The 72,089-nt window shown below is 36.2% G+C and overlaps 1 protein-coding gene across 1 annotated transcript; it reads left to right on the top strand.

Moving 5' to 3' along the window:
• The first annotated feature begins 18,794 nt into the window (after nt 1-18,794).
• Nucleotides 18,795-23,773, top strand: LOC129900909 (serine carboxypeptidase-like). The gene is made up of 8 exons (XM_055975991.1): nt 18,795-19,400; nt 20,108-20,276; nt 21,179-21,298; nt 22,087-22,230; nt 22,320-22,470; nt 22,570-22,658; nt 22,826-23,084; nt 23,247-23,773. Exons 1-8 carry the CDS (start codon nt 19,075-19,077, stop codon nt 23,492-23,494), a joined length of 1,506 nt encoding a protein of 501 aa, XP_055831966.1. The 5' UTR covers nt 18,795-19,074; the 3' UTR covers nt 23,495-23,773.
• Nucleotides 23,774-72,089: the final 48,316 nt, after the last annotated feature.

The raw sequence follows: 72,089 nt of genomic DNA, 5'->3' as shown, positions 1-72,089 counted from the left end.
CGTATACTGGAGCGCTTCAACATGAAGAATGCTAAGCTTGTTAATACACCTCTTACTGGTCATATAAAGTTGAGCAAGAAGATGTATCCCCCAACTAGGGAGGAAAAAGAAAGCATGGTCAAAGTTTCATACTCCTCTGTCGTCGAAAGTTTAATATATACAATGGTATACACTAGACCTGATATTGCTTACACATTTGGTGTTCTCAACAGGTTTCTCGATAATTCCAAAAGAAAGCATTGAGAAACTGTGAAGTGGATACTCAAGTATCTGAGAGGAAGCTGAATGCTTGTGTTTTGGAAGATCAAATTCAATCTTGAAGAGTTATACAAATGTAGATATAGCAGGTGACCTTGATAACAGAAAATTCACTAGTGTATATTTATTTACTTTTTCAGGGGGAGTTATATCATGTCAATCAAAACTACAGAAGTGTGTTGCATTGTCTATAATTGAAGCTGAGTATATTGTGGCTACTGAAGCTGATAAGAAGATGACATGGCTCAACCAATTTTTTCAAGAGCTTGGCTTTCATCAGAAGGAGTATGTCATTTATTGTGATAGTCAAAGTGCAATAAACTTATCAAGAACTCTAGGTACCATGCAACGATGAAACACATTGACGTGAGATATCATTGGCTTCGAGAAAAGATAGAAGACAAATCTATGCAAGTTGAAATGATTTCTACAAATGAGAATTCTGCAGATATGCTGACCAAAGTAGTAACAAAAGACAAGTTTGATCTATGTAGAGAACTTGTTGGCATGAACTCTCTCTGATAAGACGAAGAAACCTCCTGCAGGTGTATGGGACTGGAGGAGAAGATTTGTAAGGTCCAGTCCATCAGTTTATGGAAGATGTTTTATCTTTCTTTGGTAAAAATTATCAAGCCTTGGAGATATGGCCAACCATCCAAAAGATTTGTTCACACCTTCTTGAAATTGACAACCGTCCAAAAGATATCTTCACACATCGTTATTGAAATTAGAAACCGATCAAAAGATATGTCCGCACACCTTTGTTGAACTAGCCAAAAAGATCTATTCACATTAAAATATTCAAATTTCTATATTTGCATATCTCATCCAGTTATATAGACATGTTTTTTCTCTTTGTATAAATTAGGAGGTTTTGCTAATTTGTGAACACACAAAAATAGAGAGGAAAAAATATCAGAGAGCAAAGTGAGGTATACCATAGACTATACAAAAAAATAGTCTGTGAAAAAAATAGAGCGTGATTGATATTTTTATTAAAGTGAAAAATTAAAAGAGTGTTATTACTTTTGAGTGTGTAGTAATCACTTTAACTATTGTAGTCGTGATCACACAGTGTAAAATTAATTACTAAAGTGATATCAGTTGCTCTTCGTGGCTCATGAATTTTTCCTTATTTAAAAGGATTTCTACATAAAATTCTTTGTGTCATTGTTTTTCCATTTTATTTTCATTTTTATAATCATATATATTTTTGTGTTACTCCATATTTTTCCAACAATATGTGTGTATGATATCCTAAAAAAATATTTTACAAGATCAAAATGAATAAAATGATATCCTAAAATAGGGGAAATATGTTTGTGTCTGTTGTAAAATTACATTAAATATATTATTGTATGTTATTTGATTTTATTAAATTTTTAAGATATTTTATACTGTCTAATAATAACTTATTCGACACGAGATTTATTAAATGCCAATTACACAATTATAAAATTTTGGATCATGACATCTCTAATACAAAATGTTGACACCATTCAAGCAGGTTTTGATAATGACAAATGAGAATCAGGTTCACTTGCTGGATGGTGCAGGAGGCAGACATGGAAAAAATTGGACAAATTCTTGTATAAGTCAAAAACGCAAAAATAAGGAAAGACGACACAATTAAGACTCCTATAAGGAAAAATAATAAAAAGTTTTACTTTCCTTGTAGGACTCAACTAGGTCTTCAAAAACCAATGCTATAAAAGGAAAAGGTCGCACAAAGGATTTCTTGGCTTTGCAAATCTGAAATCGAATTTCTCAAGCAAAAGGCAAGGTAGAGTTTCAAGAGCAAAGTATCGAAGAAAGAAGAACTAGAGTTAGGTTTTCTTTCTGAAAGTTAATTCATGTGTTTGAACTCTACTTAGAAATATTATTGAGTTATAATTTTCTAAGGTAGAAAGTGAGGCTTCTAACAAGAAGTGCGTTTGGCTTCTTGGAGAGTTTGAGTTGCGATTATAATTAATCGTTCAAGTTTAGGTACTTGAGTTAGTTCCTTGATTATTGAGTTGTAATTTAAAACCGCTCTTTAAAAGTTAGTGAAGTTTGATGGAAATCCTACGAGGTGTAGGTTCTGGTTTTTCTTCCTTTGAGCATGGAAGTTTTCCACAATAAATTATGTGTCTTGTGTTTACTATTTACGTTTGTATTCATCATTCAAGAATTTGATTTTTGAAATCGTTAAGTTGTATAGGTTTCTACAATTGGTATTAGAGAATGTCTTTTCACTCAAAGATTCAAATCTTGAAAAGGATCAATGGTTATACCACCTACTGCACAAGAAAGACAATTACAGACAAGGCCTCCATTATTCAATGGAAAATACTACGCGTAGTGGAAAAACAGGATGATAGATCACCTGATAGGATATAGTATACATCTTTGGAATTTTATCATCGAATAACCCACTATTCCTATGAAGAGTGGAACAGATGGGACAACACAAGTACCAAAGGACAGAAAGGAGTGGAATGCGGAAGACAAACGGGTTATTCAAAATAACGCAAAGGCTAAGAAGATCTTAATTTGTGGAATTTATCCAGATGAGTACAACAGTCTCTGCATGTCAGGATGCAAAAGCAATATAGAACACCTTGCAAACTGCTCATGAGGGAACAAATAAATTCAAGAAATCCAAGATCGATAATTTGAATCGACAATATGAACTGTTCAGAATGATGAATGGAGAAATAATTCAAGATATCCACACCAGGTTCACTGCTATAATCAATGAAATCTACTCTCGAGGAGAAGTGATTCCAACTGGAAAAGCTATCAGGAAACTCTTGAGTATTCTTCCTAAATCATGGAAAAGCAAGGTAGAGGTGATTACTGAGGCACGTGATTTCAACACTATGATGATGAATGAACTCATTGGAAGTCTGCTGACCTATGATACAAAGAAGAACCAAGAGAAAGAAATAGGAGGCAAGATGAAAGAGAAGAACCTGGTTCTTAAAGCAACAGAGAAAGATGACTTCGAAGAGGAGAATATTGCACTGATGACGAAAAGGTTTCAAAGAATGCTGAGAAAAAGACAAACAAATCGAAGAATGACCAATCAAAAAGATGATCTGGCCGTGAGGAAAGCTTTTGCAGCAATGGAAAATTCTTCTGGAGAAGAGTCTGATGGGACTGAAACTCAAAATCAGTCATTACTGGCAATGGAAAGAGAAAGGGAGTACGACTTCTTAGAACTAGTGGCAATTGTAGAGTCAGATGATGAGAAGAACCAATATCTGTCAAAAGATACAATCCTGGCACTAATAGCTAGAACAGATTTAGAAGAAGATGAAGAGGACGACAAGTAGTCCAAGGTAAGCTTTCATCAAATCAAAGAAAATCTTCATCTCTATTCCAAAAGGAAACTATAATCTTTATCTGGTGTTCTCATAGGTGTATACCATGTAACATATGCTGCAAAAAAACAAATGTTGGATGACTATTCAGCTTTGAGAACAAAGAATGAGACTCTAGAAGGCTTAAACAAAAATTTTCTAGAAAAAAATTAACGGACTGAACTCTTCTATGAAAGGAAAAGATATACAAAACAATGTACACATTGCTCTAGATGAAACTATAAAGAGGTTAAACAATGAGTTACAGTCTTTAACTAAAAAGAATGAAGCTCTACTTGAGGAACTTGGAAAGACTAAAAAGGAATTGGAGATCAATATGAGATGGACAAAATCATCCATAATGTTCGATGATATCCAAAGAAGTCAATCCTCAACTAAACATGAAATAAGTTTCAAGCATAATTCTTTAAAATCTGGTGAAAATTATTATAATATGCTATGTACTCACTGTGGACAAAATAGTCATCAAACGCACATGTGTCAAAAGAGAAACATTGGTGATACCCAATTTTGACCCTCCACAACACAAATTAGCTATCGAGTTTCTTTGAATTTCAAACATTTTTGAAATAATTAGCTTTTATAAAAATAAAGATATTTTCATGTTATTCTTAACTATTTTTTTTTTTCAAATTTTAGTATAATATACATATTTCTATACACTATATCTTTGATTACTATTTATGTAGTTATTCGAAAATCATCTCAAAAATATTTCATTTTTAACTAAATACAATGTTAGTTAGGTTAGTTTAATTATAGTTTGCATTTTTGAAAATTTTAGTCTTTTCTTAAAAAAAATTAAAAAAATCCCCAATCTCCACATCAAAAATTGTATGAAAATTTGAAGTTTTTTGAGTCTATATAAAGGCTCATATTCTTATTAAGAAGTGGGAAGAAGTGGAAGGTTTTTTAGTCAACCCAAAGTTAGAAATTTTCTTAACTTGGCTAGGATTTTGGACTCTTGTCCCCAGCCTAAAAGTTGTGAAAATTTCTAGCTTTTAATCTATATTTTTATTCAAGAAAATAAAAGATTGAAGTCGAAATTTAGGTAAGAACAGTGTTCTTATAATGTTGAACCCACGAAGGTTCGAGTCTAAATTTTTAATCTTTTCTTTTTTTGTAGATTGGAGTTCCATCAAGCTCTTGGGTAGTGGTGAAGTTGTCTTCCGCTCATCGTCTTAAGTCTTGCTGCCCGAAAAGAGGTAAAATCTTCTCTCAGCTTTATTTTATTTAATTATTTCATGTTTTATATTTAGTTAATTCGTAATCTTGTTTTTTTAGTTAGCATGTATTAAGAATAATTAGATTAATGACAGAAATTTTTTATAGTTAGCATATGTTAGAATTAATTAGCTATCATGTGTTAGGATTATTTTAATGAAAGATCTTAGTTTTGTTCATTATTTTTACAAATAGTTTCATTTGACAATATAGATTTTCATGTTTTTAATTTCTTCTTTTAACATGATTTAGATAACAAAAATATGCTTAAAGTTATTATTCAATTAGAACTTTCATGACCTAATTGAATTAATTCTTTCTTTAAAATTTGAGCTAGTATAGCATATATATTAAATCCGTGTTCTTTAGTTACTTGAATATATTTCTTTTTTCCTTTCCTTTATCCACATATATACATGTTGTTAGTCACTTCTAGGATGCTCATCAATTTGATAACTTAAAATATCATGATATGTTCCTTGGTTTAGCTTAAAATAAGTAAATGTTTATGTAATTTTATTTTGATGCATGTGATATCAATTCGAGTCCATCTTTGGACCCCATCGTTGCATATCGTTGAGTTTTGATTCTCCCATCAATTTATTTGAATTGCTGAAAAGTTGATAAATGGAAAAGAAGATACAGGGGGAAAAAACAAATGGTATATTGTGTGTATACAGTTTGATATACAGAAATAAAGTTGTATACACTGTATACAATATATATATATTCTGATATACAGTGTATATACAACTGCGATATACAGTGGAATTGTGCTTAAGGCCCAAAATACAGATGCCCCAATAGCTTAGTCCAATCGTACAGAAACTAAGTATCGGGCAATATTTTCATGTGTTATTTATTGCTTATTTATATAAATTCGGATTGTAATAATTTATTTACTTATATTATTTATGCTTGCTTAGATATTAATTTTAATTTGTTTTAACTTAATTAGATTATCCTAAAGATAAACCAATTCATGTTAATTTACTTTTTAGACGATTCTCTACCTTTACTTAGGTATTTGGTAAACTTTACTTATTTTTATACATGTATATTATTTTTAATGTTTAAGTTTGATCATTTTTCCAAAAAAAAATAATTTTAAAATCTTCGTTTCCTTTTAAACTAATATTTTTAAAAGTTAGTCAAATAATTTTTAAATCGTCGGATAACCGCGCGTTAGCGGCCACTTTGAATGCTTAACACCTTCTCAAAGTGGAAATAAGAACCTCGTACATTTTTTCTGAATTTTTAAGACCTAAATCTGTTAAGGTCTTTTAAATTAAGTTTTCTTAATTTCTTCAAAAAATTAAGTGGCAACTCATTTTTTCTAAAATTGATTTTTTCTCTATAAAGTTAAAATTAATTTTAAATCGTCTTTTTCCGACATAACATAAATGACGACTCCGCTGGGGAATTAATTAGGTTCTAACCATTAGATTAGTTTAATTTATTTGACTAACTATTTAAGATTGTAATAATTAGTAATTTATTTTTCTTTATTTACATTTTATGTGTTTAAATTCCGAATATTAAATTGTCATTGCATGCATAATATGTTTTCCGCCACTTGGCATTTTATTTTCTTACTTAAATGACGGTTATGCAGGTCGCAGTCATTGAATCCAAAATGTTCCTAGGGGGTACCCTGGCTAAATGAGGTTGCCACTGGATGGTCAACGATCTCTAACCTCCCCCAGCCTGAGTTGTCCGCTTGGGTCACCGGTACACTTCAAAATATAGCCCACTCTTAGTTAACCTAGCGTAGAGCAAAGCCAAATCCCAGATTTAGCGCATTGGCCTAAGACGACTCAATACCCAAGGCATATTGAGCCCATTAGAAAGACCATCTTAAGTCCAAAGCGGCCCTTGGCCTAAATGGACGATCATAACTATATGTTTAAATTTGAAAGTTGTATGCGTCGTTTGACAAACTATTTTACCTCGGTGTTGGGGGTTTATTTTAGTAGCTTAGTCTACTCAAAAAAGGATCTTCACAAGCTGCTACTTCATCCTAAAGGCGTTGGCGTTCGGAGATGTCAAGAAGTCAAGAATGAAAGATTTTCCATGAAGCCTTCGTTTAGGATTGTACCCCTGCGTGGGACTGATTATTTGTACCACCATTTTCCTATTATGTATCCCCATTCAGTTTATTCATAAAACTTATATAAATATAGTTTTTGGGGCAATAGAATATTTCAAATGACGTTATACATCCTTTAAATCGTTAGGCCTATCCTTGGCGCAAGAAGGTCACATATCTGTTTAGGATACGCAATAACTGTTTATGTGTTATATGTTATAACTGTTTTTATGAATATGTTGCTTCATTTGGAGACATGCTAGTGCACTTTCTTAGAATTTTTTCTAGAGCCTCATAGGCATAAATATCGAGTTACTATCTACAGTGCGTCCATATACTCCATGAGTCTTTAGTTTTCCAACAAAATTCAAACTTTACTCTCAAATCATAAATCTTGCTCTCTTATCTCAAAAACAAAGGTTGATGTTTCATTAAAAAAAAATTCAAACTGGTCGAACTACGTAGGACCTGAATTCTCCTTTGTGAGATACGTAGGCAGCCTTTCAAGGCTCGGTCCGGTCTTTAAAGTTTTTAGTTTTTACTCATTCTTTCAAAGAAATTGAGAAATTCTTCTGAATTTAGGAAGAATGAGTGTACAAAAGTTGAAGCGCAAGAAATCTGTGAGTCAACACAAGTCAACCTTTCTCACACATCAATCGTAAAATTAAAATGGATCAATTTTTGTTCATTTAGTCTTTCTTCACACATGGATTAGTTTGTCTTAAAAAAGTAATATTTATATGTTTAGTTCTTTGTGTAATATTTGCATTAATTATTACAAACATAAACTAATGCTTTGACTTTTGAGTTATTATTCTTTTTCAGGAAAAGATTGATTTATGTCGGAAATCAAATTTGCTTACTTCTCAAAGATCGAGGGTTCAACAAAGTTGATTCTTTTTTCTTTTATAGAGGCTGTTATCAAAAATAATTATGTGATAAATGATTGGATCTCAATTTTGAGAGTTTAACACTCTCTTCCTAACTAAGAAGTTTTCTTTGTACACAGGAGAGATGACATTATTTCAAGAGAGGGAATCACGGCAATTCCAAATCTACTGCAATATTCAACCACAAACTTTAACCCTAATCTCTTTCAATTCTTTAATCTAAGAAAAATCATAACCCTTTCTCATATGGACCTTGCAGGGACAAAGAGTTCGTGAAAAATAACGATGACCTTAAATTTCACAAGACATCAATACACAGCCTGAAAGATAAATCGAGGGAGTCTTTGACTATGAAGTATTACTCCTATATCTTGTTACTTATTTTTTTATAATGGCTCCTCTTTCACACTTTTCTCATATCTTTGCAGGAAAACTGTCCCCAACAATAGTTGGGATGGTTATAACAATGTATAATTCTCGTGAATAGTTGGAAGAATTCAAGTCATAAGAGACAATCATCAAAAAGAACACAACAAGTGATTCCTGCAGGAAATTGGAAGAACACATCAATGTATAAATTCTGAGGAATATCTAAAAAATAATACAATGATAGGTGTCCTCACCGATGGTTGAGAGGACACAAAATGTGTTGGTGCAAATAGGCAAAAGACACTCTCCAACTGAAGATGTCAATGAGCACTAGACTTACGAGACATCACTTTGACTTTGTCTAAATCTTTAAATTATTTTATATATCATATCTGCAAGAACTACACACACCTGATTCTCATCTCAGTGAGATATGTAGGCAGCCTTTCTTGGGTTTGGTATTTCTTTTTTTTTTTCAAAAATATATATATATAATAATAACAATAATAAATTGTGTTACATACTTTAAAAGTCATATCATCTTGATTGGGAGGAATACAGTTAGGAGCATGCAAAATATTCAGTATGATGAAAATAATTGGTTTTGTGGTAAACCATAGCTTCTGTTGGTATCTTTCATTTGTACTTTTGTGATGCTTGAAAATTCTCTTGCAGTTATTCAAGATAAGAATAAAACCAACCTTATGGCTTCATGTGCATTGTGTGGTGAGCTTTAGATTAAAATTCAATTGCATTGCACTGTTGATCTAGAACTGGGCCTGAATGTTTGTTGAGGTGAAATCCTGAGTAATATTTGGTTTGAGAAAGGATTGTAGGCCTTTTTTGACCCAATTTTGCCTTTCAAAGCCTACCAAATAACATTAATCCCTAGTTTTCTCCACTTTGAGCCTAAAACCCTTTCTTTGGACAACCACTTCTTAGCCTTTTCCTTTCTGAGTGCTTACATGCACTATCCCTCTCTTAGCCCAACCTTCTTGAGCGCATCGAAGACGTGCAAATTATAAAAAAAGATCCAACTTTGAAATTGCCAAAGGCAAAGGACATAAAGTCAAGAAAGCAAAGACGACTTTAAAAAACAACTCTTACAAGGTCGATGTAACAGAAAAAGGAAACTACTCCAACAAAAGAGGAGAAACCTCAAAAGAAAGAGGTGAAAACAGAAAAAGCTCCAAAAAATAAAGACTAAAAAAGAAGTCAAAATCTAAAAAGTTGATAACAAAGAGGATCGGGCGCCAAAAGGCGTAATAATCATCAAAAACACAAATTCAGTGTGACGCTCAAGGAGAGATTAAGTCATTTTTATCCCAAATAAATATCCTACCTGTCCTTAAGCCTACATTACAATCCAATAACAAGCCCTACATGATCTTATTCCAAATATTCTCACATTAGAGGAGACTTACATGTAGGCCAAACATATGGTATCATAGTTGCATGCGTTGAACATTCTTGAGAGCGTGAGTGTACTTTGCAAAAGTTCCTCAAATCAAACACTTCAGATATGTGCGAAATAGGATTTTCTTTATTGTAAGGGCACTTGAAATATGAGGATTGGTATAATTCTAAACCTTTGTTGGAAGCAAGATGAAAGAATCTTGTCGACACTTAAGTATGTTTTAGGTACTATTTGAAGCTATAGAAATTACCTCGAAGTCAATCTCAGTTATAAGAAAGGAAATGAGAAATATTTCTATGCAATCCTAACTGTTGGTACCAATTGTAGTAAAAATTTGATATCTCGTTACATTCTTTAAAAAAATTGCATTTGTCCTTTGAAATTGGATGGTTTGCTCTAAATAATGTGACATTGGGCTAATACCATCGGTGTGAGATTTCTATTTTACTTTATTGGATCGCCCATATCAAATGGGTGGCATATATTATGTTTTTAAGCTGTAAATATTGCAAGTAATACAGTTTTTCATATCATTATGCTCATATTACATATGTGTCTACTCATTATCTTATCTCATATTTTGCAGCATTCATCATCCACAAGATTGGAACTATATTTGACCTGATTCCTGCACCAACAGAATATGTAGGCTCCACAATGGCTCGGTCATGTTCCCCGTAAGATTTTCAATTTGCCTTACAATGAAAAATGGAATAGAATTTTTGAAGAAGATCTCAAATATTCAGAAGAAGATACTATCTCCAGCAAGTCAAGATTGGAGATCATGTTAGTATAAGCAACTAGGACAGAATTTTTGAGAAAATCTCAAAAATTCCATAAGAATGTCAAAATTCTTTCTTTAGCAGCTCGAGATTTGTCAAGAATCTAACTGGGACAAAATTTTTGAGGAAGATCTCAAAAATTCCGTTAAGAATTGTCAGAAGGTCAGATTCAACTCCAAATAATCTCCAACGTTGCTAGAATGGAGAGAACACAAATTTAAGATGAGATCCACCGAGGCCTTGTATAAACTTCCATTAAAGACATGAGTCCCAACGAATACAAATTGTTCAAAAAAATGATATCATCTCAAATCATCCAAGAGGATGACATTCGCATTTTCATTTGCCAAGAGAGTCATTGCATATTTATTTGCCAATAGGGGCATTGCATATTCATTTGCCAAGAGGGACATTGCATATTTATTTTCCAAGAGGGACATTGCATTTTTATTTGCTAAGAGGGCCATTACATTTTCATTTTCCAAGAGGGCCATTGCATATTAATTACCAAGAGGGCCATTGCATTTTAATTTTCCTAGAGGGTCATTGCATTTTAATTTACCAAGAGGGACATTGCATATTCATTTGCCAAGAGGGCCATTGCATATTTATTTGCCAAGAGGGCCATTGCATTTTCATTTGCTAAGAGGGTCATTGCATATTCATTTCCAAGAGGGCCATTGCATATTTATTTGCCAAGAGGGCCATTGCATATTCATTGCCAAGAGGTCCATTTTATATTTATTTGCCAAGAGGGCCGGTGCATTTTCATTTGCCAAGAGGGCCATTGCATTTTTATTTGCAAAGAGGGCCATTGCATATTCATTACCAAGAGGGTCATTGCATATTTATTTACCAAGAGTGCCATTGTATTTTCATTTACCAAGAGGGACATTGCATTTTCATTTGTCATGAGGGCCATTGCATTTTTATTTTCCAAGAGGGCCATTGCATATTTATTTGCCAAGAGGGCCATTGCATTTTCATTTCCCAAGAGGGCCTTTACATATTCATTGTCAAGAGGGCCATTGCATTTTTATTTGTCAAGAAGGCCATTGCATTTTTATTTCCCAAGAGGGCTATTGCATATTTATTTGCCAAGAGGGACATTGAATTTTCATTTGCCAAGAGGGCCATTGCATTTTCATTTACCAAGAGGGTCATTGCATATTCATTGCCAAGAGGGACATTGCATATTCATTGCCAAGAGGGCAATTGTATTTTCATTTGCCAAGAGGGCCATTGCATTTTCATTTGCCATGAGGGACATTGCATTTTCATTTGCCAAGAGGGCCATTGCATATTTATTTGCCAAGAGAGCCATTTCATTTTCATTTGCCAAGAGGGTCATTGCATATTTATTGCCAAAAGGGTCATTGCATATTTATTTGCCAAGAGGGCCATTGCATTTTCATTTGCCAAGAGGACCATTGCATGTTCATTTTCCAAGAGGGCCATTGCATTTTTATTTGCCAAGAGGGTAATTGCATTTTCATTTGCCAAGAGGTCCATTGCATTTTCATTTGCCAAGAGGGCCATTGCATATTCATTGTCAAGAGGGCCATTGCATATTCATTTTCCAAGAGGGCCATTGCATATTTATTTGTCAAGAGAGCCATTACATTTTCATTTGCCAAGAGGGCCATTGCATATTCATTGCCAAGAGGGTCATTGCATATTAATTGCCAAGAGGGCCATTGCATATTTATTTGCCAAGAGGACCATTGCATTTTTATTATCTAAGAGGGCCATTGCATTTTTATTTGTCAAGAAGGCCATTGCATTTTCATTTTCCAAGAAGGCCATTGCATATTTATTTGCCAAGAGGTCCATTGAATTTTCATTTGCCAAGAGGGCTATTGCATATTTATTTGCCAAGAGGGACATTGCATTTTCATTTGTCAAGAGGGTCATTTCATTTTTATTGCATTACCAAGAGGGTCATGCATCATTCAAATCATCCAAGACGATGACATTGCATATTATTGCCAAGAGGGCCATTTCATTTTCATTGCATTACCAAGAGGAACATGCATCATTCAAATAATCTAAGAGGATAACATTGCATATTATTGCCAAGAGGGCCATTCATATTATATTACCGAAAGTGGTAATATTATTGCTGAGAGGGCCATTGTATATCGATCTCATCAAAGAGAAACATCAGTATTTTCCAGCGTTATAAACTCCTGAGGGGAATACGTAAGGTGCATCAAATATCAGAGAAGATTTGAAGTACAACTTGCCAATGAATCATTATCCTACCAATGGACATGCATCATATCCTGCCGATGGATCACCTTTATTTTTCCTACTAATGGACATGCATCATATCCTACCAATGGATCAACATTCATCCATCGATGGACCAACATATCCTACCAATGAATTTTCATTCGTCCTATCGATGGACACATATTTACATCCTACCAATGGATCATCATTCATCCTATCGATGGATGAACATATTCTATCAATGGATTTTCATTCGTCCTATCGATGGACACGCATTTATATCCTACCAGTGGATCTTCATTCGTCCTACCGATGGACATAAAGTTATTTTGCCAAAATATCCTATCGGCAGATCACCTTTATTCATCCTACCAATGGACATGCATCATATCCTGCCGACGAATCATCTTTATTTATCCTATCAATGGACACACACATTTATATCCTACCAGTGGATCTTCATTCGTCCTACCGATGGACATACAATTATTTTGCCGAGTATCCTATTAATGGATCACCCTTCTACTGATAGAGCAGCATTATCCTACCAATGGATTAATGGAAATTTTCCACATGCAAGGAGGATGAAAGAAAATGAGAAACAACATCAAAGAGGATGCAACACAACATGGAATCTTTTCTTAGCAGCGAATAGGGACACAGTCCGAAGAAAAATATCAAACTCATAGGATACGAACTGAGGAACGACTCCCACCATAGTAAACCATATTCCTATCGGAAGGCGTGTGGTTATTTTGGGGTCCACCCATAATTCTAAAATCCATACCAATCCCTTTTTAGAAAGATGATGATGGAGTCGGTCAAAATGGAATTTATCAATTTTCTTTGTTCAAGATCTCTTTTATCAATTCTATCTAAAGAAAGGGATAAACAAGCCTATTAAAAATAATCTAACATATATAAAGAAAGTGTCTTATGGAATAGGAATTACGAAACTGATTCGCAAACATAAGCTCCTACCTAAATGGACTAAGAAGAACCTAATTCATCCTTTCACTCACAAACAGAGACCCAAGTGGATCTGAGTGTCCAAAATTAATCTCTGATTGCTAGTGCAGGAACAGGTAAGAGCAAGACATAAACAGTAGTATGTGGATAGTGCATGTTCAAGACATATAATGGAAAACAAAGATAACTTCCTCTTACTGAATGATTTCCATGGCGGAAGTGTCGCTTTTGGAAACGAAAAGAAAGAGAAACTAGTGCAAATTCGATGAAACTGGTTCCCTAGTCGGTGACACAAAATACTGAGGCATAATTGAATCCTTACTATACCTCACAGCCAATAGACCAGAGATAGTGTTTAGTGTTGGACTATGTACACGTTTTCAATCATCTCCAAAAGAGTCACACATAAAGGCCATCAAAAGAATACTACGATACCTTAAAGGAACTCAGAACCTGGTTCTCTGGTATCCTACAGGAAACTCCTTCGATCTAATTAGATTTGCAGATGAAGACTATGCAGTCTATCTTGTAGATAGAAAAAGCACATTAGGTATGGCACATTTTCTTGGACCATGTCTGGTGTCATAGGCTATATGAAAACAAAACTCACTTGCACTATCCACTGTTGAAGCGGAGTATGTAGCTGCTGTGTCATTTTGTTCTCAACTCTTATGGATTAAAAAATAACTATTGGACTTTGGAATCATTGTAGGATGCACACCAATAAGATGTGACAATACTAATGCGATGAACTTAACTAAGAACCCGGTCCAACACAAATGAACCAAGCACATTGATGTACAACATCACTTACTTCGAGACAATATTGAAAAGGGGCTCATAGCCATGATGTTTTGTAAAACTGAAGATCAGGTGGCTAATATCTTTACAAACGCATTGGGAAGAGAAGAATTTGAGAAATATAGACTGGCTCTTGGTCTCATTTACCAATAAAATTGACTACCTTCTTTTTTTCTTGACAGATCAAATTGATTAGAAGTGATTTGGTATTATAAATATAATGTGACTTACTGAGTCACCTTTGCACTATACTAGGTACACACTCATCTTCAGAGGAACACTACAGCTTAGGTCTGATGATATTACCCTTAGTTTCCCATAACAAAGTGGAGAAACAAATTGACTGTACACAGGAACTAGGTCCTTCCCTTAACATGTATGCGCTCATCCTCCTGGTCTTTACTACTGCCGTACATCTTAAATGCATGTTCACATATCCAACTGAACCTGGTCCCTTCATCTGTACTCTATATTCCAAATGGGTGGGAAGTTCATATTTTCTCTCTGAATATTAATAACCTTGGGATCTTAACCGTCACCTCACCCTCAAATCACTCGTCAAAACACCATCATTTCCCATCAAATCACCCAAAATTCCCTATACACTCATCACTCTTCAATTGTCTCACCAATTGATTCTTTCTTCTACACTAATAAACCCTAACTGCATCCATGGAAGTTCCAGCTCCTCCACCTACTACCCACCCATAAACGACCACTCCTCCCAAAATACCTTTACCCCTTTTGGCCCTCGTCAATTAATCTGACAATGAGGACCCAACATCATCTCAGGGGGAATCACCAGGGACATCTTCTCAGGGAGAAGATCACCTAAAATCTCAAATAGGCACGCCACCTATTTCGCTACCGTCTTCCCCTACTCGCCAAACTCATCATTCTCCTCTTCCACCATATACCTCCACTGAACCCTTCACTCATTCATCATTATTTCTACTCGCCGAAAACCCTAACCCTTCATCCTTCCCTCTTCCTTTCACTAAAACCCCTAATGTGTCTCCTAAAGTGGTTGAGTTCTATATAAATCTGGTAGTCTTAAAGGATAGTTTGGTTAGTGCTAGAGTTCATGGGGCTGAGATTGTTATTGATTATCATCAACTGGAGGAAATCTTACAAGTTCCCTCAGTTGGGCTTGCTAAATATGTGTGGACTAAGGACGAAAATCACTTACTCACATCCAAGTTCACATAGGGGAGGGTCACTGTCAGACCTAGGAAAGTGATAAGTTGTTAGTTAAAATAGTGCATAAGGGAATCATTCCATGAGGGGAGAGAGAACATGAAGATACGTTATGGACATGGGTTGGCAAATGCTCATGATCAAGAAGAACACATCAACTGGCCGGCACTCATGATTCATCATATGGCTAGGGTGGTTGATCCTAAACCTGGTCCTCACTGCTTGGTCTATGGGAACATGCTCACCATAGTGCTTCAGGCCTTCAATGTGCCTTTAGGTGAAGGACGACGGGCCAAAAAAATGATTTATAAAACCTCTCATGCTGAATGTAATTGCTTGTCCGTTGCTAATACTGCTCCTACACCTGGTCAAAGGATAGTTTGTCCAGTTTCCCAGTTAATGGCCTCTCTCAATTGTACTCGAGACCAGAACAATTCTCTACAAGATGAGGTGGATACTCTAAGGGTTGATCTTGCTGGTACACAAGGCGAAGTGGTCGCACTAAAAGATTAATTGATTAGGCAACAATAGAAAAACAATGCTCGTATAAACAAACTGCTTCTCCTTCTTGCTACCTCCTCATCTTCATCTACTCCTCCTCTATAGCCTTTTATTTGTCTCTCTCAGATGAGTTTTGAAACTATATTTTTGTTGTTTTACTTTGTACAGACTATGGTGGTGCCCTTCTGGGCTTAAATGATGTGGTGTCTTGCTTTTGTGTTTTCTTTGCTTTGGTATTATTTCAATGGCTAATATCCTCATATTGTAAGTACTCTGTGATTCCTCAACCAGGTGACAGTGTTTCCATTTATGCCTCTGGATCAGCATACTCACATTATTCTATACCTTATTCACTTATTCTTTTTTTTTTGAGATGTCAAAAGGGGGAAGTTGGTTTTTGTTGGTTTTGTACTTAACATATGTGCAGGTGCAGAAGGTACAAGGTTTGTCATCATCAAAAAAGGAGAATTTGTTGACACCATTCATGAAGGTTTTGATAATGACAAATGAGAATCAGGTTATGAGAACTAGGTTCACTCGCTGGATGGTACAGTAGGCAGACGCGGAAAAAATTGGACAAATCCTTGTATAAGTCAAAAATGCAGAAATAAGGAAAGATGACGCAATTAAAACTCCTATAAGGAAAAGCAATAAAAAAGTTTTACTTTCCTTGTAGGATTCAACTAGGTCTTCAAAAACCAATGTTATAAAAGGAAAATGTCACACAAGGGATTTCTTGGCTTTGCAAATCTGAAATCGAATTTCTCAAGCAAAAGGCAAGGCAGAGTTCCAAGAGCAAAACATTGAAGAAACAAGAACTAGAGTTAGGTTTTCTTTCTGAAAGTTAATTCATGTGTTTGAACTCTATTTAGAAATATTATTGAGTTATAATTTTCTAAGGTATAAAGTGAGGCTTGTAATAAGAAGTGGGTTTGGCTTCTTGGAGAGTTTGAGTTGCGATTATAGTTAATCGTTCGAGTTTAGGTACTTGAGTTAAGTCCTTGATTATTGAGTTGTAATCTAAAACCGCTCTTTGAAGGTTAGTGAAATTTGGTGGAAATCCTACGAGATGTAGGTTGTGGTTTTTCTTTCCTTGAGCAAGGAGGTTTTTCTCAATAAATTATGTGTCTTATATTTACTGTTTACATTCGTATTCATCGTTCAAGAACATGATTTTTGAAATCGTTAGGTGGTATAGGTTTCTACACCAAATCACCCTAAAAGTATAGAAGCATAGGGATGGGTGGAGAGTAATTCTTTTCTAAAAAGAAATACTAATAAAGCTAAAGTACTCCCAATGAATGAATAGACCAAGTACCTAATTAGGATTGAACTCTCTCTAATATGACACTCCATCCATCGGGCGTCATTTGGCCCCAAATAATTTATGGAGAAAATTTTAAAAAATAAAAATAAAAATTAGTGTTTAGTCATATAATTTATCATTACTTTACAAATATATTTGGCAAACATTCCAAGTTTCCAAGTTCTAGAAAAAATTATAATATTTGAAAAGTTTTAAAAATTTAAAAATTATCCCAAACTTTTATATTTTATAAAAACACCCACCATTTATTAATTCCAACTAATATTTATCTATCAGTTTACTCCATTAACGTGGTCAACCAACACTATTAAATAACATCTCTATCTAGCTCCTCTGGCAAAGAATAGTTTGGGTGAAAAGATTGAAAAAAAACAACAATTTGTTTTTAATGTAGTTAATGTATTGTTCTTGCACATATTTTTATTTCGTTGTTGATTGTTATCAATTATGTTATAAGGTTTTTCTTAACGGATAATATTCATTATAAAATGATAATATAAACTTATATGTATTTTAAATAACTTTAAGAACTTATGGGTACAAAATAATATTTTTGAACCAATCAAATATTCTTGGAAAAATTTGTGACCAAACACTTGCTGAAACTTCACCCAAAAATAACTTGCCAAGAATATTTGAAAATTTGAGGCCAAACGCTAGCTAAAGTTTTTTTTTGCTCCGTCTAAAAAGAGTGTTTTTAATATTATTTTTATAGTTAATAAGTTTTTGAATTCAAATATTTTACGCAACAAGTTTATAGTTAATAAGTTTTCGAATTCCAATATTTTATGTAACAAATTTAAGGCCATATGATATAATGATTTTGCACATCTTTAATTTTTAGATTACATGATTCAAAAGTCTTTTTTATTTCTTAAATTTCATATTGGATTAAACTAAAATATTCAAATTAGAACAAAGCAAGTAACTTATATGAAAGAATTCTTGCCATTTCTTATATATTTATTTTATACTCAGTTATTAAGTTTTTCAATTTTAATATTTTATATGACAAATTTAGAGTCACGATATTTCAAAGGTTATACACATTTTTAATTTAAAATTATAAAATTTAATAATCTTTTTTAAAAAAAATCCGTACTCGATTAAACTAAAATATTTAAATTAAAACAGAAAAAGTAACTTATATGACAAAATTCTTAAAATTCATTTATTTCTCTAGGGATAGCTTATTTTGATTTTGATGCATTTCATGCAACAGACTTGTATGATCCGGGAATTTTGTTTACATGCAATAAAATACCTCAAAAAATTTAAAGATAAAAAAGACATTTTTACTTCAGAAAATTTTGAAAGTCCACAGAAAATTATTACTAATTGACTCTATTATACTGTGCTCTCCATGCTTGTTCCCCCTTCTTTCTTATCCTGCCAAGTTTTTTTGAAATAACTCCGATGCCTTTTTCTTACTTCACCTCACTCCCTCGCCCAAAAAGAATGAGCAGTTTGTCCATATTAGCGTCATTTTGAACAAACAAAGCGTTTTAAATCCCATTTTCTTCCCCCACCCTTTCTCTCTCACACAGACACACAGTGACACAACATACAATGCCTATATCACACTCTTCCTCCTCCTCCTCTTTATAAATAGCAATATCTTCCGTAAACAGCCTAATTAAATCTTGAAAAATGGCATCGTCTTTCTCTTTACTCTTTCTTGCTTTACTACTTGTATTTCTCTGTCCTCATGCTCTTTCTCTTTCTTTGTCCAATAATGAGGATGCGATTTTTCTATCTTCAGCTAAATTCCCTGTACCAATGGCTGAAAAACTCATCAAACAGCTTAATTTGTTCCCTAAACATGATATCAACAAGGGGAAATCCGTAGCTGCTACTGAACAAACTCTCTTTGAGAAGAGATTCAATTTATCTTACCTTGGTGATTCTGGAGCCTCTGTTCAAGATTTGGGTCATCATGCCGGTTATTATCGTCTTCCACATACTAAAGATGCAAGGTACGATTCACAATGAAGTCATGATTTAAAATTCTATATTAATAATTTATAAATATTCAATACATTTTTTAAAATTCTTTTATCCATCAGGCCTTCTAGACTGATGGATGATAATATCACCTAGTAGCTACAAAGGTGTGTTGTATTGAGACCCTTTTTGTTTTACCTTTTTTTTTTAACACAAATAAAAGGTTTAGGCTAAAGTACTAAATTTGGCAAAACTCGTAATCATTGAAATAGCTCGGCCCATGATGATTAATAAATTCAATTTGTTCAATTTTATATGTCACTTTATTACGCAAAGAATACCCTTTTTTATATTCTAGAATTTTTTTACTTTAAAATTTTATTTTATCTTTAATAAAATGATCTTTATAGTCATAGTAATGTGTGTTCTTACATTCATGAACTCATTGTCACCGCAATAAAAAATATATTTAGTGGCAATAAAATATTGAGCAATAATTGAATTAATGTTATTATATTCAAAGTTATTAAAATTTTTAGTGATATTTATATAAAATATTGATTATAAATACTTTTATACATTATTACCGCAAAATCTTTTATAGATTATAGTGTATCTAGTTAAGTACCAGAGTGTAAAATGGAACAGGAAGAAAATTTGGTAATTTTAAATGTTATTTTTTCCTTTTGGTTTGGTGTAATTCTATTATTATTTTTTTCACTTTTTGTTTGTTTCGCAGGATGTTTTATTTCTTTTTTGAATCAAGAAGTAGCCAGAATGATCCAGTTGTTATATGGCTAACAGGAGGGCCAGGATGTAGCAGTGAATTGGCTGTGTTTTATGAAAATGGTCCTTTCAATATAGCAGACAATATGTCACTTGTCTGGAATGATTTTGGCTGGGACAAGGTTTTTACTACCTTCACTTTAATTTATTTATCTTCTTTTTATATTTTAGTCTATTTTAATTCTTTTTTTATAATTCTTTAATTATATTTATTTTTCAAAATCATAAAATTAAGGGTGATTTTATATATTTTACATATCTTTAATTTAAAGACTGTAAATTCAATGTTTTTTTGAAGATTAAGATATTCTATTTCAAAAAGTGGTAATTATCGGTGTATATACCCATCGATGTGCATTTAAATTGATCTTAACACAATTAAATTATAAATAAAATAAAATATGGGTTTTAGACATTTTGAAAATTATGATAAGACTCCACGTTATCAATAGATATTATTCCAAAAAAAAAAATCTATCATGCAAAGCATGTTTTTACCAACTAGAATTTCTTTTCTTGTCTAATTGTTTATTTGTTAGGCCTAGTAGAATTTTACAAAGCAAGTTTTCTTTTCTTTTTAATTTTACTTGATCAACGCTTGAGATCTTTGAACGGAAATTTGCTACCCTTTTGCTCTATCTTCATTTACACATAAAGTCCCTTCCACTTTGTAAACATGTCCATCTTTAATTTCTTTTTCTCCCCACAATGACATAGGAACATAACGATAAAGTCCCCTAATTACTTTACTTGCTTGCTTTTTCTTGAATATAATTAAGATTCCACTCCACAAATTTCTGATAGAATTGTTGATTAAAGTGGCTTTTCAGAATCAATTATTTGCTAGCAAATGCCACAAATAAAAAATATTAAAATAAAGGGTGGGAATTCGAATTAAATGGACCCAATGGGCACTTGAATATCAAATGATTAAATTAAGAAAAAAAAAGAAAAATTTGAAGTGTGCTCTTGATTCATCTTTGTAAATAAAGAAAGATAACGTGGAGTTAATTGCAATTTACAGGTCTCAAATTTATTATACGTTGATCAACCAACTGGAACTGGTTTCAGTTATACTTCAGATGATGATGACATTCGTCACGATGAAAGGGGTGTTAGCAATGACCTTTATGACTTCTTGCAGGTTTGTAACTCTTTGTTTTGTTCTGTGTTTTTTTTTTTCCGAATCTAAATTTAAGCCTCTAATTAATTTTTAATGTGAAATTGAATAAAAATGTCTACATTTAATAATTGGTCTAAAATTTACTTTTCCGTCAATAGTTTGGTCCGAAATGATCCCTATTGTTATTTAATGGGTCAAAAATATCTTTTTCTCTAATAAATATATTGTTTCTTTTCATTTTAAACACATTCTTTTTCAAATAATGATTTTTATTAGAAAATGCTTATATTATTTTAATTTGAAAATATTAAGAAATAAAAATATTTTCTATTTTATTATATATTTTTTTATCGTTATCTCAATAAAAATTAATGAAGGGCTTACTATGATCTTATATATTTGATTTACATTATCAATTAACATTGAAAATAGAGTTATTCTATTTTAATTGTTAAAATGAGATTAAGAAAGAAAAAAAATAATTTTCTACTTATTTATTAGCTAAAGCGGTTTAAGAAGAAAAGAAATAAGAACTAAGTTCTTCCATAAAAATATTTTTTTAGGAATATAACTTGTTTTTTTTTAAAATACTAATAGTTGTATTCGGAAAAAGACATTTTTGAACCTAACTATTGACGGCAGGAATAGTTTTGGACCAAACTATTAATTAATTGAAGACATTTTATTCAATTTCATATAGTTTTAAAACGTTTTAAACTATTTTCCGTATCCAAATATTTGAATGTTATTCTATCTTACAAATTTAAAGTAAAACACCTTATATATTTTTTCTTTTTTTATGCATATAGGCCTTTTTCAAGACACATCCTCAGTATGTAAAGAATGATTTTTACATCACTGGAGAATCATATGCTGGACATTATATTCCTGCATTTGCTTCGCGTGTTCATCAAGGTAACAAGAATAAAGAAGGAATTCCTATAAATCTTAAGGTATTTATAGCTAATTAACTCATCTTCCATAACTAATTTGTTTGTTTTGACTTGTTACGGTGCTAATTCAGTGAATTATATTCGATTAGGGATTTGCCATTGGTAATGGACTTACTAATCCAGAAATTCAGTACAAAGCCTACACTGACTATGCATTGGATATGGGATTGATCAAACAATCTGATTACAATGTCATAGACAAGTCATATCCAAAATGTCAACAAGCAATTAAGCTTTGTGGTAGTCTTCATCTCACTGAAACTCCGCGAAGTGTATTCTTTATCGTTTAAGTCCTTCACTATCCTTGACATCAGCTGTGTGCTATGCAAAAATTGTTAGGAACTGATGGTGGAAGTGCTTGCATGGCTGCATATCTTGTATGCACAAGCATCTTCAACAAGATAATGAATATTGTTGGTAACAAAAATGTAAGAAAACGTAATTTCTTTTAATTTTTCTCTCTGGGCAAAATCATATTGTAACTAGAATCACACAGATTTCTAACTATAAAATTACATAAAAGCTGGAGTTAGCTGCGAACATCATCCCTAAATCACTTGTAGCTACCAAACTTTTTTGATAATCGTTCCTGCAGTACTATGATGTCAGAAAGACTTGTGATGGTGATCTCTGCTATGACTTCTCCAACATGGAAAATCTCCTCAATGATGAGCAGGTTAAACATGCCCTTGGTGTTGGGAATATCGAATTTGTCTCGTGTAGTTCTACTGTTTACCAGGCAATGCAGTTGGATTGGATGAGGAATCTTGAAGCTGGTATTCCTCCACTCCTTGAGGATGGAATCAAGCTACTTGTCTACGCCGGGGAATATGATCTTATCTGCAACTGGCTAGGTAAGCTTCATTCGTTTGAGATCGAACAAAACTAGTAGTACATTTGTTATTTAGAAGAGTCCTAAATTATGTGCAGTCAATGGAAATCTACTTATACAACAGAGCTTAAATAGTTTTAGCTGTTGTGATTCAGAACTAAAGTATTTTTCATGCTATGGACAGGGAACTCTAGATGGGTGCATGCAATGGAATGGTCTGGGCAGAAAGATTTTGGGGCAGCACGATCCGTTCCTTTTACACTAGATGGTGAAGAGAAAGGAATTCAAAAGAACCATGGGCCTCTAACTTTCCTTAGGGTCCATGATGCAGGTCACATGGTTCCAATGGATCAACCTAAGGCAGCACTTGAAATGCTCCAGAGGTGGATGCAAGGGAAATTGTCTAAGGAAGGTCACTTTGCTCATATGTAACTTCTTCAACTTATGAGCCACAATACCAAGGCACAATAATAGATTTACAAGTTCATATGCACTATCAGGAAAAATGTGATACAAATCATGTAAATATGCTTTCACCATTTCATGTCTATTTTGAGGAGAATGGTGTTCTGTCTGAGGTTACACTAAGGATTAAAATGTTGAACCGCATCAACTCTTGAAAAGAACTTATATGTAACAAGTACTCATGGTGAGAGATGGATATGTTTATCATGCAACAATACTTTATAAAATCTTGAATTGTTTTTCCAAGTAGATGCTTTCGTAATTTGTTAGTTTATGAAAGGGAGTAAATAATGCTACAAAGAACACACTAGAAACATTAACAATTCTATAGCCATATTCACCAGCGGGTTTATTGTTTTAACCGTTATTGTCTCCAAAGATGAAAGAAAGCTAGCACCAATTACTGATCTTAAGGAACCTGGTTCCTTAAGTTCGTCTACACAATAAAGTAAAGAGCACACAGTGTACGTAACTGTGGAAAGATTTTTAACCAACTTCACTATCTCAAAGAGCGATTTCAAACTATAACTTTGAATTTGTTGAGGAAGATCAGCTGTAGAGGAAAACCTATAGTCAAACTGAGAATCGCAGCCGAAGTTTGCTAAAGAGTTTCTATAATCTAAGGGACTAACTCTAATACATAACTCTAGATACAAAATTTTGTATATTCCAATTAGCGTCATAGCGTGTGTCACCTTAGATACTTTTGAAATTTCAATTTAGGTTGGCAGTGTGATAGGGATATAGAATGAAAGTCGAACCATTTTAAACTTCATCTCTCTCTGCTGCCGGCAACTCCTCCGGCGATTTCTCTTGCTCCGGCAAAAATATTCAGTTATTACACTTTGAGATTTTCTCTGGCTGCTCACGATCAACATAGCAAAGCTTCTTCATCTTCATCTTCTAAACGCACACCAAGTGTTTGATTAATTGTTTGTGTGAAGAGAAAATACGGTATTCGGTATAGGATTTGAACCCAAAACTCAAGATCACTATAGATCTAGATCTAATTATCAAACTCCGGCGAAGCTCCAACTGTTCCGGCGAAGTTGTTTTTTTTTTCCAGGTGTACAGATCTGTATTCCCGGTGACGAACAACCGCTGCAACTCAACTCCGTACGCCAACGTGAACAGTACTCAACGTGAGCAGTAATTTTCGGCGGCAATCAGGTTCATTTCTACCGGAGTTGGTACCTCCGGTTTTTATATCTTTATATATCTATCCTTTGTTCATATACTTGTAGTTACATTTTGTCAACTTTAGACCCCCGAACAATTTATTAGTTCATATGCATTTTCATGGCTTTGGATAGTGATGGTAGACTAGGGTCATGTTCTCGCTCATGGACGGGGATGAGGATAAGGAGGGGTAAGTGGGTTAAAGGAGCGTCTAGACTGAGATTAGGTTCTTGAAATATTGGGACGTTAACAGGTAAATCCATAGAACTGGTTAAGATTCTAAAGAAGAGGAAGATTAATATAACTTGTGTCCAGGAGATAAAATGGGTAGGCTCTAAAGCTAAGGAGGTAGACGGGTATAAGCTTTGGTTTTCTGGTAAATCGAAGTATAGGAATGGGGTAGGCATTTTAATAGACAGTGATTTAAGGGATTAGGTGGTGGAGGTTAGCAGAGTCAATGATAGAATGATGTAGATTAAAATGATCGTTGAAGGGATCACGTTGAACGTTATTAGTGCTTATGCGCCGCAAGCGGGCTTACGTGAGAAGGATAAGAGGTGTTTTTGGGAGGATTTGGACGAGTTAGTGGGAGGCATACCACCTACTGAGAAGCTTTTCGTGGGAGGGAATTTCAATGGGCACATCGGGTCTATTTCGGGAGGGTATGATGATGTGCATGGGGGCTTTGTCTTCGGGGACAGAAATGGAGGAGGAATCTCACTTTTAGATTTCACAAGAGCTTTTGGGTTGGTGATAGCCAACTCGAGTTTCCCAAAGAAGGAGGACCACTTGGTAAACTTCCGTAGTTCAGTGGCTAAAACTCAGATAGATTTTTTACTCCTTAGGAAGGATGATAAAGGTTTGTGCAAAGACTGTAAGGTCATCCCGATCGACAAACTTACAACCCGACATAAGCTCTTAGTGATGGATTTAGGGATCAAGATGACGAGGACGAGGAGGGTCGGGGAAGAACGACCTAGGATCAGATGGGGGAGTTTGACAACGGTTAATGCCCTAGAGATGGGAGAGAAATTAAAGGATATGGGGGCCTGGGATAGTAGTGGGGATGTGAACGGTATGTGGGATGGGACAGCCAGTTGTATTAGGCTGTAGCAAGGAAATTGTTAGGAGTCTCGACAGATAGTCGTAGTCGGCATTGAGGGGACTGGTGGTGGAATGGAGAAGTGCAAGGGAAAGTCGAAGCAAAGAAAGTGGCGTATGCTAAGTTGATGGAGAGCAATGATGTGGTGGAGAAGTGGACGAATAGGGAACTGTATAAGATAGCGAGGAAGGAGGAGAAGTCGGCAGTTGCAACGGCAAAAACGGTAACTTTTGAATGCCTTTATGCTGAATTAGAAGAGAAAGGCGGGGACAGGAAATTATTCAGGCTAGCCAGGGCCCGGGAGAGAAGGGCAAGCGATGTGGATCAAGTGAAGTGCATTAAAGATGAGCACGGAAAAGTATTGGTAGAGGAGACCCTTATCAAACAAAGATGGCAGTCATACTTCCATAAACTTTTGAATGACAAAGGGGACAGTGAAATTATGTTGGAAGATTTGGAACATTCAGGAATGAGTCATGATATTGGGGGTTGTAGGAGTATTACGGTCGATGAGGTTAAAGGTGCGGTTCGTAGGATGCGCTGGGAAAGAGCGATTGGACCTGACGAGATACCTAGAGAATTTTGAAAGAGTGCGGGCTCGGTAGGTTTGGAATGGCTGACTAGGTTATTTAATGTTATCTTTACGACAGCAACGATGCCCGTAGAATGGAGGTCGAGCATCATGATCCATATATACAAAAATAAGGGGGATAGCCAGAGCTGCGACAACTATAGAGGTATCAAGCTTCTAAGCCATACTATGAAAGTGTGGGAAAGAGTAGTGGAGATGAGGGTAAAGAGAGGCGTGTCTATTTCAGAGAACCAGTTCGAATTTATGTCGGGACGCTCAACTACGGAAGCCATCCACCTTATGAGGAGACTAATGGAGTAATATAGGGAGAGGAAGAGAGACTTGCATATGGTATTCATCGACTTAGAAAAGTCTTACGATAAAGTACCATGCGAGATACTATGGAGATGTTTGGAGGCTAAAGGTGTACCTGTAGCGTACATAAGGGTGATCAAGGACATGCACGAGGGTCCCAAAACCAGGGTAAGAAATGTAGGAGGGGACTCAGAACACTTCCCAGTTGTGATGGGGTTGCATCAAGGATCAGCTCTTAGTCTATTTCTATTTGCCTTGGTGATGGATGGATTGACGCGAAAAATTCAAGGTGAGGTGCCATGGTGTATGCTTTTTGCGGATGACATAGTCCTCATCGATGAGACTCGTAGCGGAGTTAATGCTAAGCTGAAAGATTGGAGACGCACCTTTGAGTCTAAAGGGTTTAAGTTGAGTAGGACCAAGACAGAGTACCTAAAGTGCAAGTTCAGTGAGACACCTCAGGAGGTTGGCACGAAAGTTAGGCTCGGGGACCAAGCCATCCAAAAAAAAGTAGTTTTAAGTACCTTGGTTCTATCATGCAAGGCAGCGGGGAGATCGATGAGGATGTCACACACCGTATTGGGGCAGCATGGATGAAATGGAGACTCACCTCCGGTATGTTATGTGACAAGAAGGTGCCACCACAACTTAAGGGCAAGTTCTACAAAGTGGTGGTTAGACCAGCTATGTTATATGGGGCGGAGTGTTGGCCAGTTAAGGTCTCTCATGTACAAAAGATGAAAGTTTTTGAGATGAGAATGTTGAGATGAATGTGTGGCCATACCAGGAGCCACATGATTAGAAATAAGGCTATTCGAGATAAGGTAGGAGTGGCCTCGGTGGAAGACAAGATGCGGGAAATGCGACTGAGATGGTTTGGACATGTGAAGAGGAGAGTCCCAGATGCACCAGTGCGGAGATGTGAGAGGTTGACCATGGATTGTTTCAGAAGAGGTAGGGGTAGGCCAAAGAAATTTTGGGGAGAGGTGATCAGACATGACATGGCGCATTTACGACTTACCGAGGAAATGAACTTAGATAGGAGGGTGTGGAGGACACACATTAGGGTAGAAGGCTAGTACATAATGGCATTATTCCCCCTTATTCGTAGGCGTATTAACGCACTATGATTTTTTGTACTCTGATTTATGTTATTTATGGTATTTATGTTATTATCTAATAATATCTACTGTTTTTGTGCTTTGATTATACTATTGTTTGGACCGCTTTTGTGATCTACTTATCTACTTTTAATATTCTTGTCTGACCTTTTTCTATGCTTCTATTGAGCCGAGGGTCTTTCGGAAACAGCCGTCCTACATTGGTAAGAGTCAAGTCTGCATACACTTTACCCTCTCCAGACCCCACGATATGGAATTTCACTGGGTTGTTGTTGTTGTATGAACATTCACAATGGAAACATTATACAAGATCACAAGTCTGACACAGTAACTAAACAATGTAATATGAACGAACTTAGAAAATTGACATGTTAAAGCTTTTGCACAATTCATCCAAGACAAGATTATCGAGAGTTGGGATCTTCTATTATTTTTTGGCTAATTTCTTTTTCCAAGAACTTGTGTGGGCAAGTATTTCTTTTAGAAATGATGATCTATCTTTTACCATCCAGCCCTTTATATCCGTTTCCCCACTCAAAAATTAAGAGGAAAAGCCAAACGAATTTCAGCCATAATGGACAATGAAGAGGGGAATTAATAGTGATTAAGAATACGTTTTCGGCCATTAAGGCCAAACGTTTTTGTGTTTAATTCAATATTTGAAATTCAAATGTTCTATCCTTTTAAGAAGACCAAAAAAATTAAATAATTGCTTCATCTATAATATTCCTCTTCTTTTCCAAACTCGGCCAATTAATTAGGCATAGCAGGTACCATAGATTTATTAATTGAGGTTTTCAATTATAATATTATAATTTATAAAAGTATGAACTAATCATATCATAATAAATTACATATTGTTTCATTAAAAACCTATAATTCCAATCCACAATTTAATTTCAAAATTTACCATTACATTTCATTTAGTCCCCAATTTAGAATTGTCGACACCAATTAATTAAATCAAAATTCTAAAAAATTTAATTCATTGATAAATTTAATCCTTTATTTATATGCTTAAATTATTTCAATTGACGGATATAAAATCCACCCGCAGGATTTTCATGCGATAACTTATAAACAACTATAAGGGGGTGTCTTCTATCTCGAGCTCGAGATATGGTTCTATCAACTAATTATTATTTCACGAATGTGATTTGTCATTATCCAATGTATTGGGAATATTGAGACTCATAATACGTCTCACCTTTTAATTGATTAAAATGATAGACCAAACAACATAGATCATAATAATTATATCAAGATTAAGAGTATAAGTACATGTAATGGACTAGAGAAGTTGTTTATAAGTATTCAAAACAAAAACGAACATCTCTACTTGGTCCGTTCTATACATACATAATGTACTAATTAAGATTAAATTATATTTAATCTTGTGGTACAATCATTATACTGTTTGTCCTACTTCATCTTTGATCTTGAACATTAATTTATAACTTATAAGAATCGATACTTTTAATCTTCCATGCATGAGTTAAATAACTGCATACACAAAATCGTCTACTATATAAATAAAAAATGCACATATAAATATAATGATCTATTCAAATAAAGACTTTATTATATAAAGTAAAATAAAACATTTTTTACAAGGGATTAAAATATAATAATATAACTTAACCACATGGTTAATAGTATATCCAACAATCTCCCACTTAGACTTATAATCATTCATTCATAACTTTAACACCTATTTCGTCTACATATTTAACAAAAGCCTTCTGAGACAAGCTTTTTGTAAGCATATCCACAAAATTGTTCTTTTGATTCAATCTTCAAAACTTTCACAGCACCCCTTTGAGTTATATCATGAATCAAGTGATATTTTCTTTCTATGGACTTACTCCTTTTATGACTTCTTGGTTCTTTTGAGTTCGCACCACTGTTATCATAATAAAGTGTGATTGATGCTTCAGCCAAAGGAACCACTCCAAGCTCTTTCAGAAAGTTTCCAAACCAAACAATTTTTTTAGCCGCCTAAGAGGCAGCTACATATTCGTCTTTCATGATGGAAACAACACATAATTGCTTGATGCTCCTCCAAAGTATGGCTCCATATCCCAACATAAATACACATTATGAGGTAGATTTTATAGAATTCCTATCTAACTGAAAATTCAATTTCTTGTACCCAAAAGGTACAAAATTATTAGAGTGAAAATCAAGCATGTAATTCCAAGTCCTTTTCAGGTACTTGATTATGTACTTAATCTCAGTCCAATGTTTTTTCCCATGATAAGACTGAAATCTGCTAACCATACCTATAGCAAAACCGACAACCGATCTAGTGCATAACATATCATACATCGAATTTGTCCCAGTCTACTAGGCTTGCACCAATAATCCTATCATCCTTCCAATTTTACCAAATTTGAGTTATTTTCCTTCAACTGATAAATGGCTAAGTCGACACTCTCAAATAGAGTGACACCCATAAATTTAGTAATCTTTTGGATACTCTAAATGAACATTTGCGGGTCCTCCTCAATCTTAGAACCATAAAACTCTAGAGGATTTATTAGAGTGAAATCTCTAACCCTTGCTATCACTGTATTCCCAATTGGATTACCTTGAGCAACCTGAGTAGCATGAACAAAATATGGGATGTTTCACATGCATGAACAAAATTCTACTTAATGCGATTTTCAGACACCCTAGGACACCTTAATCATGATACTCTAATGCCTAGATTGTCATGATCCAAAACTACCCCTAGTCATAATAGTGCATAGATCTAAAAGTGACCCCAAGATAATCCATGGTCTAATATGGCAATAAGATATACATACATAAAAACTGAAATACTTATGTGGAAGCTAAATTTGAAATGATTTTATTAAATTCAAAATATATAAAATAACAAGTATCTACAAATCATAAGCTGAAGCTAATATGATTGTTTGAAAGTCTCTACTACTGTGAATTGCTATGACAAATCACTAGCTAACTCTAATTGTTTGAAAACTAAAATAGTAATAACTAAATGAAATATAAAGATCGTCCTCGAAAAATAAGTTCTCACAATTAGTGCTACCGAGCTTATCGGAACTCATACTAACCACGATCTGAATGCTAAATATCTGAACCTACATTATCAAACAATATAGCACAAAGAGTATGTGATCAATACTTTGAATGTATTGAATATGTAGGATAATCATGGTAAAATAATAAATGGACATGATGAATCTGAAATGTTGTACTGAATAACATGAAATGATGCAATGACCAAGTAGTAAAACATGCAACTGAAACATACTTAAAAACTGAATATAACTGACTACAAGGTCATGCAATAACTGAGACTCAACTGCGGGAGATACTAAAAACCAACATATAACCATGTGAGCTACAACATGGATTTTCATGTTTAATCCCCACCAAAAGGGCCCAATATAACTTGCTAGGGTATAAAGGCTAATCTAAGCTAATTTGGTACCACTAAACTAATATGCATAAAGAAATAATGAGTCAGTCCTGGTATGACGAGTGACCCTTATAATGCTATGGTGGCACGTAGTTTTGGGACTTAGAAAGGGCTTAGTTCTCAACTGATGGGTGAGCCCTCATCCCTAGGTCTGCTCGGTGGTAAGTTAAACTCCCAACTGAAATATGCTGATTAAATGATAAAGTAATGAAACTGTAAACATTAAATTATACTAATAAACTGATAATGACTGAGTAGCTCATGAATTCTGATAGAAATTGGTTATACAAAGAAGACATTTTATCTGAAAGTATCTTAAAATTTGAAAACTGATGATAATCTGATATGTGCATATGAAGGAACATAGTTCTAAATCATAAATATTAAGATTATGAGGGTTCATGAAAATACCATTTAAAGTATGATATTATTCATAAAAACATGCAAGCAAAGTGTCACGGACTTAGACTTCAAACTAAGACCTCTGTGCGACACTTAACAACTTACTCATGAATCTTTCACGGTCTTGCAAGCTCAAGTAAGCCTTTAAGACTAGATCGCTAAGGCAACGCTAGATTGTAAGAAAGAAAAGAGATATTTTATGAAGAAGGCTTTGTATTAGTTGAAAGAATGCTTGATTTCTTGATGATTTGCTACAAATGAATGCCCCCTCTATTTATACTACTCCTTAGGGGCTTAAGTGTAAATAAAAATTATTATAAAAGTCCTTCCATATTTACAAACTAATCCCTCTTCTAGATTTCTCTATACAACTAGAAGATTCTAAGGAATTTCCATGCAAATCCATGGAATTCTAAAGTCTTCCAAGGAAATTCTCCACATGTCTGTAGAACCTTCCATTATGGACTAGCATTTTTCCTATGTAAGACTTCCATATGGGCAACTTTATGACATGTGGCACTTACGTGGCGCTTATGTGGCATGATGATGTGGCGGGTCATTACAAAAGGCTATCCATAAAGAAGAATTGAATTACAATTAAAATTCACATGATCAGAAAACCCCAGGTTCTTGGTAGGAATCATAAACTAAAAAGCTGAGGTTTCTCTGGCACTCAATGGCTAAAAAGATACTCATTGATGAAATTCCACATACTTGGAATAAAAGCCCTAGCTTGAATTCTTGGATTGAAGTTTGAAGATGAAAAACCTTAGTTATTGCTTGAGAGGAGCCTTGGCGTGAATGGGAAGGTTTAGGTCAACTAAATTTTATTTAATCCCACTTAAAATAGGCTAAAACGACATAGTATAGAAATTAAAAGAGTGAGAAAATACCAAAATGACTTTTACTAAAAATTCACATCAACAGCTTCCACGAGACCATCTACGGTCCATAGATTGTCTACGAGTTGTAGATTCTTCACGTGGAAATCAAGCCTAAATACTGAGTCTTTGAAGTTTGATCTACTAGAGTTTTCTACCCTTCGTAGTTCCATCGATAAGTCGTGAATGTGGTCTGGAAGAATTAGGCTGAAATGGAGTTTCTGAAGTTAAAACCACGAGACCCACATCTACGACCCGTGATTACTTTTACAACTTGTAAACTCCATCCATGAAACAGGCTAAAATCTGAGTTTCAAGACTTTAATCTATGAGACTATCTACGACCAATAAATGGTTTTATGAGCCGTAGACTCAAGTCATAAAGTTCAAACTAAAATTCCCCATCTCTTAATTTTGGTTTACGAGGCTCATCTACGGCCCATGGTTACCTACCGTCCACAGATGCTGCTTGTAAATCCAAAAATTTATATAATTTAGAATATTTCTAAGCATCTCTTGATCTAATCTAGTCTTTGAACATCTGAGATATTGCATAGTGACTATATATTTTTTTATCAGTTTTTACCAAAGCAGCGACACAGTCTGTTTCTTTGATCGTCACATTTTAGATATTTTTTTATAGTGACATTTCACCTTTTAAAACTCTCCTAATGATGGAATATATTTGACCCTTAGTGTAATTTTTAGTAAGATCACTAACAGCTGGCTTCTCTATATCATAAGTTGTATATCTCCCAATGAGAATGTTCAACAAATGTTCTACCTAGCAATATCAAACATTATCAGAATCATTTTCACCAAGGTACTTGTCATATCTATATCAAGCACAAGTAGAGTTTTTTAGAACTCAATATCTTCTTCCTTGTATAATGAGGTCAAAGCACTACAAATAGATGCAACCACCTTTGAAACTTCATAGATAGCCATCGAAGGTTCTGCAAATAGACTAGGTCCACTATTCTCCCCCTCAAAACATTTCGACCAACAAAAAATCTCTCCTTTCCTATTGTCTTAACCATGTATAAATACTAAATACCTACTTAAATGTAATAATGGCTTAAACACAACCCACTAAAAGTCATGAACCTCTAAGAAACTAAATTCTAAAGTTTGTCTATAGTCACATGTCTTGTCACATACGCCCTCAACACCTGTCACACAATGTATCAGGCTCAAATAGGCTAAGTACAATGTATAAGGTACCAAATAAATGTCGCTGACTATTTCCTTAGCAGAGAAATAACAGTAATTTTTTGCTAAATAATTATAATAAATGACATGAAGTGAATAAGAAATTCAAATAATCAACATTGAAATCTGAGTTGAACCCAAATCATGAAATCTGACACATTCATTGAAACTACGCTTTAATTGAAGTCCTTTTTATTTTAAACAGGTTTAACAAATAGTGACACCCACTTGTGTAGGGATAACTGGCCTACTGTCACGCCTCGGGAGGGTATCCTAGATGTAACCGGCACTCAGAAACCATTTCTGGCTCCCAAGCGAACCACATAGCCTGATCACACATCCATTCATTCATTCATTCAGCGGAAAGTTTAAAAATAAAGAATAATTTAGCGAGCAACTCAAATCACCCATCCAACTCAAAGAATAAAGGCCATGGGCCGAAAGATCAACTAAAATATTTGTCATTTAAAAATAGTTTGACAAGAATAACTCAAGGATAGAAATACTCAATCGACTCATCACTATCTAGTCTATGAAGCCTCTATCACTACTATCTAATTGGTGCCAATGACATGTTCATGGCTATCTCAAATAAAAATAAAAGGGCTAACTCAAGTAAGAATACACAAACGGTGTCCTCCGAATGTAGGGGAGGACTCACCAATACGCTGAGTGCAAATAGATCCCCAATGATGCTCCTATTGACGATCTCATAAACCTGTCTCTGCATCATGAAATGATGCAGGCCAAATGACGTCAGTACGTGGAATGTACTGGTATGTAAAATGGCAGAATGAAACATACCTCAAGGAAGAGTAACGCTGGTTCAAATATCTCAACTCAGGAAGATAAGAGGGACTCAAATAAAGCGTCATAAATCTAAAGTAAGGATACCGTTTAGACAGAGACCAATCATCTACCATACAATCCAACCCAATTATGTATAATACAGTTCAACCAAATCATTTACAATTCGATCCCTTTCAATCATGTACACTCCGATTATATACACTCAACTCAACAATCAACTCAATAATCAAATCCAATCTAGTCACATACCATTCTATTCAATCCAATCATAATTCATCTATTACAATCCGACCATATACAATCTACTCAACATTCAACTCAACAATCAGCTCAAAGGACTCAACTCAGTAAATATGCAAATTAAATTATGCAATATTTTACAATTCAACTCAAAGGACTCAACTCAATAAATATGTAACAACTCACTCAAGTGTCCTAAGTCTAACAAGAAATAGTTTAGACAGGACTAACTCATAAGCATATAGCAACTCACTCAACTCAACTGACTCAGAGTACTATCAAGACCTAAATGAGAGTTTCTCTTAACCGACAACCATCACTTATGAGCCAGTGAAAGTACAACAAACCGACGTTATTGCCGCGTTCGTTCATACTTTGCTAGGGTATGAACGAATCAACCAATCATGGATCCAATCCAACCAAGTCCTATAATGTCAGGACAAATCTCTCGGGGAAGCATCCGACTTTAATGGTTCAATCCCCCCTACGTTTGGCAACATAGGTATTGGGTTCGAGTATGAACTATACTCTTGCCCAATTCGGTGCTCGATACTCCTCCCATTACTCCATGCTCATAAAACTCCTCCAGTCATCTCAAACAAGCCCTCACGGCTAGTTTCATGTGGTACATTGCCACCTCATCAACTCTGTTCTCATTTCAACTCAATCAAGCCTCATTGGACCTTCTTTCAAATCGACTCATCTCAAATCATCAAACTCTTCTCTTTAAAAATTTATACAATCTCAACTCAATGAATGCAAAAAATATTATGTACATTAAAATATAATTTCAACTCCTCAACTCAAACTTAAACTCCTTTCTAAATCAAAGATGAAACTAATAATTCTTTAGACTCAAAATAGTGTATAAGTAGTTTATGCAAAAAGGTTCACAAATAATTTATTTAAAGCTCCTCCTCAAAAGATCATTTATTTTCAAAATATTCCTAAGACTCCAATCAACTCAAATTATGAACATCACATACCACAAAATCACATTAGACTCCAATCCACTTTATCACATAACATCTTCATCAATATACCTCTTCGTCAACCATTCTCCATATATTAAATAAGCACCATTCCCATCATCACTCACATCGTCATCAAAACATCATCATCACATCATCATCATTTATTATCATTTACATCATCATCAAACATTATCATCACATCATTGTCAAGTATCATCATCACATCAATCATCAAACATCTACTCCAAAATCCTTATTTTTGTCCTATGTTCATTTTATAGAAGCAAAGAGACATTCTTAACTAATCAATTCATTCTTTTCATTCCAATCAATACATATATATACACACAACTATCCATCTCAACCTCAAGATATTTATGACAAGAAATCTCATCTTGGGTTCATGTGAATGAAACATGAACCCATACTCTCAACAAAACTCAACTCAAGAATATCGTCAATACCTATAAATCTATATACAAAGATACATTTGTAGTAAATAATATGAAAAATAACTATTTAGCAACTCAAGTCATTAAAATCATCAATCAACCATTTGTATCTAAAAACATTTCATAGTTTAGGGAAAACTTTCAAGAAAACCTTTCTAGAAGGTGCAACTCTTTCACAACTCCTAACCAACACATCTATGGGCATATGGAAGAACTCAATCCATATTTTAGGTTAGCCTTACATACCTTAGTGAAGACTTGAAGAAAACATTGTGGTTGGGTCTTCAATGGAGGACTCAAATCTTGAAGCTCTTGGACTCTTTTTGTTGGAAATGGAGAAGAAGAAGAAGAGAGAGAGATGCTCCTAGGGCTTTTTAGAGAGAGAGTGAGGCTGCAAAATGTGTTCCCAAAAGACCAAGGGTAATATATATATAATTTGGGTAAGTTCCCAAATTGCCCCTCCTCAAAAGTTTTGAAAAATAGGTAAAAATGCACCTAGCGCAATAGTGGCGCGTCGCGCCATTGCAGCGCCAGGCCAATTACGCCTAAAACCTGCACACCTCGCAGTGGCGCGCCGCGCCAGAGACCAAACTACTGAGGCATGTTTCTGGCGCGATAGTGGAGCGTCGCGCCCTTACTGCGCCAAGGCCAAAATTTCTGGGTTTTGGAAAATTGGCCTGAAAAACCCTGCACAGCTTTTAGTGGCGCGTCGCGCCAGGGGCCAAACTACTGAGGCATGTTCCTGGAGCGATAGTGGCGCATCGCGCCACTATGGCGCCAAGCCCAGATTTCCAGTAGTTGAACCCCAGGCCTGAAAATCTCTATTGTGCTCGTTTATCTTAGGATTGCCATATCTTTCGACTCCGAACTCCAAAATTTACATTCTTAGTGGCGTTGGAAAAAAGACTCGACGACCATTAATTTAATAGGTCGTGGGCTACCCAGATCGTCATATATCAAAAGATAAGGTCGTTAGAAGTCAACCTCTCATGCAAACTCCTCCTCAAACTTAGCCACGACGAACCTTTTGGCTTGATTTGGTCCTAGGGGTCCTTCATGACCCCACATCACCTTTAATGCTCTTTAATTACTTAGGAACTCATCCTAACTCATGTGAAAAATTTCAAGTCCTCCGGTCCGAGTATACACTCATGTGAAGAAATGTTCGCATCTTAGCGAAAAGAATTCCGGGGTGTCACACCTACCAGCCCCGAAAGCCGAAAACATTCTCACATGTGATAGTTGACCACTTCTCAAAGCTAAAATATGAACATGATAGGAACTACAAGTGTGGGGTAGCTAACCTTGTCGTCAATAAAACTCACACTAAGGGTCTGTTTGGAAAGTCACCTGATAATTGAAATTCATGTAATTACTAGAATAGAAATTATCAGTCTAGTAATTATACTATCTAGTAATTATGATGACCTGTTTGTTACCAAAATATAATTATAGTGTAATTACAATTGTAATCAAGCTTCTCTTAACCTTTGTAGGGGTTGGTCTTTCACAACAAATCTGTCAAAACATCTGAGGGTAGAATATGGATGGTATGGAAACCAGAGGTATTTGAAATTAACATATTACATTATGGTGCACAGTTGATTCATAGTGAATTAACACATAAAGTCACAAGGAGAAAATTATGGGTGACAATGGTTTATGGATACAATGATCAAGGTTTAAGAAGAGAACTATGGAGGGAAGTTGAGAGGATAAGTGCCCAGATGTCAGGGTCATGGATAGTTATGGGAGACTTTAATTATGTTTTAAATGTCGATGAAAGACTTTCACTGTAGCAGAAATTAGAGAATTCAGACAATGCACTGGGAAATGTGATTTGCAGGACTTGAATCATCAGGATCATTCTTTACATGGAATAATAAGCAAAATGGAAATAACAGGGTACTGTTAAATACTGAGTGGATATCTCAAATACCTGCAGCTGAAGCCTACTTCATGAATAAGGGACTATATGATCATTGTCCATCAATAATTCAATGGGAGAATGGAAATAGGGGAGGAAAGATGTAGTTCAGATACTTTAATAAGTGGAGCTTAATACCAGAGTTCCAGAATAGGGTGAGAGAGAGTTGGCAAGTAAGAAGTGAAGGTAGACACTTGTTTAGGGTGGTTGGAAAAATGAACAGACTCAGAAAGGAGCTAAGGAATTTGAATAAGACCAGGTTCAGTGATATAGAAGCAAGAGTAGACAAGGCTATAATTAAATTAGAACAATGTCAAATGAGAATTCAACAAAATCCTATGAATATGGATCTATATATAGAGGAGGACAAACTGGCACAGGAGGAAAGGGTATTAAGAACTTCAAAGCTTCAATTTCTGAGGCAGAAGACTAAAATACAATGGTTAAAAGAAGGAGATCAAAACACTAAATTCTATCACAGCTATATTAAAGCAAGGAGAAGTACTAATAGAATATTCACAGTCAAAGATGCAAAAAGGGATACAACATACGAAAATAGAAGAGGTAAGTAGAGTGTTTGTGGAATACTACGAACTATTGGGTACAAGTATTTAACAAAGGCATCATGCTCATAGTGGAATAATACAGAGAAGAATGCTAGTAAATGAAGATCAGAGAAAAGAGCTAACGACCGATTTCACAAAAGAGGATATTAAGCAGACAATATGGGCAATTGATAGAAATAAAGCACCTAGACCTGATGGATATGGGAGCAAGTTTTTTAAGTATTGCTGGACAACAGTAGGGATGGATGTCACTAAAATGGTGATGGAATATTTTCAAAGTGAGAAAATGCTGAAAGGAGTGAATAATACAGTGATCAACCTTATTCCAAAAAGTTCACATGCAGAGAGTGTTGGTGATTACAGACCCATTGTGCATGCTGTAATACTATTTACAAGGTGATATCGAAGATGTTATGTAGTAGACTGAAACTAGTTCTGCCAAGTATTATCGCAATGAATCAAAGCGCATTTGTATCTGGTAGAACTATAGTGCAAAATATACTTATATGTCATGAGATGGTGAGAATGTATAACAAGAAGAATACTACAAAGAGTTGTCGTTCGAAAATTGATTTAAAGAAAGCATATGACAGTGTTAAATGGGGATTTGGTGAAGAAATGATATATGTTTTACAGTTTCTATATAAGTTCATAAAATGGGTAATGGGTTACATAACCGCCACTTAATATATGATTGCTATAAATGGTGGAGTGTATGGGAACATAAAGGGAAGAAGGGGACTGTGACAAGGAGATCTCATATTACCCTCTCTTATTTGTGATATGCATGGAGTATTTTTCTAGATTGATGAAATGGATTACTACTTAGGAAGGATTCCAATATCACCCAAAGTGTAAGAACCTGGAGCTAAATTATTTATGGTTTGCTGATAACATGTTGTTGTTCCGCAAAGGGGAGTTTGATTCAAAAAACTAATGCTGCAAGGATTAATAATTTTTTCTAAGACTTCTGGTCCAACTACCAATGATGGAAAATCTAACATCTTCAGTGTCAATATGAAGAAAAAATATTTAGATGACATCTGTGAATTGACTGAATATGCAAAGGGAACATTGTCGTATAAGTATTTGGGAGTTCCTATATCCTCCAAGAGACTGTCAACTGTGGACTATGAAATGCTAGTAGATAAATTGGTGAGTTGGATCAAAACATGGGGGAAAAGGAATCTGTCATATGCTGGAAGATCACAATTGGTGAATTCAGTACTGCTACACTTACATGTCTATTGGTCCACTATTTTCCTTCTACCTAAAAAGATATTGAAGACTATCACTGCTATATGCAGGAACTTCCTGTGGAGTGGGCAAGTGAATACTTCTAAACCATCACTTATAGCTTGGGAGACAGTATGCCAAAGTAAAAAAGAAGGAGGACTGGGTATAACAGAATGTGTGAAGTGGAATGAAGTAGCCATAATAAAGTACGTGTGGAACATAGCAAGCAAAGCTGAGTAAAATGGGTGAATCACATTTATATCAAAGGAGCAGAGTGGTGGCAATACCGACCTCCTACTGACTATAGCTGGTATTGGAGGAAAATATACACTACTAAGGACAGATTTGCACTAGGTTATTGTGGAGGAAGGTGGTTATATAGCAACAGAAATATACAATTCAAAGCGGCTACTAATGGAGGAAAGGAATTTGGAGCCAATGGCCTTGGTGGAGGGAAACTTAGAACAATACAAATATGACTAAACATAGCTATATATGCTGGATTGTTATGCATAAAAGGCTATTAACTAGAGATAGATTAGCTAAGATGGGAGTATGTCAAGACACAGAGTGCCTATTGTGTGGGAGCAAATCAGAGAGCATAAGTCATTTGTTCTTTGAATGTGATTACTCCATGAAATGCTTACAAGGAACTCTTGAATGTCTAGATATGAACATTAACAAAACTGATCTGGAAGGGCTATGAAGTAGAATCGAAAGAAGAGCCAAAGGGAAGATAAGTAGATCTCTTATAAGAACAATAGTGGCAGCGTTTATAAACCATATCTGGCAAGCAAGAAATGGAGCAGTAACCAGACCCACAAAGATATTGAAGAGGATCAAAGAAGAGAGTAAATGCAGAATGATAGACATTTTACAAAAGAAAAAACATATAAAGATAAAGGCTGGATAGAAAATCTATACAAAGAGAAGTAAATTGTAATACATGTTGATAGACGGAGGCTGAAAAGAGGAGGTAAAAGTAGTTCATAATAGAGTGACTGTGGATGGTTTTTATTATTAAAATCTATTAGTTCGACCAAAAAAATTGTACTGTTTGGTTGCACAAGTATAATTACAAGGTTATATTAAATTTTAAAAATAAAAGTTAATTATGTAAACTTAAAATTTATATTAGGCAAATAAGAGCCTTTGTGTATTGAAAATATGTTAATTGATAAACATGCGTTCTTACTAATATTATAAAAAATAATTAATTTATATTTTTTAGAATTAGTATATTTTAATTAATTAATCATAAAAACTAAAAATACAAGATTTTTTTGAATATCATGAAATGCATGTTTGACAAAAATATTAATATCATAAATATAATGCCATAAAATTATTAAAATATTTGACAAAAAGATGATCTATCAAGTTTAATTAAAAAATAAATGACTTGAAATGTAAAATATCAAGTCAATACTACTAAAATAAATGAAACTGAAAATATAACATAAGTTCTAAATTCAAAATAAAATTTTAAACATAATACTATTCTTATGCCAAATTTCAACATAACGTACATAAATATGATTTAAAAGAAAAGAAAAACGTAAATATGCAACTTTATTCAACAATGACTTTTACTTCAATTTAAAAATTTGAATACTAGCAAAATTATGCTAATGAAAATAATAAACATAGAATTAAAAAAAGTAATATGAAAAATTGCATGGAATCGCATGAATTAAAGGTTGAGAATGAGAAGTAAATGAAATTTAAATAATAATAAAAAATATTTTTAGAAATATTAAAATGATAAAAATAATAAGAATTAAAAAATATTAATAAAAAAAAAATTAAAAAAAAAGAAAGAAGAAATTAAAAAGTAATCAACTTGTAATTACATCAATTCACAGCCTCCTCTTGGGAATTGTAGAGTGTAATTACCCCCTGCCAATTACAACTAATTACCTGCTAACCAAGTAATTGCATAGTCAACCAAACATATTGGACAATATAATTACATTCAATTACATCAAATCCAATTATCAAGGTGACTTTCCAAACAGGCGTTAAGTGAGGTTAGCAACTTAGTTCATGCTGAATGTGATCACATGAATCTGAATCTGAATCTGAATTGAATATAAGAAACTCAAGCAATTTCAGCAAGTTTAATAAACACAATAGCACCAGCATGTGTGGTGAAAGTTGGTCTACCTTTAGCCTCGGAGGTATTCACACGTAGGAAGATTTTCCACTTCTCCCAAGTTGTATGCAATCACATTATCTGAATTTAAATTAAATTTGTGCAAAACAAAATTTCCATACAAACAAGAAATAAATCATGAAATTAATTAATTTATGATATTCTTAGTTTACTAGGTAGACATAAGTATAGTTGGTTTCTTTGTAATTCATTTGAAAATGTTGGACTAGTAATTTGAAATATTAGAGCTCAAGTTCTAACTATATAGACAATATATCAACCATGCAATATACATTTTGTAGTCAAAGTTCTTAGCTTGGGTAAGTAGAATTCAACTTACCTCAAATCGGATGGTCAAGTACTATTTCAACAATCCATGTAATAAATGTGTCAAGATCTAAAAGTATGTAATTCAAAACTATTAACTCAAATTATACCATCCAACCAAATTCTCCAAGTTTTTGTATTGACATGAATACCTTCCCATGAATGTCCACTAATTCAAAAATATATTATCGTCATTGCTCTAAAAGTTACTTGCTTTAATTAGTAGAAAAATATAACGGGAATTAGAACAACCTCTCACTAACACTAGATTTGGTCTTAAAGAACTCTTCAATTCTTTGGTAGAACATAGTATTTAGGAATTAGAAGGCGTTAAAATGATGTTATTCAATATTTTCAACTTGGATCCAAGGTAGAAATCTTAACTTGGGTGGACTAGTGAAGCTCTATACCCTTTTTCCTCTACAAAATTTCTATAAAATGTTATACAGATATGTGTAGCTCTTTCCTCGAAGTCATTTTTATATGATGTGATGCTCAGGGCATGGAGATACTCTATACATCTGATAGGCACTACACAAGGCAAACTTGGAATATCTTCAAGACATTGTGCATCGCACAAACGTAGTAATAGAAAAATGTAGAATTTTCCCCAGGTGTTGTATAAAGCCACAACCATAGAGCCACAACACGAGAATCATTTTATTTTATCCCACGCAATGGTCATGCAACACATGGCTTATGTTAAGGTCCTGGGACATTTTATTTTACCCGTTTTGAATAATTTAAGCCCCCTCATCGTTTCCACCAAGTCCCACATTGTATTGCTCGTCCATTAAAATGTTCAAACACTCTGTAACCATCAAGTAACTATCAGTTAGTTACAAAAGATTACAGGGTAATCTCTTCAGTAACATGTATAACTTAAAGGGTGTGTTTGGTATAAAGGAAAATGTTTTCCATGAAAATAACTTCATAGGAAAACATGTTCTTGTAAGACAAGTGGATCTCACTTATTTTTTAATATTTGGTAGATAAGCAAAAAAATATTATCTCAAAAGTATATATGTCATCTTGCAAAAAAATAGGGATGAGATGCGGTTGGATGGGGGTGGCGTGGGTTGGGATAGTCAAGGGGAGGGAGATAGGGGTGTTGGTTGGATCGAGGGGGAAGAGATAATGAATTTGCAATGCCACTTATGTAACTTGTTTTTCCTACTTTAATTAAGAAAGTAATTTTTCTCATTTTTAATTAACTTGTTTTCCTAAAGAAAATATATTCTAATAATATTTTGACCAACCAAATATGAGAATATTGAAAACTCCCTCCATACCAAATGCAAGCTTAATTTGTGTCATGACCCAACCCATTAAGCCATGTCAACACCATAGGAGAACCTTTAATACTCAATCAGTTATAGCACATGAAAAATAAACGAATCGATAACACTCTAAATGGTTATGAACTTAAACCTCAAGAGAATACAATGAACATACTACAACCCCAATAAGATACAAATCCCACCACAAGGAAGGAGGAGTACAAGTAGTCGGAGGTCATCATAGTTTTCACCTATGAAATATCATTGATCCAACAATCAGACTATGCTAAGTGACATCGCAAGATTAGAATCAGTACAAACAACACGTACTTGTAGGTATCATCGGTCAACCTGAACTCACCCTATAATATAAAGTAATCAATCAGAAGAAAACATGCAAAAATAAAGTATACGACTCACATCTTTATCCACCTGCTTCTTACATCCCTATTACACTAATTGTAACTAGTACACTTGATTCCAGCCTCTTACCATATTCTACTGCCAACTCTATCATTGATCATTCCACCCCTTACCATGATGATGTTTTCCAAGCCTAAAACTTTACATCTAACCCTTCTATCACAAAGGGAGTTCCTTAATACACACAACCATGAACTCTGTCTAACTAGTCTACCACTTTTCCTTAAGCTCTCACGCCAAAATCTGTAATATTCCTCAAAATGCTCACAAGTTGTTTAAGAATGACTTGGGAATAGGCCACTCACTTAATGCATTATCGTTAATCTTTTTGGCAAATTCGAGTCCAGAATATTGATTAGGGGGTCAAAACTTGCGGAAAAATGGTCTCGGTGGATTTTTTAGGTTCCGTATATCGAAATATAGATTTTTCAAGAAATTGCGCAAAATAATGAGGTGTGCGGCATCTCTACGTCGCAAACTTTCTCCCATTCAGTAAAGTTTTTCCTGTCACGAACCAACCCTGTGGGCCGCGATTGGAGTCCGACCTGGGCCCCCGTATACGTAACTTTCAAATATAACCAAATTGAACTATGGGTGATGTGATAAAATACCCAAAACCCCCAATAGGTTAAAAAAATTCACGTTCATGTAGCCTCCTTCATTCGTATCGTATCATGAAATAGAATGCAAGCCGACAAGGCTGCCATAACGTAAAAACATTTACAACGTGCCGTATAGGCACAACCAAAATAAACCCATGAACAACCCACACATACATATATCTACAGACCTCTAAGAATAGTAACGGTAACATAAGGCGGGACAAGGCCCCTGCCGTACCCTTAAATAAACAAATACATACATAGGTGGACCAATACCAAAAAGCTAGGCTCTGGAACAGTGGAGAACTTCCAACATAGCTGAGTGGAAATCCTAAGCCGGCGGATCTCTGAAATGAACATCTGCACCTGCGGGCATGAAACGCAGCCCCCCGAAGAAAGAGGGGTCAGTACGATACATGTACTGAGTATATAAGCATAATATAACTGAGATAATAACTGAAATAAGGATGCAGGAAGTCAAGTATAGCATTTAATAGGGTACTGTACCTGCACCTCACAAAATAAAGTCCAGTATACCACTATCACATACCGTATCTGGCCCGCTCGGGGACTCGGTATTATAAATACATCCTCTATCACGATAGGCATATGCACATTGTTAGCACTGTGGAACGTATAGCCTGATCCATATATATAGCAAGCACATGTCGAGGAACGACAGCCCGATCCATATGTCACATGATAATACCGAGGTACGACGACCCAATCCATATATATAATGCATAATAATGTCGAGGTACGATGGTCCGATCCGTATAATGCATAATAATGCCGAGGTACGACGGCCCGATCCGTATAATGCATAATCTATTATGGAACGTACGACCCGATCCTTACATAGCAAAATGTGCCGAGGTACGTTCGGCTCGATCTATATATATATCATAATGCATATACGTGCACATAAAAACTTTGTAGCATAACAAACGTCTCCCGAATATCATCATAGGATGTGTCATAGAGTCTCTAGGTATAGGAGCTTACACATCCCAACACTATTCAACCTATAGGGGGCTCAAGGGTCGTAGTTCAACTACTTCAAGGCCCTTATCATTCAAGAGTGAGTACAAGTCATGAGTCACATACAGAGCCTGTACATGGAACTGTCTCTAACTCATATCATACATCGTTTCACTTACATTAAGTCATTTCAAGAAAAGGAAGAGATAAGCTTCACGTGTATTACTTGTTATCACGTAAAAGGCTTACAAGACCATAACTCAACCATCACGGGAGTTCTAACATAAAGAAGTGAATAAGATTAATGAATCATGCTCGGGGCTCTAAGAATGGGACTATGTCCACATTACATATACCAACCATTTATGGCTAAGACATGCCAAAAGAAAAGAAGATAAGCTTTACATACTTATGCCAAAAATATGTCAAAAGAAAGCTTCACATACCTCGTATGGACTTCTCTCAATCATGTCCATGTCGTCGTCCTCCGAACCTATTTAACATGGAATAAATGCGAGTATCAACACCCTTAACTTTTTAGTTCCCTCAGTTGCACCTTCGTATTCATGAAACCTATTTCCTTATTCGTCTCCTCGACTAGTTCTTTAATTAGTTAAGGCGTTAACAAAAATTGGGCAGCACCTCCCCTATAAAGTGCCCTATCCGAATTTCCGATTACATCCCTAATCACTACATCCAACCAAAAACAACACCCTGCAGCATATATACACATAAAACATGGCGACATCACACAACACAAGCTCCAAACAACCTGCTGAAAATTACGATACCAAAATAGGGTTTCTAGTCTTTATTTCGCAAGCCTTTATTTATACGAAATGAGAGATCATGCGGCTGCTACAAGCAGAACCTACACCCCTTTTAGAACACCTTTAGTCCCTGTAATGAGCCCCCACACACCTGCAGCAGTACACCACAAGCACAACACTTTACTTCGACGACAATTCAACTATAGCGACTCCAATTTAGTTTGTTTCTAACGTCAAGCATTTCTATAATGTTTTCACATTTCCAGACACTTAAACAACATATAATATACTTCATAAAAACACCATAAACACCATATTTAAAGGAAAACCCTTACCTTAACCTAAACTCGTCAAACCCGCCAAAAGTATCAAAACGTGGATTCTGGACAGCCTACTGTCTGGTATTGTCACTTAGTTTCGAAGGGGTAATTGAGGGAAACAAGATTTGTGTCCTCAATGAAAGTTATATACATGTATCTTAGGGTCGCAAACAATTTTGAATCACCCCTACAACACTTTTGTACAAAATGATATGCCCAAAATACCAACAGCAGTCCTTGTGGAATTTTTAAAACAAAATCTGGGCAGTACCTCTTCTACACTTCATCACCCTTTTCGAGAAGCTAAAAGCAAAACTGGATTTTAAAGTCTAAATGAAAGTTATAGATATATGAAATAAATTTCCAAAACATATTGAACCACCCGAAATGAATCTGTAAACAAGAAGTTATACCAATATTACTAACAACTGTCCCTTCCAAAAACGGATTTGTTAACTAGTTTTTAACGTTTTCCCTCTTTGTTCTTCCAACTTCTTTCAAGTTCCAAGCTGAATAATTAATTCCGTAGACATCGTAAGATGCATATATACACCTCACGGGGTTGAGAAACATCATAGATAATTAATTTGCGGAAAAACAATTGGAGACTCACCTTTGTTTTTCTTGTTGCCGTAGCTAGCTTCCCTTAGGTTCTAAGTTTTCCTTTCCTTTGTTCTCTCTAATTTCCAGCTCAAGTAGAATAGGAAATGACTTAGTAGTCATCCAAACACATTTATATACACCTCTTTAAAAGGTGTCATGTGGCAGCCCCTTAGGGTGACACGTGGCGGCCTCCTAGGGTGACACGTCAACCCATCACATGCTGCCATGTGGCAGCAGGGGCCACCCCCCCAAGCAGGCAGGTGAGTCACCTGCTTGATTATGGTGCTTGCTTGTCACTTGCTTGCTTCACTTTCGTAAGTTCGGAAACTAGTTTTTGCTTCCTCTCATAGGTTCGTCATCTCACCTTATTTTAAGAGCTTATATAATCCGTGCTACACAGGCTTGGTATGTCCTCCAGTAGCTCAAGTATATAAGACTTTTACATTAATAACTTACGTAGGTAAATCGAGTCCTACGACTTCTTACTTTGCCTCCAACTTCTTCCGACTTCTCAAGACCCTATTTCCAACCTTCCCTACCATAGGGTATCACATTCTCCCCTCCTTAGAGTTGTTTGATAGCGTTATAGACTATCTGACTCACATGACGACTTCTAAGAAACTTAAGAGCCTTCCCAGGAACTTAAGAAGCTTAAGAAGTGTTCCAAGGTATCAAAATACGGGGTGTAACATTTCCCCAAGTCAAAATCTGGCCAAAATCTCATTCGCTCAAAATTGGCCTATCAAGGAACACCTCTGCGTCGCGGACCTGAGCGATGTTTTTATCCGAATTCAGTTTTTAAGTAAGGTCACTTTAGAGTTTTTCATAATTGTTAGTTAATGAACCTGTACGTTTTTAGGGCCTAATTCTACTCTATAAACTACCATAAACCTTAAATTCTATTCATTCTTCTACAATTCACCTACTCAAATATTTCTCTCTACAAAAGATTCTCAAGGACTCCATTAAAGACTTCAAAGAAATTCACTCAAGCTCTCCATCAAAACTCTCAAATTCTTCCAAATTCGTGGATCTTCTCACTTAAGGTATGTTGGTATTGATTCATGGATTCTTTCATCCATGAAGCCCAATCAATTTCTCAAGTTTTCTATCAAATTAAAGTATGGTGTTTTATGGATTTTATTATCTCTATCCTAATTGCATGAATTATGATTATGAGTCCATTTTGATATAAATTGATGGTTATTGCATTGAATTGAAAAGCTTTTCCATGAATTCTTCTATATTGATCTCTAGGGTTCATAACGTGAATTATGGATTTTTTCTATTATACTTCCAAATGATATTATCTTTATGAATTATGTATGGGCTGATAGAAAGTATAAGATCATGCATGTTTTCAGTCAATTTCATGATTTTCAAGTCAATTGATTATGCATTTGAGTTTTACTCTAAATTCAAGTATGAATTGTGATCAAGAATCACAAGTACGTTCAAGGTATGAATTTCATGCAACTTATGAAGTAAAGTGAATTAGGGCCCTATGTGGTGACCTAGGACCTAACTATATGAATTATGATTGAAATGGCGAAAGGAAAATTCTCACATTACAAGTATGTTATGAAAATGAGCTACTCTATGATTTCAAACCTATGATCATGACTATGATATATGTCATTATAATTTCTATGCTATATATGTATTCCAAGGAATTTGACTTAGCACAGAGTGGACTTGAGGTGGGGGTCCTACCAAAAGCCCTAGTAGCAACCTCATGTCTCTTAAACTACGTGCCAACGTAGGTTGCTTCATGGCCTAGCTAGTGGATTCACATATAGCATATGTATGACCCGCCTAGCGGGTAGAGTCTATCTTGGCAAGTAGATTCCCCTTTTTCTTCGTTGTATGGGGAAGACAACGGGATTCCATGTTATATCTCGCATGGTCTTATTGTCGGTTATGGTTCCTATCCCACCCTTTTTACACCAACAATTTTTTGACCTTCTGGTAATGTTGTAAGTTCCTAGGTGTTGTTCCTCTCAATGGAAGATATTTCCTCTTCCATTGCTTTCTGCCATTTTTGTTGCTGGACTGTTTCATCAAAGCTAATTGGTTCACATTTGCAAGTAAACAAAAAATACTTATGTTGTGAATACCAGTTATCTCATAATCACTCATCGAACATGGTCTCCTTCTCTACCTTAGTTCTCTTTGGGCCTTAGGAGTACTTGAACTGTGAAGTGAATATTCAACCTCTTGTAACTGTTCTGGATCATGCTGACCGTTGAGTTGTTCTTGATCATCAAAAATTGCTGGTGTATGTTTCTTACCTTCTCCTTCATCCCACAGCTAAAACTCTTTTTCAGAGAAAATCAGATCCCCACTAACAATAATCTTTTGTGTGGTGAGATTATACAATTTATAAGCTTTTGAACAATTTGCTATTCCAAGAAACACACCCTTTTCTCCTTTACTAGTCTTTGGGCACGCGCTTCGCTCGTGAACTCTATATGAGTATTAAATTATTTTTTGCCATATAATATACTTAAATTATAAACTAAAAGGTGTGATTTTCGAACAAATGACTCGTGTTTAATTCATTTTTAAGGATAAAATAATTGAGAGACTTTTGTTCAATTGAATTCCTCTATAATCGTTGATTCAATGAGAAAAATATAGTTAGAGTTTCAATGGCTAAGATAGAATGAATTATTGAGGACATTTGCAAAGCAGATTTATCAATGAAAAAAATAAAAGGAGGAGAAAGATAATGGAATAACTCATCTCGTCATTTGTTTTAAAATAATAAATTGATATAATTCTAGAACTAAATAATATCACCCATTCAAAAACGGAATAGAATAATTTCATGAGATATTTCATAGCTATTATCCTTATCTCATCGATCCCTAAATTCTTGGGCATTATGGATAAAATAAACTATTCCACCACTTGAGTAAGTTTAGATATTAGAAAAAACTATTTCTATCGAAAGAATGATACAAGAATCAGTGAGCATGGGCGTGCCATCACCACATGTCAAAGAAATCTATGAATTCACAAAAAAATAACTTATCTCTTGTAAAATTTAATTAGATAAAAGAATAAATAAATATGCATACTAAAAAATGTTTACAGTTTGACATCACACTGGAACAAACAAATGAAAGAAAAGATCTCCATATACAATATATATAGACTCCAATTCCAAAGGCTAATCCACAACTACGGATGGCTACACAAATATTGAACACATATGTGGATTCCTTCTCTTGATTTCACATTTGCGTTGCTTTCACATTTCACATTTGAAAATACCCTGCCTTAGAGACACAAAAATGAGCCTCACTAACCAAAAAATGAAAAAAATTAGTTAACAAAGAAAATACTTTTATTAGATAATTAATGCTATAATTATGGATTATAGAGGAAAATAGAAATATATATAGACCAAACATAATGTAATCAAATTCATTTAAAAAAATAGTGAAAGGAATTGATATTGAAGGAGAAAAAGTGAATCATTTTTAACTCTTCCATTTAAGTCATTAAAAAGCTAAATCAAATGTTCTTTATCTATGATCATTTGAATAATCTTCTCAAATAGCTAGTTACCTTAGCATAACAACTTATTACAACTACAATCCATCTAAAGCCTAAAACATGTGGAATTTTACATTGACACCAAAATAGTAGTTACCTTTCAAATCAAAGTTTTCTTCATTTTGTGCATTTGATTTTCTCCTCCATTCTACAATAGCTTCTGTTTATAGTAATGAGAATATCATGTTGGCTTGATTTTAATTAGGTGATATAAATTTGTACATTTAATAGCGAGGAGGTTATGAAAATGAAAGAACTAATAATTATGAATATTACTTAATTACTAATATCAATTACGAATAAGAATTATGAACATAAAGAGATGTGAGTTATGGGGATGATTTTTTAAAATAAAATAATTTATAAAATGAGATACATAAGCAAAGAAGAAGAAAAATGATAATATGATTCTATATCACTTCAAAAATATGATATAAAGGGACAAAAAAGAAGAAACAAAATAGTTGGCCAAGGACATGCCACTTACTCTTCTTTATCTAGTTTAATATATATATATATAGATTATTATGAAAATTTTCCCTTACAAGAATAATGTAATGACCCTTCTGGTCATTTTCATCCTTTTACAATTTTTTTAGCGTTTAAAGCTTTTCTGTAGCGACCCCAAGCCATATATGACTTGCTGGGACTGACAATTTGATCGCCTGGTCGTTCGTTTGGATTTTATGTTGGATTCCCTATTTTATAGCTCTTGGAGTTTGAATGATTGACTTCGATCAAAAAGCCAAAAAAAGACCTCAGAACAGAATTCTGACAATTCCATCAGCTTCGAAATGACCAAATTAGGCTAGTAGCATGGTCAGCACGAGTATCGAGGCAATCAATATGAGTTTGAGGTCATTTTGCACTTAAGCCTTTAAAATTTGGCCTAAGGTTGAGTTTGGTCAATATTCTTGGAAAACACACTCGGATTGAAATTCCTTCAGCGTGGTTAGCTCCACAATGTTGAATTTGGTCTAGAACGATCTTTTGTTCGTGTCCCGAGGCTTCTGATCTCATTTAGAGCCTTCTTGTAGAATTGACAAAACTTATGATTGGGTGTGGGACCTGCATTGTTCCAAGAAAACCATGGATGAAAATTTCAACTATGTCATTGAGTTTGAAACGTTGAATTTGATAGGGTAGCATAGTCCGTTTGTGTGCATGAAATTCTGAATGAATTTCGAGCAACCATCGGAGTTGATAAAATTTCCAAAAATCAGTTGATGTGCATCAGCTGGTGCAGACCAAATTTGGTCTTTGTGTTCGCACCACCTAGGCCACGTTCGCGGAAGCCAGTGTCCTTGGCCTTCGCATTCGCAAAGGCTTAAGGCATTGGCCTCCGTGTTCGCGAGGTACCTTCCGCGTTTGTCGAGCCTTGGGATCTTAGCCTCCGCATTCACGGACCTCTTTCTCTGCGTTCGCGGAGAGCAATTCACCAGTCTTTTAATTAAGACTAGTGACGCAAATTCAGACCCGACCCCTATTTTTTTTCTTCGATTTTGGGAGCTAGGAAGCTCCAATTTGGTCGATTCAAAGTGCATTGGGTTCGTGGTAAATGTGGATACATGTTGGTAGGTTCGAGGAAGTGTGAAGATTGTTGGTTTGAGGTAATATTTTGCCCACAGGGGCTGCCAAAGCTTAGTTAGGGCTTTAATGGTGAAATTATTGTTGGGCTATTTTCTCTTGTTTTGAGCATCGATTTGTGCCCCATTTTGGGGTACAAGCTCAATAAAGCATTTAGAACCTTTTTATGGAGTCATTTTTGAAATTTCCATTATAGGTCTCACAATCTCATTTTTTATTCAATTTTTGTTCCATCTTCAAAAATACGATTTTAGTGTAAAAACATTCGTATTGATGAGGTGATCGATATTTTGATAGCGTGGAGTCATTTAAAGTCATTTTTGGAGTGAAAACACTATCTGAAAGTGGACTTGGAGCGCGCGTGTTCGGCTTCGAGATAGGCTACAATCTCCTTTCTTTTGATTAGGCTTCATAAGGTGTTGTTTAGTATAAATAGCTTGTAGTTTGGATTATATGTGATGGGTTAGGCTAAATTCCTACTTTTTTATTTCTTTGTCCAGTGTGATCCTTAGGCTCTGTTATTTTATGAGACTTCAAGTCTAGTGGGTAGAACTATTGATTATGCCTTAGTTTGACCTTCATTAGCCTATTTAAGGTGACTTATTCGATGTTTATGATGGTTGGCGGATTCGTGTTGTCACGCCCCGGGAGGGTACCCTAGACGTAACCGGCACCCGAAGGCCATCTCTGACCTCCGAGCGAACCACTTGGTACAATCACTCATTCATTCAAGCACATTCTATTAGCAGAAAACTCAATTTAAGAAATACTTCTCATATCATAAGGGCCGAAGGCCAAACATTTACAATCAAGACGATAATCAAAATAGGGATCCTCAAGATGACCGCTCGACCTCCTCACATCTCAGTCTATGAAGCCTCTATTCAAGTCTAAAAGGTGCCAATGACAAGCCCATGGCTACCGACAATCTAAATAAAGAAGGGACAATCCAAAAACTGTACAGGAAGGCCCAATATCCTCCAGGAACTAGGAGGACTCACCGACTGGCTGGAAGTGTAAGTTGATCTTCAACGGAGCGTCGGTTGATGATCTCTAGTACCTGTATCTGCATCATGAAACGATGCAGGCCAAATGGCGTCAGTACATGGAATGTACGAGTATGTAAAATGGCCGAATACAACGAACATCAAGGAAGAATAATTCAACCAACTCGGGAGCTCAACTCAAAAGGAATGACAATTCAATCGAATGTCCTAAGTCTAAACAAGAGTATGATTTAGACTGGACCAATCATATACAATTCAACTCAATCTGACTCAGAGTGCTATCAAGACTTACTTGGGAGTTTCTCTTAACCGACAACCAACACTTATGAGCCAGTGAAGGTACAACGAAACGACGTCGTTGCCACGCCCGTTCATACCTTGCCAGGGCATGAACGACGAACACTCATGGATCCAATCCAACCAGGTCCTATAATGTCAGGACAAAAGCTCTCGGGGAAGCATCCGACTTTAACGGTTCAATCCCCCCTACGTTTGGCAACACAGGTATTGAGTTCGAGTATGGACTATAATCTTGCCCAATTCAGTGCTCGATACTCCTCCCAAGACTCAATGCTCATAAAACTCCATCAACTCGACTCAATCAACTCATATCAACAAGTCTCACTACAACCATGTCGACTCATCAACTCTATCACAATCAAATATCAATCTCAATGCTCAATCTCAATCATATCTTCAAGGAAGCTTTAAATGCACATATATAACATCATCTAGATATAAAATCAATCATTACCTCCATCCATTTGAGAAAAATCTTTATGACTCATCACATCTTCAAGACTTCAAATCGACATTCTTATAATAGGCAACATGCTTAAGAAGATAGCATACTCTATCAACTCTACATAATTAATAAGACCAACAAACATATTTATCGACTCATACTCATATAAGGGCTCGTTTTAGGAACTTCTTAGCTCAACAACATTAACACATCAATAATTAAATAAGATGGGAACAATACTCATTCAAACATGTACCATACCAAGAAACTCCATTTTCATGGATATCTAACCTCAAAACAAGAATAGGGCACATGGGTGGACTCAACCCATGTTTTGGTTAGCCTTACATACCTTAGTGAAGACTTGAAGAAAACCTTGTAGTTGGGTCTTCAATGGAGGACTCAAATCTTGAAGTTCTTGGACTCCTTTTTGGTTGGAAATGGAGAAGAAGAGAAGAGAGAAGGGAGAGGAGCTAGGGATTTTCTTTAGAGAGAGAGTGGGGGCTGAATAAATGCCCCCAAAATACACAAGGCTTGTGTATATATAATTTGGGAAATTTCCCAAATTGCCCTTCCTCCAATTTCTGAAAATCAGGCAAAAACGCCCTTGGCGCGATAGTGGCGCGTCGCGCCCTTACAGCGCCAAGGCCAATTATGCCTAAAACCTGCACAACTCTTAGTGGTGCGTCGCGCCAGGGACCAAACTACTGAGGCATGTTTCTGGCGCGATAGTGGCGCGTCGCGCCCTTACAGCGCAAAGCCTATTATTCTAAATTCTGGGAATTTGGCCTGAAAAACCCTGCACAACTTTTAGTGGCGCGTCGCGCCAAGGACCAAACTACTGAGGCATGTTTTTGGCGCGATAGTGGCGCGTCGCGCCCTTACAGCGCCAAAGCCATTTCCCCAGCAGTTGCAACCCAGGCCAAAAATAAAATTCCTGTCGTGCTGGTTCGTTTTCGGATCGTCATCTCTTTTGACTCCGAACTCCAAAATTTACGTTCTTGGTGGCGTTGGAAAGAAGACTCGACGACCTTTAATTTGATAGGTCGTGGGCCACCCAGATTGACGTCCTTCAAAAGATAGGGTCGTTAAAAGTTGACCCGTACATGAACTCGTCCTAAACTTAGCCACGACGGATCTTTTGGACTTAGCTCGGTCCTAGGGGTCCTCAATGACCCCACATCACCTCCAACGCTCTTAAATTCCTCAGGGACTCATCTTAACTCGAGCACATACTTCGAAATAAATACGATGGGCCCCACACGTGTACAAAGAAAGCCCGAATCTTAGGAAGAAATTTTGAGGGGTGTTACATTATCTCCCCCTTGGGATCATTCGTCCTCGAATGACGAGCAACCAAGAATGGACTCGGGGTACAAATCACAATCAAAACTCAGTCATTCAATCAATCAAATTCTCAATCGAATATCAATCAAATCTCAAAAAGGTACAAATGAATTCGAGTCAAGGAAATGGTCATTACCTTCAATATCCTCCTCGGTAGGCTCGAATAGATGTGGATATTTAGATTTCATGGCTTCCTCCGCTTCCCATGTGGCTTCCTCAACAAATTGATTCCTCCACAGGACCTTGACTGAGGCAACTTCTTTGTTCCTCAACTTGCGAATTTGGCGATCAAGAATTTGGACTGGAACCTCTTCATAAGACAAGCTATCCTTAATTCCAACGCTGTCAATGGGGACTACCAACGAGGGATCACCCAAGCACTTTTTCAACATCGAAACGTGGAACACCGGATGAATAGCAGCTAGATCTGAGGGTAAGTCCAACTTATAAGCAACACTCCCGATCCACCTCAAAATTTGGTACGGACCAATATATCGAGGACTAAGTTTCCCCTTCTTTCCAAACCTCATGACACCCTTCATGGGTGACACTTTCAAATACACCGGATCATCCACCTCAAACTCTAAGTCCCTCCTCCTCACATCGGTGTAAGATTTTTGGCGACTTTGGGCTGTCTTTAGTCTCTCTCGGATAATTCGTACCTTCTCCATGGCTTGATGAACAAGGTCAGGCCCAATCAACTCGGCTTCACCAACTTCAAACCACCCAATGGGCGATCTACACCTCCTCCCATACAAGGCTTCATAAGGAGCCATTTGAATGCTCGCATGATAGCTATTGTTATATGCAAACTCTATGAGAGGCAAGTGATCATCCCAATTCCCCTTTAAGTCAAGCACACACGCCCTCAACATATCTTCCAATGTCTGAATTGCGCGCTCTGCTTGGCCATCTGTCTGGGGATGGAAGGCTGTACTCAAGTTCACCCTCGAACCTAATCCCTTCTGAAAGGATTTCCAAAATTGGGAAGTGAATTGAGCTCCTCTGTCCGAGATGATAGACAGAGGGACCCCATGCAATCTGACGATCTCCTGTATATATAACTTTGCATAATCTTCTGCGGTGTCGGTAGTCTTAACCGCCAAGAAGTGAGCTGATTTCGTCATTCTATCCACAATCACCCAAATAGAATCATGTTGCTTTCGAGACTTCGGCAAGCCTGTAATAAAGTCCATGTTGATCATCTCCCACTTCCATTCTGGAATTTCTATGTTTTGGGCTAGACCACATGGTCTTTGATGCTCAACCTTCACTTGTTGACAATTCGGGCATTTGGAAACGAATTCTGCAATGTCTCTCTTCATCCCACTCCACCAATAGATCTCCCTCAAGTCATGGTACATTTTGGTGGAACGCGGATGAATGAAGTATCTAGAACTATGCGCTTCGGCCATAATCCTCTCTCGAACATCGTCAACATCCGGCACACACAATCTATTTTGGTACCGCAACACACCATCTCCCCCTTGGGTAAAAACCATTACCTCTTGTTTGTGTACAACTCCCTTCAATTGGAGAAGGACGGGATCTTGGTCTTGCTTCTCCTTCACCTCTGCCACAAGTGAGGATGTAGACCCGTCCTGAACTGTAACTCCGCCTTCATTGTTCTCTTCTAGATAAACTCCCAGTCGGGCTAACCTGTGTACCTCCTTCGCCAATTCTCTCCCTCCTTCCTCCATGTGGGCAGTGCTACCCATAGACAACCTGCTAAGAGCATCAGCAACAACATTAGCTTTACCTGGATGGTAGAGGATGCTCATATCATAGTCCTTGAGTAGCTCAAGCCATCTCCTTTGCCTCAGGTTGAGTTCCTTCTGGCTAAAGACGTATTGCAAGCTCTTGTGATCGGTGAATACATCGATATGCACTCCATACAGGTAGTGGCGCCAGATTTTAAGTGCATACACCACAGCTGCCAGCTCAAGGTCATGAGTTGGGTAATTCCTCTCATGAAGCTTAAGCTGTCTTGAAGCATAGGCTATCACCTTCCCCCTTTGCATCAACACACAACCAAACCAATTCTGGAGGCATCACAATAAATCACAAAACCTTCTGTTCCATCGGGCAAAGTTAGAACAGGAGCAGTGATTAGCTTGGTCTTCAATTTCTGGAAACTCTCCTCACAAGCATCAGACCATTGAAACTTAGCCTTCTTTTGGGTCAGTTTAGTTAATGGTGATGATATGGATGAGAATCCCTCTACAAACCTTCGATAGTACCCGGCCAAACCCAGAAAGCTCCTTATCTCTGTTGGGGATGTGGGTCTAGGCCAATTCTTCACAGCTTCAATTTTCTGAGCATCAACCTGAATACCATTTCCAGATACAATGTGGCCTAAGAAGGCCACTGATGCAAGCCAAAATTCACATTTAGAGAACTTTGCATACAATACCTGGTCCCTCAAAGTTTGTAAAACGACTCTAAGATGATAGGCGTGCTCCTCTTCATTCTTGGAGTAAACCAGAATATCATCTATGAATACAATCACAAACATATCAAGGTACGGTTTGAATACCCAGTTCATGAGATCCATAAAAGCGGCGGGAGCATTAGTCAGCCCAAAAGACATGACCAAGAATTCAAAGTGGCCATAACGAGTCCGGAAAGCAGTCTTCGGAACATCGCATTCTCTCACCTTCAACTGGTGGTAGCCGGATCTCAAGTCTATCTTTGAGAAATAAGTGGCACCTTGAAGTTGGTCGAATAAGTCATCTATTCTGGGGAGAGGGTATTTGTTCTTCACAGTGACTTTATTCAACTGCCTGTAGTCGATACACATTCTAAGGGACCCATCCTTCTTTCGCACAAATAGGACCGGAGCACCCCATGGCGAGACACTCGGCCTAATTATTCCCTTATCTAACAAGTCCTTCAGCTGCTCCTTCAACTCCTTCAACTCAGCCGGAGCCATTCTATATGGAGGAATTGAGATAGGCTGAGTATCAGGAAGAACATCAATCCCAAAGTCGATCTCTCTATCAGGAGGGACTCCAGGCAGATCTTCAGGAAAGACATCCGGAAACTCGTTGATAATCGGGACTGACTCAAGGGATGGAGACTCAATGCTGTCATCTTTCACTCGGACAAGGTGATAAATACACCCTTTTGAGATTAGCTTCCTGGCCCTAAGGTATGAAATAAACTTACCCTTAGGCACAACAGGACTACCCTTCCACTCTATGACAGCCTCATTCGGGAATTTGAACGTGATAATCTGAGTTCTACAATCAATAGAGGCATAACAGACATAAAGCCAGTCCATGCCAAGGATCACGTCGAAATCAACCATGTCTAACTCAACCAAGTCAGCCAAGGTGTCCCTGTGATGAATTGACACGGTACAATCTCTATAGACTCTCTCAGTTAGGACAGAATCACCGATAGGAGTGGCCACACTAAAAGGCTCAAGAAGACGTTCAGGAATTTTATTGAATTTGCTAGCCACATAAGGAGTCACAAAAGATAGGGTGGCACCTGGGTCCATCAATACATAACAATCAAAAGAAGAGACTCGAATCATACCCGTCACGACGTTTGGAGAGTTCTCCTGATCTTGGCGACTACCCATGGCATATAGGCGGTTTGTACCTCCACTCGTACCTGGAGTAGCACCCCTCTGATTACCTCTAGCTGGTGGTGCGGTGGCAGAGGACTGGGCCCTGTTCCCCCATGTTGGGCATTCCCTCAGAAGATGGCCCATTTGGCCGCATTTATAGCAACCAACCCTTCCTGCTCTGCATTCTCCCAAGTGGAGCCTACCACACTTGCTGCATGGTGGCTTTCCCTTCGAACCTTGACTTACACTGGCCGGGGATTGAGAAACCTGAGGTCTGAAATTTTGGCAACTTTGTCCCTGCCGATCATACCTGTCCTGCGGCATCGGTGCGCTGGCGGTAGATGAGGCATAGGTGGAAGGTCTCTTCTGGAAGAAGGACCTGTTGCCCTTGCCTTGCCTCTGCTCATTCTCATGCCCAGATGACCTTGCCTTTTTGCTCAGGTGCTCTTCTCTGTCTTTTCTCTTTTCCTCCTCTACCTGTTGAGCATACACCATTAATCTGGAAAGTTCCATATCCGAGATCAACAATGCTGCCTTGCATTCCTTCTTCACATGCCTCCCTAATCCGGAGACGAACTTTCTCATCTTCGACCTCACATCAGGAATCATTTCTGGAGCATACCTGGACAGCTCGATGAACCTTAGGCCATACTCCTTAGCCGACATACCTTCCTGCTTCAGATTAACAAATTCTTCCACCTTCGCTTCCCTCAATTCTCGGGGAAAGAAGTGGTCAAGAAAAACTCCCTCGAATTCATCCCATCTAGCAGGTTCAGCATCTTCACCCCTACTCTGCTCCCATTGGTTATACCAAATGTTTGCCACATCTTTGAGTTGATAAGACACCAACTCGACCCCCTCAATTTCTGTAGCATGCATAGCTTTCAGAATCTTCCACATTTCATCAATAAAATTCTGGGGATCTTCATCAACCTTAGAACCCGTAAATGCCGGCGGATTCATCCTCAGAAAGTCTCTAATTCTAGTGGCAGCAGATGGCTCCTAGGAACTAGAGCTGAAAGTCGGCGAACTCTGATTACCGCTTCGGGCAGCCATTAGTTGCGTGAGCATTGCAATTGCCCCCCAAAATTCAGCCTCTGATGTGGGTACAGGTGGGGTAGATGGCACTTGAGGTGCCTCCGCATATCTCGTGGGTCGGCCTCTAGCCCTTGCTGGGCGTGTCTCTGACTGTGGCATCCCTGCATTATCAACATTCCTCTGGCTAGCGGTACGTTTAGGAGGCATTATCTGTAACGTATGAACGCACGAATTAGAAAGGAAGTTTCATGGAGTTCAACTCCATCGCACGAATTTAGAGTATGAAAGAAGGGAAACAATTCCTAATGTCCTATAGCCTCCTGCTCATAAGTGTGGTGCACAACACACCCATAAGCAAGACTCTACTAGACACGGCTTCATAGACTCCCTAGGACACTTGAACTCTGGGATCTGATACCATGTTTGTCACGCCCCGGGAGGGTACCCTAGACGTAACCGGCACCCGAAGGCCATCTCTGACCTCCGAGCGAACCACTTGGTACAATCACTCATTCATTCAAGCACATTCTATTAGCAGAAAACTCAATTTAAGAAATACTTCTCATATCATAAGGGCCGAAGGCCAAACATTTACAATCAAGACGATAATCAAAATAGGGATCCTCAAGATGACCGCTCGACCTCCTCACATCTCAGTCTATGAAGCCTCTATTCAAGTCTAAAAGGTGCCAATGACAAGCCCATGGCTACCGACAATCTAAATAAAGAAGAGACAATCCAAAAACTGTACAGGAAGACCCAATATCCTCCAGGAACTAGGAGGACTCACCGACTGGCTGGAAGTGTAAGTTGATCTTCAACGGAGCGCCGGTTGATGATCTCTAGTACCTGTCTCTGCATCATGAAACGATGCAGGCCAAATGGCGTCAGTACATGGAATGTACGAGTATGTAAAATGGCCGAATACAACGAACATCAAGGAAGAATAATTCAACCAACTCGGGAGCTCAACTCAAAAGGAATGACAATTCAATCGAATGTCCTAAGTCTAAACAAGAGTATGATTTAGACTGGACCAATCATATACAATTCAACTCAATCTGACTCAGAGTGCTATCAAGACTTACTTGGGAGTTTCTCTTAACCGACAACCAACACTTATGAGCCAGTGAAGGTACAACGAAACGACGTCGTTGCCACGCCCGTTCATACCTTGCCAGGGCATGAACGACGAACACTCATGGATCCAATCCAACCAGGTCCTATAATGTCAGGACAAAAGCTCTCGGGGAAGCATCCGACTTTAACGGTTCAATCCCCCCCTACGTTTGGCAACACAGGTATTGGGTTCGAGTATGGACTATACTCTTGCCCAATTCGGTGCTCGATACTCCTCCCAAGACTCAATGCTCATAAAACTCCATCAACTCGACTCAATCAACTCATATCAACAAGTCTCACTACAACCATGTCGACTCATCAACTCTATCACAATCAAATATCAATCTCAATGCTCAATCTCAATCATATCTTCAAGGAAGCTTTAAATGCACATATATAACATCATCTAGATATAAAATCAATCATTACCTCCATCCATTTGAGAAAAATCTTTATGACTCATCACATCTTCAAGACTTCAAATCGACATTCTTATAATAGGCAACATGCTTAAGAAGATAGCATACTCTATCAACTCTACATAATTAATAAGACCAACAAACATATTTATCGACTCATACTCATATAAGGGCTCGTTTTAGGAACCTCTTAGCTCAACAACATTAACACATCAATAATTAAATAAGATGGGAACAATACTCATTCAAACATGTACCATACCAAGAAACTCCATTTTCATGGATATCTAACCTCAAAACAAGAATAGGGCACATGGGTGGACTCAACCCATGTTTTGGTTAGCCTTACATACCTTAGTGAAGACTTGAAGAAAACCTTGTAGTTGGGTCTTCAATGGAGGACTCAAATCTTGAAGTTCTTGGACTCCTTTTTGGTTGGAAATGGAGAAGAAGAGAAGAGAGAAGGGAGAGGAGCTAGGGCTTTTCTTTAGAGAGAGAGTGGGGGCTGAATAAATGCCCCCAAAATACACAAGGCTTGTGTATATATAATTTGGGAAAATTCCCAAATTGCCCTTCCTCCAATTTCTGAAAATCAGGCAAAAACGCCCTTGGCGCAATAGTGGCACGTCGCGCCCTTACAGCGCCAAGGCCAATTACGCCTAAAACCTGCACAACTCTTAGTGGCGCGTCGCGCCAGGGACCAAACTACTGAGGCATGTTTCTGGCGCGATAGTGGCGCGTCGCGCCCTTACAGCGCCAAGCCTATTATTCTAAATTCTGGGAATTTGGCCTGAAAAACCCTGCACAACTTTTAGTGGCGCGTCGCGCCAAGGACCAAACTACTGAGGCATGTTTCTGGCGCGATAGTGGCGCGTCGCGCCCTTACAGCGCCAAAGCCATTTCCCCAGCAGTTGCAACCCAGGCCAAAAATAAAATTCCTGTCGTGCTGGTTCGTTTTCGGATCGTCATCTCTTTTGACTCCGAACTCCAAAATTTACGTTCTTGGTGGCGTTGGAAAGAAGACTCGACGACCTTTAATTTGATAGGTCGTGGGCCACCCAGATTGACGTCCTTCAAAAGATAGGGTCGTTAAAAGTCGACCCTTACATGAACTCGTCCTAAACTTAGCCACGACGGATCTTTTGGACTTAGCTCGGTCCTAGGGGTCCTCAATGACCCCACATCACCTCCAACGCTCTTAAATTCCTCAGGGACTCATCTTAACTCGAGCACATACTTCGAAATAAATACGATGGGCCCCACACGTGTACAAAGAAAGCCCGAATCTTAGGAAGAAATTTTGAGGGGTGTTACACGTGTCTTAGACTTGAGATGTGGTTTGATCCTTAGTTGTTGTAGCCGTTGTTGACAGATTTTATGAGACTTAGTGTTATTCAATATTGTAGCACACTTATGTTGGAGCTTCGGTGTAGTGATTTTTACCTAGTTAGGATTGTAAATTATTGTCGGATCTCATTTTTGGATTTAGAGCTAGAATTTCTTATGCTTTCTATTTGCCGTTTGGCGGGGCTGGCTGTGGTTGTATTCTTGGGGTTGTATTCCTAGTTGGATCTGGAGGAGGTATTGATTGACTAACTGAGCACCCGTTTCCTCATTTCCTCCTACTTGTTACCTTTTGGGCCGTATGATTGAGTTTGAGGAGTAGAGTTGACCTCTAGGCCTTGATTGGAGGTCGGTTGAATTTGTTAGTCTGTTTTTCATGCTCTAGAGGGTAAGGTGCTTGTGGCGTCATTATTGTATGTGATTGTGCGTGTTATTTGTATTTTGGTAAAGGCATGCATTGCATTGGATCATTATTTTCTCACGGATGTAGTCAACCCAGTACATGCATTGGTTCTTGGCATTGATTTGAGAAAGCTGAGTTATAGCCCAAACTATTTTATACTGATTTTTTAAATAGGGATCGTACTACCTTTATTATTACTATTTGCAGTGGACTAGAGACATCGAGGATGCACTCATTTTATGATATTGATTCAGGGTATCGAGGATGCGCTCATTTTTATTATATTGATTCAAGAAATTGAGGATGCGCTTATTTTATGGCACTGGCCCGGTCGTAGAGATTTTTGACTCTTTCTATACTGATTTGACTATTTATCTTCGATCATCATGACAGAGCCAATTTTATGATCGGATACAAATTGATATAAGACCTGGATCTGGACCAGGTAGGTATATATGGGCATTCCCGAGCTCCCCATGGCGATCCCATAAAGGCGCATGGGTCCTACTTCCTGTTTGGGACTGAAAGTAAGTGTATATCTCTTGATATGAAATACTTGGTATGTATGGTATTACTGCATGACTTTCATTCATCTATGGATTGCCTATCACCAATATAGTCGTTTGTACCTGTCGGTAGTATGGGATGTCGTGCGGGTTTACCTATTTGTGAGTGAACTTCCTCGTCTTACAGGGGCTCAAAAAGTATTGTCTTACTATTTGCGAATTTGTGGCGGTATAAAGGGTGGTCTCTTGTTTGAAGATAGTTACTTCCCTTATTCTTATTTATCTAAATTTTGTGCAGGAATTTAGTGATATGGTCCTATGGGCCTTTATCTGTAGGTTGTCACTTAGTTGTTCCCCTTCGTAGTATGTCATCGTGTTTAGGTCTTGGGATGGTGCCACCAAGTACGTCTTTGGTTTCCTTGATTGTTTCCTATATTGTCTCTCTTTCTTATATCCGATGCTTCTTATTGCAGACTTCCATAATAATCTTGTTAGTTACTTGTGATACATACTCCATTCTTACATGCTTTTTATACTTGCTTTATCTTTGGAGCTCAGTCGGCCGATGCCTACTGAATGCTATTTGTTGTTACTCATACTACACTTCTGCACCCTGCAAATCATAGTACAGATTTTCACTACTGATTTGGATATTGTGCGAAGCAGCTCTTGGATTTTGGAGATTTGGTGAGCTCTTTGTGTTCAGAGTTATCTATCTCCTTCTATTTATTGTTTGGACTAGTCTTTATTTGGTATTCGGAGACAGTCTGTATTATTATTACTATTATTGTATATGTATAAACCTTGTACTCTCTTATTTAGTTTAGTAGCTAGACTACCGACTGATACCAGGTCTTGTTGTATTATTATTGTTATTGTTATTGTTATTCTCCTTCCGCTTGTGGTGGTCTGTTGCCTATGGTTCCGGATTGTGGGGTTAGGCTTACCTACTAGTGAGGTGATAGTAGGTGCCATCATGACGTGAGAAATCGGATCATGACAAATAAGAGCCTTGGGGATATTATTATTAATGATAATATATTATTAGCTCAAATTATTCATATGAGAAACGTTTAGCGGAGAAAATTGAAGGTGAAAATGAGTGGCCCCACCTTCATTATTAATTGGATATTCATTGAATTGGTGGGTGAATTACAAAACGGTTTATATCTAACTGATTAGCATGAGCTGTTAGAATGTACATTTTCATTTTTGTACAAAATAATAATGTTTGGTTGGAGGGCGAAATAATCTTTCAAATTTTGTGGTATTTAGTATTTCAACTTTTAACTTTGTGGCTTCCCACTTTTAATATAACAAGATTTTCGCCTCACACAACTTGAATCGAAACTTTTATTTCTTGATAGGCATTCAACTCAATCTAATAGCATACCTTTCGGGTGCCAGTAAAAGAGAGTTTTTGCATAGGCTCATCAGACATAGATACAAGAGGAAAAAGTGGGGATTTACAATTTTAAAGAACCTGTGAAAACGATTGACTTCAAATACAATATTTGACCGAGGAAATTAAAATATTATATGCTAAACTACTAAAACGCAGTAAACTTTTAAGCTGTAGAAAAAAGAATAAAGCATATGTACCATGGGCATCTTCTTCTACTAAACAACTAATGACCCTTTTAGAATATTTGATAATCTAAATGATAGTTTATAGTTATGGCCACAAAGATGATCACATAAATACTTGAGGGAAATGAAATCCTTTCTTGCCTTTATGTAGGTTTTTTTCTCTTTAATTGGTGTTTCTTTAGCTTTCCTTTCATACATTTATTAATTGAATTAATGCATATTTATCCTTTTAATGAAAACCTAACACCCTACCAACGAAGAGTTTGGCAAATGGCTAGGTAAACGTATGATTGATGCATTCATTTACAAATGAAAAGAATAATTTAAATATTTATAAAGGGAATTATAATAGTTCTCAACTATATAGGTTATTTGAATGGAACTTCCCATAATAATAATAATATGATTCTAATTTAGTTTGCAAATACATTAAAAAGAACCATAAAAGATCAAAGCCTCTATTGTTATGTTTCTTATGAATTGAGAATTCAAGGAAAAGAAAAAAAGAGGAGGAATATTTTCCGTGTAATGATGATGAAAAACGTTTTGGAAGTAAATGAAGGAGAATGAATGACCTCAATCACAATTGAATTCAATGTATTTGTTTGTATGAAGCATTAAAGTGATATAAAATCAAAACTATCAACGTTTCAAATTATTTAATCATGTATTTGGTCTAGTTTAATTGTCATTATTGATTTAAATTTACAATTTAGTAAAAGAATTTTTAAATAAAAAATTAGTGAATGGCATTTTCGTAATCCAACTTTGAACTTAAAACCTTCCCAATTTTAGTAATATATATATATATATGAATATGATATGATATGATGATCATCTAATTTCTTCTGTTTTTGATCTGGTACCTGTGAATATCAAACACAACCAAAAATTTTAAAATTATTTACATCAGGTCTTCTCCCATTCCAAGCATCTTATAGTGTTATGTCTTGCATAACAAAAGTTGGACTCTTGTTTAAAGTATGTATACTCTAGTTTGTTGCTTCAGGCCAAAACTTCTTTGGTACTTTGCTTCCAACCAACATGTTCCTTACCATATTTATGATTGTTCTATTCTTCCTCTCACTCACTTCATTTTGTTGTGGAGTATATGCCGTGGTTTTTTGTCTCTTAATGTCGTACGACTCACAAATTTTTTAAAAACACACGTGATACGTGCTCACCACTTTTATCCGTGCGCAACACTTGAGTACACTTTTCTTAATTATTTTCTGCTACAGCTTTAAACTTTTTTGAATACTTCAACGACCTTAGATTTTCCTTCAAGAAAATAAACCCAAGTTTTCCTACTGTAATCATCATTAAAAGTTGCAAAGTACCTTATTCCTCAATTTAAAATTGGAATAACCTGTCCACAGTTGTCAGAAAGAACAATTTCTAGCACCTCACTTGCTCTTTGAGTTCTACCTCTTGGAAAATATCTTTGTGCTTCTTCCCGATGACAAAATCTTGACAAAATCCGGAAGGTTTTTGGAACTTTGGAAGGCCAGTAACCATGCTCCTTTGTTGAAGGATTTTAAGTCCTTCAAAATTCAAGTGGCCATATCGAAAATGCCATAGCCAAGCTGTATCATTCAGTTGAAAAATTAAACATTACTGCTCAATATGATTAAAGTCAAGCGGAAGCATTCTATTGGCAGACATGTTTACCTATGCCGCAAATCCAAGCTTAGCATCTTGAATTTTGCAGTTTCCATTTTTTATATTCAATATCATGTGATAGCTCATCAATATCATATGACTCATCTATGGCGCAGACAACAAATTTAAACTTTGGTGTTACTGATCTCAAGATCTTCTCTACAATAGCCACGTCCGCTGGTTTATCACCATGTATCCTCATCTTGTTGACAATGGTCATTACTTTTGAGAAGTAATCTGTAATTAATTCTCCAGACTTCAGTTTCAACGTATCAAATTCAGTGCGAAATGCCTGAAGTTATTGTCTTTTAGCCTAAAGTTCTCTCTCTAGGAGTTAACTATATGTAGGCTGAAAAAATAACAAGGAAATCAAAACTTATGGTAACCTATTCCTAAATAACCTTTAATTTTCTCGTACAAGTTAGGAGTTAACTATCTAAAGAAGAGGTAAAACAAACTTGGTAAAACAGAGTCCAAGTATAGTAAAAACTGCTAGAAATACATACATACTTATGATTAATGATAATCCTTCAAAATTGGAAAAAAACTTATACTGTTAAGATTGTGCAGCGAATTCTTCTATCTTTTTAGTTTCTTATGGGATGACAACAAAAGTAAAGATGAGAAAGAGCTTCTACAAGGTTTTATACCCTTAAATTAGTGCAAAATGGATGGTATATTCTTGTATTTTATTCTTATTTTTTTTAGATGTAGGCAGTGGATGTGGGAAGGAAAAAACTTCTCTGGAATTTAAATCTGAAAAATTTAGATAGAAATGAACTTAGAACCCATGATCTTTTACATTATATTAAATGTACTTTTCCTTTTATTCTTTTTTATGTGAATATAAAAATATTTGATCTATGATTCTTGCTGACTCATTTTCTTGAATTCTTTTAAGTAATACTTTTTAAAAATCTGAGTTGTGAATTAAGAAAGATAAATTTAAAAGAGGATAGATGTCGTTGTGTGATCCAAATAAATTATTTAATAGCATTTTATATATGTTGAATCTCCTAATTTTATACTTGTATTATGTAATTTGTTTTCAGTAAGTTGATTTCATAAATTATATATATTATTTTCAAATGAAGATATTATGAGTGTTGATGGACGTAACTTTGCAATAGAACTTTGATAATGCATTAAATAAGTACATTCTTGAATTCTAACATCAAAAGTCTGAAACTCTGAGTTTACTTGAAAAAAAATTATAATATTAGTTGCTTTTATGGTATGGTCAATCTGATTTAAAGAAATTACTATTGTTCTATAATATTTTTCAAAATTAATGATTTTTTTATTCACAGAAAATTCTCATTGGTTATACATATTCCAATAATGAAAATTTACCTAGGAAAGTCTCCCATTTGGATGATTGGCAATATGTAGCCTATAGGAGTGATCAAACAAGGAAGAGATTTGTAATTTTAATATGGATGTGTCACGATCCAAAAACTAAGGTCATGATGGAACACATTCCAAACTCCATCCTGATGTGTAAGCCGAAAAGTAAAATCATAAGAGACTCCCAAAGGAGAGTCATTCCACGAATAAACACAAACGAAAGGACAACAACAAAATTATCCCAAAACCTGGTGTCATAAGTTTAAGAAAGCCTAAGTACAAAGCTGAGTCTGAATACACAGTTTAAGTCTCTGAATATAGAAAAGACTGTAAATGAAAGATGGACTAGCAGCGATTTGGATCCCAAGATCTTACCACTGATCCGATGATGAAGTATCTGCTAGAATCAACTACCGCACTGGACGCTCTTACTAGTATCAACATAAAAAAGGAACATAAAAGTAGGAGTGAGTACAATCCACATGTACTCAGTAGGTTTAACTGACTGAGTATAAGTAATTAATCAAAAACTATGAAATAAACAAAAGAACATTTCCACCTGCACGCAGAAAAGTCCCATTCCGGCTACGCTGCAGCCTATTTATATAGAACGACTTGAATAAAGTAAACACATAATTATAGGTTTTTTTAGAGAACAGACCTTACCCAAGGATCTCACCCCTCGTGGCGGTCAGGGGTTAGGCCACACACCCCCAAGCCTTATTATAAATAAAAACAAAAAAATACATGAAGGTGGGCATAAAACCTTACCTCCAAGGTTAAGGTAGTTCATAAGTCGAATAACCTACTAAGGCCATTTGAATTATCCCCATTTATAAGATGGAGATAACTTAGACTATGCACCTAAGAGAGGACTCCTCTCAATACAATAATTCTAAGAAAGCATAACTAAGGGAGACTCTCCCTTTACATAGATATAAGGAAAAAGTCTATGCAAATATAGAAAAGGAAAGCTAAAATAACATATAGAAAAGGAACATCTACAAGATGACCATTGTAACTTTAAAGAGATAAGTCCAAAGCACAATAAGTCTTGTTTGGTCTTTTTCATATTTGTTCTTCTAACGCTTGCCATTCCTTGTTTGTCCAACTCGAAGTAACTTTGGTTGTGTGTGCTCAAGTATATGGTAGTACTTAGACAACTTGAAGTAACCTTTGGATAATGTTTGCAGTGGAATAACTTCATGATTTGGATTAGCTGTTGCAGGTCTGTAGTGTATTATTGCTGCTTTCTCTTGTTTGATCCATTTCAGATTTGTTCTTCTAAGCTTTTCCTCCTTAGTTTGTATAACTTGGGGTAGAATTGTGTATGATCAGAGTATCTGCATGGGGTAGATTCTATGAGGAAGAACTCTAAGAGTAGTTCAACTGCTGTAGCTGTGCAAGTTCTTACAGATTGTTGGATGCTGAATAATTCCAAGTATTAGTATTGGAAGTTCTGTAGTTGGTTATGTAGTTGAGGGAGTTGTTGTTGGATGCTGCAACTCTGTAGTGCACCAGACAATTTGACTCCAGGATCAGTGAGTTTATGCAAAAGAAATGGTGGTCTTCTTAGCTTGTTGAGTGCTGCTCCTAGGTGGCTACACCATGCAGTGCTCCCTACAATACATGCTGCAGATTCTCCAGGAGTTGGATCAAGAGCTGTAGCTCTGCAGTGTACCTGCATAAACAAAGGCAAAGAAGAGGAACCTACACTAATCCTTACCTCACTTAGATTCTAGGAAATGCATAAACAAGGAAGACTCTCCCCTTACAAGTAAGAAATTCTCTAAAGTAATATCTATTCAAAGAAGCTATGACTAACTATAAAAAAATGGCCAAATTGAATAGGAACAAACATCAAAAAGGAAAAAGGATCCATCTATATCTAAGCTTAGACATGTCCTTCAAGGGAGTTGTTTGATCCTTTTCATTTTCTTTCTCATGAAGCTTGCCATTCCAGCTTTGTCCATTTTGAAGTACCCCTTGGTCTCTATTGGGAGTTGGTGATAGTTGTAGTAGTATTGTGTATGATCAACAATATGGCTTTGCTTTGAAAGTGTATCTGCAGGGGAGTTAGCTTCCCTAAAGGTGTGTCTATAATGAAATAACTCCAACAGCTTGACCAATCCCTGCAGCTCTGTGATATAGCTTTGAATTCTCCATGGAGGTTGTATCTCTTGTTTGAGACATTCGACCAACAACTCTGAGTCTACTTCTAGGATCACCTTGTTGTAGCCATGTTGCAGACACCAAGTAATGCCAAAAGATGCTGCCTGAATCTCAGCTTGATTTTTGGATCCAATGCCTAAAGGAGTGCTAAATGCATAAATCAAAGCACCTATATGATTTCTAAGAATTTCTCCTGCTCCTATTCTTCCAAGATTATCTATAACACTTCCATCTGTATTAAGTTTAATAATGGAAGGAGGGGGTATGATCCATTGGACTTTGATTACCCTTATTTCATGCTTGCATTTTTCTATCATAGTAACTAATTCTTTCCAGTTCCCAGGCCAGACAATAGACATAGTAGAAATCAACATATATAAGTCTTTGATAGTTGAGAAGATCATTCTAGTACTAATGGACTTCTTTCCCCCATATTTGCTAGCATATCTATTCTTCCAAATATTCCCACATATAAAAATGGGAGTAGCTTGTAGGATAATTTGGTGAGCAGAGTTGTTAGGCTTAATTGTCCACCATTTCATTAGAATGCTTCTAAGAGGGCTGTCAACATGTAGGATCCCAAATTAGCTAGAAAAGAACTTCTAGATGTGTTTAACAAAAGTTCCAGATGCAAAAATATGATCAATATTATCTAGGCTAGGTCTGTAGCAACAAGAGCATGCTGTAGGTTCTCTCCCAAAAGTAATAATTTTATCATTTGTGGGAAGTTTGTGCCTGATAGTTCTCCAAAGAAGAAAGGAGACCTTAAAAGGTATGTTGGTATGCCATGTAAGAGAATCAGTCATAGTTTTGTTCTTCTTTATCCTGACCTGTTCCCAAACTGATTTGCAAGTAAAGTTGCCATGAGAGTTCAATTTCCAACAAGCCTGATCAGGGGCACTTTACTAACAACTAATCTTAGTGTTTAAGATTTTGTGCACCAAGTGATGAGGTGCATGATGCCTCACCTTCTCTTCATTCCAAACTCCATTCACTAGGAACTCAGAGACACTGATGTTGTTCAGCTTAGGGGGATGTTCAATGTGTTTAGCTAGGGGTCCAACCCCTATCCAATCATCCCACCAAATGTTGCAGTCTCCAGAATTGAGAAACCATTATAGGTGAGGTACTATCTCAGTTTTATTCTTCATCATATGCTTCCAAATGAGAGATTGTCCAGTGGCCCACTTTTTAATGATAGTATGGACCCTTTGACAATATTTGTCTTTGAGAAA

This window comes from Solanum dulcamara, chromosome 8 (assembly GCF_947179165.1).
Source record: "Solanum dulcamara chromosome 8, daSolDulc1.2, whole genome shotgun sequence".
In the NCBI taxonomy this organism is placed as follows: Eukaryota; Viridiplantae; Streptophyta; class Magnoliopsida; order Solanales; family Solanaceae; genus Solanum; species Solanum dulcamara.
Note: the sequence above shows the minus strand (reverse complement) of the source record. Positions and strands in the feature narration are given on the sequence as shown.

What these genes read in the sequence shown, in the direction of transcription:
- LOC129900909 (XM_055975991.1), top strand. Translation starts at nt 19,075, where the DNA reads ATGGCATCGTCTTTCTCTTTACTCTTTCTTGCTTTACTACTTGTATTT. An exon ending in CCACATACTAAAGATGCAAG is followed by an intron (nt 19,401 to 20,107) that starts GTACGATTCACA and finishes TTTGTTTCGCAG; the next exon opens with GATGTTTTATTTCTTTTTTG. An exon ending in GAATTCCTATAAATCTTAAG is followed by an intron (nt 22,231 to 22,319) that starts GTATTTATAGCT and finishes ATATTCGATTAG; the next exon opens with GGATTTGCCATTGGTAATGG.